The following is a 72,089-nucleotide window of genomic DNA, read 5'->3' as shown; positions in this document are numbered from 1 at the left end:
GCAAGGCAGCAAGAGCAATTAGAACATTCATTCATTTAATCAAGAGTAAAGCAGCAACTTACCCGAGCTTGAAAATTTCTTAATCGAACCAAGTCTCCAAGAGCAAGATCAGTTGACCACGAGCCCGATACTTCAACTGAAAACCAAGAAATTAATGAAAGAGTGAGACACAGATCGATTGTAAACCCAGAACAGATCGATTGAAAACAGGGAACCCAGAAATTCAATTCAACCCAAAAATTCATGAGAGACAGAGAGAGTAAGTCAAGGACAGAGGTCGTGCGGCTGTGCCGGAGTCCGCAGAGAGAGAGAGAGAGCCGGCCTTCACGTTTTGGTTTAACCCAGAACCCATCTTCGATTTGGTTTAACCCAGAAAACCAAAAGAACTCATCTTCGATTTGGGTAGATTGGGTTTAAGTTTCAAGAGACAAGAGTTATAAAAATCAAAATAAAAGACTGAGACGCCCAGCACCGCCTAGGTGACCGACTTTCTGCTCGGAAGAGAAGGAGGCGGTGGTGACCGTGGAAAGAGAGCGGGAGAGGAAGGAGGAAAGGTATAGGGTTTCGGGGAAGAGCTAGTTTGCTATGTTTTTTTGAAGATGAAGTGAACGAGATAAAAGTGGGAAATCTGACTTAATTAAGTGCCCGCGTGTGTGAAAATTTTCAACTTAGTGTTTTCCGCTTTTTTTTATGACTTAATTCATACAACGCATGTATGAAGTTAAGTTGTCTAATCATCATGTACATGTTAAATTTGAGTTAAGGGAGCAAGGAGGGAAAATTTCCGCCTATGTGCAATTAAAGTAACAGTTTTGACGTTAGGGACATACATTTCTCATTCAGACAACACAAATAAGTCATTCCGTTGTAGGAGCTTAAATCGTGTACCAGCATTTCACTCAAATATTGGCCTTTTTGGGGCTACTCACTCACATTTTGGGGTACATGTGATTTTCTTCCAAACTTGCACAACGGAAACAAAAAAATGCGTTGTATGTTATTTTGCAACTTACTCTCATACAACATATACAACAATACTGTTGTGCAAGGTGAGTCAAAATTTTCGACCCAAATTTGAGCAAGGTGAGGGGGAATTTTTTTTTACATTCAGACAACAGACAATCCTTAAAACTGTTGTACAATAATCTTGGACCCAAAAAAATTGATGTACGACCTCCTTATACAACGCCAATATCATTAAACCTGTTGTGTGAAGCAGTTTCAGTGATCACACAACGGAAATTTTTTTTTCGTTGTCTAAAAAGTGTAGTGTGATGTAGTTTTTGGCATAGTGGGTGTTTTGTGCTCTTTTTCCCCTTTAACTAAGGTTATTTTTGTCCCATAGGGTTTTTGTTACTTGGCAAGATTTTTAATGAGGCAACGAGAGGAGTACTAAGTTTGAGCGAGACAATTAGAGGGAGTGTTCAAGTAAATCCAGAATATGTGTCTAGCCTAAACTTTAGGTTACTTGACCTAGTTGTAATAGGGTGTTGAATTAGAGATATTCTTGGAGATATTCATAGATATCTGATTAATTGTACGATTATCTTTCCTTATACAACTCTGATTCTATGTCTTATAATCCTCTATATAAAGAAACCCCTATTATCAATGAAAACAAGATTCAATTCTCCCCCACTTTCGGATTTTCTTAAACATATTTTTATTTTTTATTTTTATTTTTTCAACTTAATCCTTGTCCTTCTTGGCCTTCAAGTCATTCTCCACCCACAAGGGAGATATAGTATTCATGAGGATCCTATGCACAACACAAGTTTCCGACCAACTACAGCTTGGGGTTTAGCAGTATTCTACTTAATTGAAGAGGGCGCTAAAGGCAAACGCTAACCCAGCGCAGAGCGAGCAATCACAGAGCACCAGACGTAGTCGACCCAATATCGGCGGAGTGGTACCCGCGCCAATCATACAGATGCAGGTACCGCTAAACCCACCCGAGTTACTGGGAATGGGACCACCTTCCCTGCCCTGGCTAATGCTAGAGCAGGAAGCGGAGTCACAACCATACACCAACTGCTCCGCGACCAGGGCTAGAATCGAAGGTAATCAGCCTATCCCCAGGCGGGACATGGTCCAGTGGAACCTCCACGCAGGGCCCGCCGTCGACGCAACCGCCTTGATCCTAGAGAGGATGCAACAACTAGAACAAAGGCTGAGCCGAGGGGAGGCAGGCGCCCCAACGTCAATTCCAAATCCGCTCTTTGCGTCCAGGCCTGAGCCATCAAACTAGCACATGCAAAGACACCAAAGATGACACATTACAGCGACATGACTGACCCCTTCGTCCATATGGACACCTTCAAAAAAGTCACTAACAACAAGGGATTTGATGATGCCACCCTCTGCCACTTGTTTAGCGAAACGTTGGACAGTGAGGCAATGAGCTGGTTCTTTGAGTGCCCGCCAGGATCCATCGACTCATTCCACGCACTATCAAACACTTTCCTTTCTCGGTTCATCCTGTTGGCCGCCGGACATCACAACACAACTTAGTTATTCAACGTCAAACAAGGCGTAGAGAAGACATTGAAGGCATTTGTCACCAGGTGCCGAGCGGCGGCATCTCAGTGCCGCAATCTTGATAAAACAATGGCATTGGTAGCCTTTAAGCAAGGACTACTAAAGGGACCGTTTCTCTATCATCTAAACTACAATCATCCAAATTAATGCCGCCTATGACCACGTCATAAGCGAAGCCATCATCCATGCACAGGCGGAGTTCATCACATACGGAGAAACCCCACCATCACCGCCAACGCTAGCAAAGTCCACTCAGGCCTCCTTCAACCATCAGGAGACCACTAACAAAATCTCTATTACACCGCCAACTGGTAAGAAGAGAGAGTGGCAACAAGGCACCTACCAGAACAAGCGGCAAAAGGACCAGAATTACCACAAGGGCAACCGCTCGTCCCACGGGGATAATTGTAACAAACAGACGGAATCCTCCCAGTGATACGCAGTGTTTACAATCCTCACAGCCTCGTATGAAGAGATATACGACCAGTGCAAAGACCATATTCCGCCACCACCCCCAAGAAAGTACCCAAGGGTGGGAAAGCCCAGGAACACAGGCAAGTGGTGCAAATACCACAAGACAACGGTCACAACACCAATAACTGCAACGCTCTTAAAACGGCAATTGAGACTCTGTATCGAGATGGTAAGATGGAATAGTTCAAGGTACGTCAACCACCACCGGTGGTCGCCAACATCGAACCCATGCGTCTCATCAACACCATCGACGGCGGTGCTCCGATTACCAATATGTCTCATAGGGTAAGAAAGCATTATGCACGCACTAACCATCCCAAAGAAATTTGCGATATCCTCTACGAAAGATCAGCCAAACTCCCAAAGTCTGGTTGGGAACCAATTACCTTCTTGGAGGAGGAGGAGGAGGAATGTGGAGTGCATCTACCCCACGATGACCCATTCTTGATTGATGCCATGCTCGACAAATGGTAAGTGGGAAGGGTCCTTATTGACAGCGGGTCCGCTGTCAACGTCATCTTCAATGATTGCTACAATCAACTCCAGCGAAATAAAAAAAATACTCCAAGATCATGAGCCACTGCTCAACTTCTCCGGTGACGTCATGCAACCACTCGGTTTGGACTACATGCGCCTAGTCATCGGCACCAGCCCATGTACAGTGGAGATACATACAGAGTTCATTATTGTCGACTACTTCAGTGCATACAACGCCATCATCGGTCGGCCAGCACTCAACAAGCTCAAGTGCATAATCGCAGGATACATGCTTCTAATGAAGTTCCCCATACCCAACGACACAGGCTCTGCGAGGGGAAGCCAACAAGTAGCACGGGAGTGCTATTGAACAACTGTGGCATGATCGACATGCCGCCATGAGATCCTCATGGTAGGAAACCATGTGCTAGTGACAAATATTTTTGAAGATCCTAGGGATGACGAGGAAAGATATGTGAAAAAGGAGCCTGTCGACCCAGAGGCATCCTTGAAGGTTATCAGCATCTCTGACGAACACCCTGAGCGGACAGTCCACATAGGCGCTCAACTAGCCCCAGAGATATCGGCAAAACTCACTCAGTTTCTAAATGACAACGTCACCGTCTGTGCATGGTCCTACCCTGATATGCTGGGCATCTCCCCTTAGATCATCACACACAAGTTGAGCATCAAACCATCCTTCTATCCGGTTAAGCAGTGGTGAAGGGCCTTCGATGAAGAGAGATATCGTGCAATAGGGGAAAAAGTCGCCAAGCTCCAGGGCATTGGGTTCATCTGCCAGGTCAATTATCCCCAGTGGATTTCTAACCTGGTCATGGTCAAGAAACCTAGTGGAAAGTTGCGGATGTGTGTCGACTTCAAAGGTCTTAACAAGGCATGTCCCAAGGATAGCTTCCCGCTACCCTACATTGATCAACTGGTCGATGCAACTGCTGGGCACGAGTTGCTCAGCATGAAGGACGCCTTCTCCGGCTATAATCAGATTAAGATGCATCTCAGAGACCAAGAATGCACCACCTTCACAACCGACAAAGGCTTATACTGTTACAATGTCATGCCTTTCGGTTTGAAGAACTCCGGCGCAACTTACCAACGGTTGATGAATGCCATGTTCGCTGAACATCTCAACAAGATCATAGAGGTGTACATGGACGACATGTTGGTCAAAAGCATCAAGGCTAGCAAACACGTGGCAAACCTCTGAGTCATATTTGCCATTCTCTTGGCCTATGGTATGCGCCTCAACCTAGAAAAGTGTATCTTTGGTGTCACCGCTAGCAAATTCCTGGGCTACATTGTCAGCGAACGGGGCATAGAAGCCAACCCTGACAAAGTGCAAGCCATCCTCAACATGAAGTCCCCAAAATGGAAGGTGCACGTACAGAGCCTCCAAGGCAAACGAACCGCCCTTTCTCGGTTCATCTCCAGACTCACCGACAGATGTCTCCCATTTTTCAAAGTACTGAAGAGGACCCACAAGAAAGTAATTGACTGGACCCCAGATTGTGAGGCGGCATTCCAGAGCTTGAAGGAATACTTGGCAGCAATCTCACTTCTTTCCATTCTTGTACAGGGAGAGGTACTGTACATCTACCTGGCGGTAACCCCATCAGCGGTAAGCTGCGCCATTGTACGACGAGAAGGCCAGGAAGAGCTCATAGTATTCTATGTCGGCAAAGGCATGAAAAGGGCAGAGACAAGGTATACCACCCTGAAGCAACTCGCTCTAGCACTCATTGTCGTTGCTAGACGCCTCCGCCAATACTTTCAGGCCCACATAATTCATGTCTTAACAAATCAGCAGCTGAGGCAGGTAATGCAAAACCCTGAGCACTCCGGGCTCCTCAGCAAGTGGGCCCTCGAACTCACCTAGTTTGACATTGATTACAAGCCTAGGACATCCATGAAGGGCCAGGCGATGGCAGATTTCATCGCTAAGCTCACCGAGCGTCAGGATGAACCCAACCTAATGGCAGAGGCCAACATAGAAATGGTAACCGCTGAGGAACCAGCCCCCCAGCAGTAGTTAGATAGGAACCTCCATGTAGACGGCTCCGCCTGCGCCAAGGCCTGCGGTGCCGGAGTTATCTTGATGGGACCAGGTGGACTGAACGTACAATATGCGTTAAAGTTCAATTTCACAGTGTCAAACAACATGGCGGAGTATGAAGCGCTCACTGTAGGCTTACTCCTCGCCATCGACTTAGGGGCTGATAGCTTCAACATATTCAGCGACTCCCAACTAGTCGTTAACCAAGTCAACGATAATTTCCAGGCCAAGGACCGACGATTAGCTGCATACTTGGGGTACGTCAAGACGCTTCTCAAAAAATTCAAATTTCACACCATCACACAGATCCCCAGGGAAAGGAAAGCCAAGACTGATTCGCTGGCAAGATTGGCAACCCCTCAACCACACCAAAGTCAGGCAGACACAAGGGTAGAATGCCTTGACAAGCCAAGCATCACCAAAACCTTAGCGGAGATTTTTAATATTGAGGTCAATCCCAGCTGGATGGATGAAATCATCGAATACAAGCTCAATGGGACACTGCCAGCGGATAAGGTCGAAGCACGGCAGCTCAAACGGAGAGCAACCTGCTAAAATATCCAGAATGGCAAGCTTTACTGCCAAGGATTCACCTACCCCAGCTCCGGTGTCTAACCCAGGAGGAGGGAAAGGTCGTCCTAACAATGATACATGCGGGAGAATGTGGAAACCACTCAGGCGCTAGGTCTCTGGCCAATCACACAATGCGACAGGGCCACTTCTGGCCCACACTCGACGATGACGCTAGAAGGATGTCAAGGTCTTCTCACAAATGTCAACAATACGTTGACCTCCCCCATGCCCCCGCAGAACCCCTATCAATCATCATTGGCCCATGGATCCACTCCACGTGGGGCCTGGACTTGCTTGGCAAATTTCCAACCGCCAAGGGTCAATTCAAATATATCATTGTTGACATCGACTACAACAGTAAATGGATAGAGGCAGAACCACTTACGGCAATAACTACCGCCAAGGTAACTCACTTCCTCTGGAAGAACATCTATTGCCGCTACGGCGTTCCCCACACAATCATCACAGATAACAACACACAGTTCAACAACAAAGAGCTCATCTCTTTCACCGCTAACCTGGGCACCAAAATGAGCTTTGCATCTGTCGCTCACCCCCAAACCAAAGACCAGGTCTAAGCAGCAAACAAGATAATCAAAAAGCTGCTAAAAAAGAAGCTCGACGAAGCTAAGGGTTTATGGGCAGAGAAGCTCCCAGAGGTTTTGTGGGCCATAAGAACTACACCAACCTCCACCACATGAGAAACACCATTCTGTATGATGTTTGGAACTGAGGTCGTCCTACCTATTGAAGTCACCCAACCTACAGCTAGGGTCGAGGGCTACTGCTCCGAGACCAAAGGCGAAGGCATCAACCTCAACGAAGATCTCCTCAAGGAGAAATGCCACGAGGCCCATTTGCACAACTTGCAAAACAAACAACGGGTATCGCGTTTCTACAACGCCAGAGTCAAAGCCCAGAACCTCCAACTGGGGGACTGGGTAATGAAAGAAGTTATTCCATCGCCAACGGTACTCCACCCAACTTGGGAAGGACCATACAAAATACTGGAAGTCGTTAGCCCCAACACCTTCTACTTAATGGACAAGGATGGCGTCACAATAACCCACCCTTGGAATACGTAACACCTTTGGTATTATTATAAATAGTCATGCCGCTACCCAAGAGCATCTTGACTTAGCTAAATTTTTGTTCAACATTTAGCTAAGGGAAGTTACCCAATCAGTACAACCCGCTTTTGTAAGTGCTGACCTGTTAGCTATCAATGAAACGAGGAATTATTCAAACCATTGTCACCAAGTCCAACACAAGTTAACTGGCAATTGCAACAACATTTGGCAGACCACGTCCGCTACATTATGCACTTGAAACAATTTTAATTCCTTTAATATTCCATTGGTTGACAAAAGCACGTCAAACCTCTGGTGGTATATTAACATTCAAACAACGACAGTCACACTGGAAAATATCAAACGCAAATAAAAAGAAAAGACACTTACATAAATATCCACGGTCAGGACCCCCCGCCCAAAAAGACTGTCAAATTATAAACAAAGCCTTGACGACACTACAAAAAGTGCCTGAGCGGCGATACAAAGGTAAAAAAAAAAACAAAAATACAAAAAAAAAAAAAAAACAACAACAACAACATCTTCAGGGGTTAGGGCCAGCACCGCTTTGTTCACCCTCGGCTGGAGGTTGTTGAGCGGCCATGTGGCTTGTCTGGTCAGAACCATGAGCGGTAGGGCTCGGAGTCATGATGGTCCTATCCGGCCGGGTATGAGCCGCCAGAAGGTTGGCCAGGGAGACTTCCAACTGGGTAGGCACGGGGGTTTGTTGGAAGTCATCCACCAGACCATGATCGCTCTCTCCACTGCCTGAGCGCGCACCACCCCTCTGAATGGCGGTAAGCTGTCTTGCCAGTGCTAGCGGCTGGGTCGACATTCTGGCCGACTGCAATGCTTTGGCCCAGTCAATGGCACCTTTCTTGGTCAGAAGGTCCAGGTTGGCAGCGGCACTGGCATTCGCCGCCTCAGTCAGGCCTTGCTTGTATGCAGCAGATTGCATGAAGGATTCCACTGTGGCGGCCTCTACAAGGCCCTTCTCACCTCTCAGTCGGGCAACCTCGCCCTCCAACTTCTTCAGCTCCGCAATCATGGCGGCAGACTCCCGCTGAAAGATCTCGACCTTTTTATCCTTGACTGCTACTTGCTCCTTCAACAGAGCTATGTCCTGCTCTAGGCAGGATACATGATTGTTCCGCTCCAGATCCCGCTCAATGGCAACGCTCAACTTATCACTGGCATCCAAGGTGTCACACTCTGCCTTAGTAAGGCGTCGCTCGGTCTCCTCCAGCTTGTCTTGTGCCTCCTTCAACTCCCTCTAGAGACCTTTGATTTCCTCCCTCATTTGTCGCTCAATCTGAGGTTGGCTTGACGCCGCTAGGAACAGCTCGTGTAGCCCAACGGACAGATGCCCAAACGTCTAACTGAATGGCGACTGCTGAATGGTCGTCGAGTGAACTGTCCCATCCAGCCGGCCGAATCCAAGCCTTTGGCAGAGATGGAACAAGAATTCCCGCTCGGGGTCAATCAGAAACTCCGCAGGCAGAGACTGAATCTAGACCGCCCTGCGGCACCTCCCCAGCGACAACCACAATCACTTGCTACGAGGCTTGCTTAGCTTTCTTCTGTTGGCGGGCCCTGATGGTCTCCGCGTCGACTGTCTCATCTTCCTCATTGGAGTCATTCTGTAGCAGTTTCCTTTGAAGAACCGCCCGTGTAGCACTAGCGGCGACAGACCTCGATTTTGTCTGCGACTCCAACCCCGCAATGGAAACTGGTTCCTTCGAGGGCACCACCCCTATCGGCGGGCGCTCTCTCATTCTACTTCACAGGAGCGGTAGGGACCTTGCTCCCTCCATCAACCCCTTGCCCGTCGCCACCCTCGACCGGCGCCACAGTCTGGCCAGCGGCAGCTAGGTGTGAGTGATGCGGCATCGGCATCACAACCGCAGTCTCCGCCTGGCTCAACTCCAGCGTCTGCAAATCAACCACGGTGTGCTGGGCAACGGCCCTGGAGAGATACATGCCCTCCAGGAAATCCTCTAATTTCGCCCACTCCATTTACTTGTCAAAAGCCTCCTGACCGGCTTTGTTTCCCAGCGGTGAATCTGAACAACCACAACACTAGTCAGCATGGAACAAAAAAAAAAAAAAAAAAAAAAAAACAAGTCGACCAGCAACTCCCACCCAGTGAGTAGGCGGAGATCTAGTAGGTTATGATTCTGCCAACAGCCTTTGATCCTTGCCATGCGACACTTCTCCTCGCGCGACAAGTTAAACCGTAAACCCGCTACACAGAAAACGAAGCAATGATTAGGAAAAAGATATAAATTACAGGCATATCATGCAAACAATTTCCTCCAACTTTGGTCAGCGGAAGCTAGCGACAACCTCAGATTGGTTGGAACTCCGACTTAATCCTAAACGTCGGCGCCCCATCGTTTGCTCCTGGGTCGTACTCCCACCCCGAGGTCACAACGCAGAAGGTCGCCCGCTAAGGAGACATCAAATCTTTCAAGTTCTCTATCAACTTGGGTGCCCCCTGTCGGCGAGTGTGGTTCACCTGTCCGCTACACCCTTGTCGCCTCACTTAGACAAGTTCGTAGAAATGAAGTACCTCCGCCACAGTCGGCCCTTCACACCCAGATAGACGCCAAAGCGAGTTCAACGCCATCAACAACCGCCACATATTGGGGTAAATCTGCCCAAAGGTGAGGTCAAACTCGCATACCAAGATCTGAAGGTTGGGGAGTAGCAGAAAGGTGACACCTTGGCGGAAGATGGCCTCATGAACTGTAGCTTGCCCCGCTGGCAAAATCAAAGTCTTCTCATTAGCGGTTGGCGGGCACAACTTCACCACTCCAGGAAGGCGAAACACCCGCTTGATAAGATTAACGGTGCCTGCTGTCATCGGCCCTCCCGCCTCACCAACTACAGTACCGTCGCGGAGGACCTATGCTGACTCTATCTCTTCCCCGCTAGTCTCTCCCCCGTCAGCGGAACCGCTAGCGGCACTGTTACTGGCTAGCCTCTCCTCAAGAAGTTTGCGGGCGGTCTCCTCCCTTGCCCTAGAACTCTCGGGGCGCCCGGCACGACCCATTGCCAATTCCCAGGGTATGGTCTATAGCAGCTTGATATCTAGCGGATTGAACAGTGAGGTTCCTGCAAGGGTAGACGGACGCAACGAGTCAATAAATATCCTATCCGCCACGCTGAGCAAAACGTCAGACCCGGAATCCTCACTGCTCAAGATCTCTACGACGCTAGCTATCACAAACCCTAAAACCCAGGTCAGTTAGCTCCAAAATGATCTAAACTAACCCTATGGCAATTTTCAGTTAAGAACATCAAGAACAACCATACCCAGAAAATTCCAAAGCAAGAACACAATGCATATACACTCCAAACCTAGATTCGACCATCTAGCAAGCCTATAAACCTCAAACTCTGCCAAAACACCTAACCCCATCCCCAAAATCATTGGAGACCCTCAACTACACAGGGGAATGGCAGAAATCGCCACTAAAAAAAAAAGAGAACCAGAAACTGAAAGAAAACAATGAAATAGAGGCGAGGCTCAGATCACCAACTTGAGAAACACTAGCTCTAATGTGCGTAGGGATGTCTTTCTTCACTTTGGTGGACCTTTTCTTGACAGGCAACAACTTCACTCGATTTACAGAACGAAAACCTCAATCTTAGACAACAAAACCAAGCTTGAACATGATGACTTAGGATTTGAAGTGCAGAAGATGTCAAACCCACTATGGTTTCCCTCTCTTTTATGTCAACATCAAGCAAATCCGGGCCATCCGCTGAAAAACTACATCAACTGAGCACCGTACGCTTATCCCACGATCTCACCCACTATCCGGATTAATCGAAGCATCGCCTCGGTTACAAAAATGATAATTACCTGCATTAATGGCGACGATAGGGCATGCTGATGTGACGTTATCCCACACGCTAACCCAGTACATGTTGGCCACGTGTCGGCTGCTGTCAGACGAAGCTTTTATCCGAAGTAACCGTCAAAAGGCAAAGCATACCAATCATCGAGACAGTCTCCTCTAAGCGTAACACCGCTAGCGGAACTTCTCACTTTTCATCTTGCAAGCGGGACAGTCTACCTCTAGCGGAACTTCTCACTTTTCATCCTTGCAAGCGGGGCAGTCTTCACTTTTCATCTTACAAGAAGAACAACCTCTACTAAGTGCAACACCACTAGCGGAACTTCTCACTTGTCATCTTGCAAGCGGGACAGTCTCCTCTAAGCGCAACAACGCTAGCGGAACTTCTCACTTTTCATCTTGCAAGCGGGAAAGTCTCCGCTAAGCGTAACACCCTAGCAGAATTCTCACTTTTCATCTTGCAAGTGAGCCAGTCTCCGCTCAGCGTAACACCGCTAGCGGAACTTCTCACTTTTTCTTGCAAGACACTCTCCACCAAGCGCAACACCGCTAGCGGAATTTCTCACTTAATCTTATAAGAGAAATTCCTCACCGCTTACTTTCAGCGGAGAAATTTCCTCCAACGGCGGTTCCGAGGCAACTCTTCAAAATAGACAACAACCGCCACGCGGCGTTGCAGTCAAGCTATGCTCCTCTGGGACAAGGGGACTCCTCAACATTCTTTGACTGCCCTGATCAGGCATGTTGACCCCCGCTATTCGGGTCTCAAAGATTGGGTTCTCTACCCAACACCCTCTGCTCAGTGCAGATCCCCCTCATCAAACAATATGTCGGCCAAACGGAGGTCTATCTTAGCCGGGGAGTGGGGGACTCCCTAGGGGGCCTAGCAGAGGCCCACCCGAAAGGGTATCAAGCGTTTGCTCAGAACAAATCTATGGTTGACAACGCACTGACGCTAATTATGTTGTTGCAAGTCTAGCAGAAGTAACACTTCGAACCGCTAGGCAACTCTCCAACCAAGATTGCCCTACTTGATTGGGGACTTGGGGGACTTATACTTACATAGACATTTGCCAAGTATAATTAGCAAGGTTCGAAAAATCGCTAAGTGCTAGTCGGGCGGTGACCAAGGGACTAGTGCCTAGGCAGCACCTAAGCGGTTTTGTATTTTTTTAATTTTAATTTTATTTTTATAGCTTTTGTTTATATACTTAAAAATATATAAGGCTTAAAGAGTAATAAAGTTGCATCTAGAATATTCAAATTTCAAAAGAGTCCTCAAGAATCAAAATAGGGAGAAAATGTTATGTAATAAGCATACAAATATACAAAAAAAATAATAATAAAAAAAAGGGCCAAGCGCAGTGCCTACAGCCTAGCCGCCTAATCCACCTAGACTGCCTGGACGCCCGCCTAGGCTGCTGTGATGCCCGGGAAATTCATATTTATTTTCCGCGGATTTTCAGGAATCTAATTTATGGTTATTGGATGGTTTCGTGGCTCGTGGATGGAGCGGAAGTGTTTCAGACAAATTTTTATTCAGAAATTATGACTTTAAGGGGGGGGCTCAAGGTTGACTTTTTATACGTTGGGATTCTCTAAATACTTCTTGCACGAGAGTTGTAGAGCACATCGATACGAGTTCATGGACATATGGAACACGAAAATCGGAGTTCGTATGTGAAAGTTATGAGCATTTGAAGTTTTGAGAAAGTTCTATAAATATGAGTTTCCATTTTCGGAAACTTACTATTTCCATTTTCACATTTACCATTTCTGGAAATCAGAAAACTCTCTGTTTTCTCTCCTCACTTGCGACTGACCCGACCCAGACCCGGTGATCTGACCTGGCCGAAACTCACAGATCCGGCGACCTCTTCCGGCGAAACTTTTCAGATTGGCTCGTGTCCGCCGTGCGATCCTCCCTGTGGTGGCCTCTAGCAATGATTCTCCTCCACGACGGGGCTGCAAGGCGGCGAAATTTGGTGTATTCAAACCCGTTAGGAAAACTCAGTTCTGGTGTCGTCGTGTAACATTTTGGGTCCAGTGCGACTCCTTTAATGTTTTTATATTTATACCGTGGATCCAAAGGCCTGAGGGTTGAGGATCGTGGGTCACAAAATGTGATCGTGGGTCGCGAATGTGACCGAGGGTGGGTTATCGGAACCATGCTCTTGTCTAGGGGTATAGTTTCAATCAGTTAAAGCTCTAGTCTGTTCGCCGTGCAATTGTTTCTTGATTGAAATGTGTAAGTTTATCTCGTGATTCGAGAAGGTTTATTCCTTGATTTGTGTGAGTTGTTTCATGATTGAAACGTGTGAGTTTTTCTCGTGATTCGTGTGGATTTATCTCGTGATTTGTGTGAGTTGTTTCTTGATTGAAACATGTGAGTTTATCTAGTGATTCGTGTGAGTTTATCTCATGATTCATGTGGGTTTATCCCGTAATTGTGCGTGAGTTGTTTTGAGTTACTCATACGGGCTTGCAAAAGCTTACCGGGTTTGTTGTGTGGCAACCTAGTACACTATTCAATGGTGTAGGGGTTAATCCTACAGGTCAGGGTAATTGTGGCTGAAAACTGAGGTAGCAAGCTAGCAGCTTTACAGTAGGAAGCCAATTTTGTGACTTTACCGTTATTAAGACTTTCGCTTGTAGCGAGCTCTGAGGAGCATTTATGTTTTATTTTGTTGTGGACAATTTAATTTGTAAGCTTGTGTAATATATAACTCTGTGGAGCGAGTGTATATTAACCTTGTGGGTTTAGGGCGTCAATATGTACTTGGTTTAAAAGGGAAAAAGTTTCCAAGTATTTTTATTGATGACTGAACAATCACGCATGTATAATTATGAGATTATATATCGATTTTTATTTGTGTTAAAAATCAGGGGCATGATAGTTTGGTATCAGAGCGTAAGGTATATATTTGGTGATAATCAGTACTCCTCGAGTGATGGCCCATCTGCAACGGATCCCCATCTGATGCTCTTCAATATTGATATAATCATTGGGTATGTAGGAGTGTTGGTTGTGGGTTAGAATGTAGAATCGTTAGAGCATTGGTTTGCTCTGTGAGTGAAGTTGTGAACTTAAGTGTAGGAGCTAGGTGTAGCTTCTATGAGTTAAAGACTTTTGAGGAATGTTGACCTTTAGTTTTAACTCGAGATTTACTTAGGGGATAGAATTGTATCTTCTGACGTAGTGATATGGTTGATTTAGTCATAACGTTGACTTATACTTGTGTTTGAAGATTTTACAAGTATTAACCACGTGTTGCTATGCTCCTTAGGTGATGGATTCACAAGGAGGCAGAGCGAGGGGTCGAGGTAGACCCAGAAGCAGGGGTATAGCCCAAGGTAGAGGTAGGATTCCTCCTCCTATTGAGGAGACATTCAAGAATGATGTCGAGGCATCAAATGTTGAGCTGCCTGTTCCACCTGTAGTGGAGGTTGCGAATGTTGTTGATCTCACTCGATTGTCAAAGTTGGCAAAGGAGATTTCGAGGCTGGGAGGAGTCCCATTCCAAGGAGGTACGGATCACATGTTGGCAGATCAATGGATTGAGAACATGAAGACCTACTTCGAGATCGTCGTCTGCAACGACGTTGAGAAGAGAAAGATTACGACGTTTATGCTCCAAGGAGATGCACGGGTATGGTGGAGCGGCACACAGAGAGTTATGGATGTGTCCACCATGACCTGGGATGGTTTTGTGGAACTGTTCAGGAAGAAGTACTTTTCACCTTCAGTGAGGGAGTAGTTGGAAAGGGAATTCATCTAGTTAGTCCAAGGGACTAAGAGTGTGAGAGAATATAAGGCTGATTTCTCAAGGTTGTATTGCTTTTGTGAGGCAGATGGATGCTGAGAGCTTAGCTATGAAGTTCCAGTGGGGACTGAATGCTTCGATCAGGCAAGATGTCACTGTTCTGGAACTGAAGACGATGGAGCTCATTTTCACTAAGGCTATGGCCATTGAGCATGAGTTGGCTGAGAGGGATTCTCAAAGGAAGGGAAAGGCAATTGCTGAGAGCAGTGAAGGGATAGATAATCAGGGTGGGTCCTGGAAGAGGCGGAGGACTCATCAGCAGGCGCCAACTATGGAAGTAGCTGCACCTGTTGAGGTTGCACCTGTCTGGCAGGTGGTACCCTCGAGATGCTTCAATTGCAATGAGATAGGCCATGCAATCAGATTTTGCACGAAGCTGAGGAATTTGTCATGTTACAAATGTGGCCAGGTAGGGCATTTCTCCAGAGATCGTATCCAGGCACAAGGCAAGGGACAAGGGAACTAGCAGAAGCAGCTACCTTAGGGAAATGCGAGGGTGTTTGCTGTTGTTCAGCAAGGTGCTAGGGAGGAAGGTACCTTATCTAATTTTGCTTACCTTGCTAGTATTGTGTGAGGTGATAGGGTATTTCATTCCGTGGTGTTGCTTTGTGTTGCGTTGTGTTGTGTTGTGTTGTGATGAGCTTTGCTTGATGTCTCTAGTTAGACTTTAGCATATGACTTCCTTTTGGGCGAGGGTAGTATGCACGTGATGCATCTTTCTTCATTATGGCTTGATTGTGTGATAACGCCATGTGAGGAATTATGTATGGGTGATCAAGGCTAGACCTTATCATGATTTCGCGTTCTGAGATGGTAGGACGAGTTTTGAGCTGTGATGCAGATACCATTGTGATAACAATATTCTAGACTCTTGTGTGATCTGTGGGTAGTGCTGCAGTCATAGAGTCTTTGTTGGATAGTGTGCGAGGATGAGATCTATGAAATGATTATGTTACCAGCAAGGGGTATAGTAATGATTCTTAATGTTGTGATACTAGGTGGGGTACCTGTATCCATTATGGATCGTGGGAAGTTGTACTTTGAGATGAAGGGCATTCTTGCCAAGGAATGAGAATTGGATTGAGCATGATTTATCCGTACTTGTTGGCGTGATACGTGTAAATTTCGAGACGAAATTTCTTTAAGGGGGGTACAATGTGATGCCCCAGAAATTCGTATTTATTTTCCGAGGATTTTCAGGAATCTAATTTATGGTTATTGGACGGTTTCATAGCTTGTGGATGGAGCGGAAGTGTTTCGGACAAATTTTTATTCGGAAAGTATGACTTTGCTCAAGGTTGACTTTTATATGTTGGGATTCTCTAAAAACTTTCTTCACGAGAGCTGTAGAGCACGTCGATATGAGTTCGTGGAAATGTGGAACTCGAAAATCTGAGTTCGTATGTGAAAGTTATGAGCATTTGAAGTTTTGGGAAAGTTCTATAAATAGGAGTTTCCATTTTCGGAAACTTACTATTTCCATTTTCACATTTACCATTTTTGGAAATAAGAAAACTCTCTATTCTCTCTCCTCACCCGCGACTAACCTGACCCGGACTTGGTCGGAATTCACAGCTTCGGCGACCTCTTCTGACGAAACTTTCTAGATCGGCTCGTCTCTACAATGCGATCCTCCTTGTGATGGCCTCTAGCGGCGATTCTCCTCCACGACGGCGTTGCCACGCAGCGAAATTTGGTGTATTAGGACCCGGTCGGAATACTCAGTTCCGGAGATGTTGTGGCTTCATGCTTCCTATTGTGAGTTCGTAGAAGCCTCCCTGATCATTCTGTGGTGGTTGTTTGGATCGATTCACGTGGAAATTGGTGTAGCTCGGATTGAACAGTGATCCACGAGTTGTGAGGTAGTTTTTGACCCTTTTTGCTTAGTTTCTGACTTCGTGCTAGTTATGAAAATGGTTAAGCATGCTGAAATGAACATCTTCGATCTTGGAAGTTTTGTGAAATATTGAGTTTTGGCCGGAGGTGGTGCACCACCGCCTATGGAGGATTTCTGGAGGCATTCCGGCCATGTAAGGGACTGTTCCTGGTATTATATATCTTCTACTCGTCGATACGAGCGTTTCGATATATAATACGCAATTTTTGGAGTTTGTATGAAATTTTTTTGATTTTTACGGTTTCATACCGGTCGATTTATTGGATCCGTGAGGATTTGAGCGTTCGATGGATTTGTGGTTTTGGCATATCGATCGTGGAAGTATTCTAGAGACTTTGGGAAGTCTCTGATGTGGTTTCGCCTCGATTAGCGCCACTTTGGGGATTTTTGTTCAAAACGGGGGTTTTGGACTTAAATCGATTATGAATTGTTACTAAGTTGGAACCGTATGTGATTAGGTACTTGACGAAGTATTCTTGGACTGTTATTTTGTGGTTTGGCTGCTTTGTTCTGCATTGAAGACGCAGCGAGAATTTCAAGGTGAGTAATCTCACAATGTTAATTTATGAACGGGCTTACCTTATAGTTTGATAGTTATTTAGTTAACTGCAAACTATAGTTGGTATTAGTAGCATTCCTGAGTGAATGTCTACGTGTATATATATTTACGTGAAATATATATGTGTAGGTGGAATTGTGTGATAAAACAATAATTATGGGTGCGTTCATTTAATTGTTTTGGGGTGTGACTTTTCGTGAAACAATATTTTGTGAAAGGGTTGATTTCTATTGTTTTGAAAAGTGTTGTGTATTGTGGAACATTTTAGTTCGTGGGTGGGTTTTTAAATGTGGGTTTTATAGGGATCAATTACAGGGAATCTTTTATTTTAGATTCATGTAACATTTTGGGTCCAGTGCGACTCCTTTAATGTTTTGGTATTTATACCTTGGATCCAAAGGCTTGAGGGATGAGGATCGTGGGTCGCGAATGTGACCAAGGGTGGGTTATCGGAACCATGCCCTTGGCCAGGGGTATAGTTAAGATCAGTTAGAGCTCTAGTCTGTCCGCTGTGCAATTGTTTCTTGATTGAAATGTGTGAGTTTATCTCGTGATTCTTGTGGGTTTATCCAGTAATTTGTGTGAGTTGTTTCTTGATTGAAATGTGTGAGTTTATCTCGTGATTCTTGTGGGTTTATCCCGTGATTTGTGTGAATTGTTTCTTGATTGAAATGTGTGAGTTTATCTCGTGATTTGTGTGGGTTTATCCTGTGATTTGTATGAGTTGTTTCTTGATTGAAATGTGTGAGTTTATCTAGTAATTCGTGTGGGTTTATACCGTGATTTGTGTGAGTTGTTTCTTGATTGAAACGTGTGAGTTTATCTCATGACTCGTGTGAATTATCTCGTGATTCATGTAAGTTTATCCCGTGATTGTGCATGAGTTGTTTTGAGTTACTCATACGGGTTTGCAAAAGCTTACCGGGTTTGTTGTGTGGCAACTCGGTGCACTATTCAATGATATAGTGGTTATCCTGCAGGTCAAGGTAATCATGGCTGAAAAATGAGGTAGTAAGTTAGCAGCTTTACGGTAGGAAGCCAATTTTGTGACTTTACCGTTATTAAGACTTCCGCTTGTAGCGAGCTCTGAGGAGCATTTACGTTTTATTTTGTTGTGGACAATTTAATTTGTAACCTTGTGTAATATATAACTCTGTGGAGCGAGTGTATATTAACCTTGTGGGTTCTGGGCATCAATATGTACTTGGTTTAAAAGGGAAAAAATTTCCAGGTATTTTGTATTGATGACTGAAAGATCACGCATGTATAATTATGAGATTATATATCGATTTTTATTTGTGTTAAAAAGCAGGGGCGTGACAGCTGCCTAGGCGCCCGCCTAAAATTCAGACGCCTAGAATCACCGATTCTTCATTAGTAGAGGTGGAGAGGCACCGTCCAGCACCTAGGCGGCCGAGTTTTAGAACATTGATAATTAGCTATAATGAGCTACGCTCATGCTACCACTAGCGGTACCAACTCCCACCAACGGAGTGACCTGCGGGAACACAGCCAAGCAGGCTACGACCTAAGCCCCGACTAGCCCCTAGGTCACCACTAACGCGCCGCCACGCGCAGCGCCAAGACAGCGTCAGAAGCTCCAGAAGTTGGGAACTGAAGCATATCAGTCCCACATCGAAAGCATGGAAGAGGTCAGCCTCTTCCTCACCTATAAAAGGTTCTCTCCTCTCTTCTCATTAAGAACGCATTTACTATTTACCTACTATTATTCTGTCAACACAAATACATTGACTAACTTAGGCATCGAAGAAGAGAAGACTGCCCAGCGCGGTCTCCCTTTGAGCCCTCTGTATTTTACTTGACAGGTAGCGGAAGTATTGATTACATCATGAATAGCGGTCCGCCCACCGGTCCCGCGTTAACTGAGATTTAGCTACCGTTGAATCTTAGACATTAACACTCTATATAAGGCTGTGCGTGAATGCATATGGTTAAGGTCTGTAATTAGATATATTCGAGGAACTTGTGGCTTAAAGTCTACCATGGATGAACCTACATGCATTTATGAGGATAATGTAGCTTGTATTGAACAAATGAAGTTAGGTTTCATTAAAGGCGACAACACCAAACATATATCGCCTAAGTTCTTCTATAATCAGCAACAACAAAAGCTTCTAAAGATTGAAGTGAATCAAATCTGATTAGAGGATAATGCAGCAAACTTATTCACTAAGTCGTTACCTAAATCTACATTCGAGAAACATGTGAAGAGCATCGGATTGAGAAAGTTATCGGTATGATGTCTACATGTTCATCCTTGAAGAGTGAAGGACGTGTTGTACTCCTTTTCTCCTCCTCGAGGTTGTTTTTGTCCCATAGGGTTTTTCACTCGAGCAAGGTTTTTAACAAGGCAACAGATGAAACGTCACTACCAAGTTTGAGCAGCACAAGGGGGAGTGTTGAAGAATGTTGACATTTGTGTGCCTTATCAAATTAGGATTAGTTTTATGATTGTAATAGGGAAAAATTCACCAACGGTGTCTGGACAATTTGGTGACTTTCACAATGATATCTGAACTCTGAATGTTATTAATGTGATACCCAGACTTTACTTTTCATATTATCATCATAACATTAGCGAACTTCTGTCACGTCTTTGTCAACTGTGAGCACGTGTGACTCACGTGAACCAAAAAATGAGGGCAAAAAAGACATTTTGCCCTCAGTTTGTTTTAGGGAAAAATTCACCAACGGTGTCTGGACACTTAGAGGACTTTCATAATGATACCTGAACTTACAAAGTTATCAATGTGATACCTAGCCTCATTTTTTTGTATCAACGTCGTACATACGACCAATTTTCGTCACGGAGCGGTTAAATTTTGTACGTAAGTAACTTAATGAAGACAAAAAGGACAGATGTACCCTCAAAAGTTTTTTTTTCTTTTTCTTTTCTTTCTTTCTTTATTCTTCTTCTTTCTTTCTTTCTTCTTCTTCTTTTTTGGTTTCTTCTTCCCTTGATTTGAATCATCAAGATTCAAATCATCTTGCTTGTCTGATTCCCACCGCCGATTGCCGATCAAAGACCGCCGCTGCGTCTCAATCCACCTTCATGCACCGCAGATGTTTTTGGTTCCCCCCACTTCAAATCCTACAGGAAATTGAAATTGTGCACTGAGACTTCGCTGCTCACTCCAAGTTCATCCCCTCCGCCGCCGCCGCCGACTTAGCCACCACCACTCTCATTCTCTCCTTCGACCCCCTTTTATACCATTAATCAGAAACTCAGACCCCGCCAGCCCTCCACTCTTAAATCACAGCTCCAATCCCACCCCGCCATCCTCTTCGTCGTTCCCGACATGCAACACCATCTCCACACCATCCTCACCTGCAACTTCATCGGTCTAGCTGACAACTTCGGCCTCTAGCCCAACTTCGATAAGAGGCAATTGTAGGCAGACAAAGATTAACAACTTCGGCCTCCACACCACCCTCACCTGCAGAAAATTCGAGCTGTTCTGATTCACCAGCTCCGCCACTCCGCTGCTACCCACCATTGCGCCTCGCCGATTAGCAGACAAAGAACTCAGAGCCTCCACCATAAATAAATGGAGGCTTGCGTTCTACGTGTCTTGCGCGGCGGATATCGGCATTGTCGAAGAAGATGTTGTCTAACAGAAATTGAGTTCGGGTTCCACGGCGGCAGCTCGTCGAGCTCGTCGATTACTGCCTTGGCTTTCTTGATGAGTCAGTCGACGGACTTGCTGGGCCGGTAGTATCAGAGTCGGTCTTGCGCATCGTAGAATTGAATGGCGGTGTGGGCAGCGAGCCGGACTCGATGGTCCCTGGGGCCTTTGGCGATGCAGACCTTGTTGTGGCGGTCCTTCCGGCCAATGGCCCTTAGAATGTGGCCTTGAGCCTCCATGATTTCGTTGGCGGTGGAGGAAGAAGCAGTCATTATCCCCAAACCCAATCGAGAAGCAGCGGAGGACGACGTCAATGCGCAGTGGTGGAGGTTGTTGTGGCTCTCCCCCATTTTTCTTCCTGCATATTCGATGGTGGGTTCTGCGAAAGCGGTGGTGTTAACAAGGAGAGAAAGAGAGAATAAAGAAACCGAAAAAGAAGAAGAAGAAGAATAAAGAAAGAAAGAAAGAAAAGAAAAGGAAAAAAAAAAACTTTTGAGGGAAAATCGGTCTTTTTGTCTTCATTAAGTGACTCACGTGCATCGCACGTGTCAAATTTAATGACTCTGTGATGGAAATTAGTCGTAGGTACGACGTTGATATGAAAAAATAAGTCCAGGCATCACATTGATAACTTTGTAAGTTCAGGTATCATTCTGAATGTCCCTTAAGTGTCCAGACACCGTTGGTGAATTTTTTCCGAGGGTAAATCGGTCTTTTTGTCTTCATTAAGTAACTCACTTGCATTGCACGTGCAAAATTTAACGGCTCCGTGACTGAAACTGGTCGTAGGTACGACGTTGATATGAAAAAATGAGTCCAGGTATCACATTGATAACATTCAGAGTTCATGTATCATTGTGAAAGTCACCAAAGTGTCTAGACACTGTTGGTGAATTTTTCCCATTGTAATATGAGAGAAGATTATAGAATTCTTAATTCTATTCGGAATAATTTTCGTTGTATCATTAGAATATGTACTTTGTAATCCCTATATATAGGGCTCCTATTATTACACAATTCTCTCATCAATCTCTCTCAATTCTCTCATTCTAAAACATTATTATTATTGCTGGAAAAATGTACATATTAGAACATGAAATATACGTTAAGGCCCACATATGATACAACTTTACATGAACAGAGACAAACAATCTATTTGATTTGGAGAATCGGCCCATCAAAGCCAACCGCAACCCGACTCATCCCAACGCTTCTCTAATGACGATTTCCAGTCTCAAGAACCAGCCAGTAGTCACTTTCTTCTCAGCGAAATCTTCTAAAGCCGATGAGCTTATAGCTGTTACGGCTAACCTAATAGGTACACTTCTCAGCTTCGATCTATGTCTCTCTATGTAAATATTCACTTGGATGTCTCTATTCCGCAAATTTTATTGACTGATTTATTTCCCTTTTTCTCTTGTTATTGCATTTGTTCTAACTTCTAAGCAAGAAAATTTGACTGGCAATGCTTTAAATATCCAATTTGGCTTATAAACTGATTAGATGTTATATATTTCTCATTGACCACTCTGTTTGTCCTGTGAAACTTGGTATAAAATGATGACAAAAATTTTAGGATCTGCAAATGGAGAATGTTACCATTAGTTTTGCTTAAATATATACACTCTTAATTGCTTGAATATGATCAGAAATGATGTGAAAGCAAATGATATCCGATCCATAAAACATGATGAGCGACACCAAGTATACGGAATGCATTAAGCACTGTGGGGTAATGGATGGAAACAACTCTCTTCTCAGTACAATATCTTCCACCTAATTATATTTTGAGAAATTGAAAATAACACAATTTGCACAGAAAGTCAGCAATGTTAGCCATTAGATTAGTGATAGTGGTTAGTTGAATTATTGAAATATATCGTAAAGAAAGTGCCTGGAACTTCACTCAAATTTTTTTTTTAACATGTCTGCTGAAATCTATGTGCCAACAGTATTTGTATTTGATTCATCGGATAAGAATGCTTAAGTTTGTGCAATTATACATCAACCTACAAATTTACTTTTAGATCAGCTCAATCTCTATAGATTCCTTCTTCTCCAACAGCCTCATCTGTGTTGTTTCCACACGCAAGTTCTTATTATCATATAACTCTTTGAACAACTTCATTTTATATGTTCCAGAAAGTCAATAGTTGCGGTCACAGACACCCTTTGTTTAGTTTAAGTTATTGAAAGAAATTTTAACGAAAGTGCATGCTTGGAACTTTTCTTCAGTTTCTACTTTTAATCTTTGCTACCAAGAGTTTTGTCCCAAGAATTAAGAAGTTCCTAATTTTGGTGCAAATCAAACCTGAACTTGAAAACTGATCAGATCAGCATAATCTCTGTTTTCAATCTCTCTTCAGACAGACTGATCTGCTTTTTCCCCCTTGTTTCCTTTGTTTGTGAAGAACTTGTAAGTGTTTTTTTGTCATTTATCATATATGTTTCTAACTCCTTAGTTTTGATTTGAAATTTTGTTCTTTCGAATCACAGAGCTAACCATCTTTTATTTATTTTTGGCAGGTCACCAGTTTCAAATTATGTCGACTCTGGAGAGTTTTTGGTCCCAAGGAAGCATGTTTTGACTTTTCTGCGCATTGTGCAATATGGCTTCCTATTCTGTTTCTTCTTCTCTCTTCCCCCAAAAAGAAAAGTATGATGTTTTTCTCAGTTTCAGAGGCGAGGATACTCGCCAGACTTTTACTAGCCATCTTCATGCTGCTTTGATAAGGAGGAAAGTGGAAACCTACATAGATTACAGACTTGAGAGAGGAGATGAAGTTGGACCCGCCCTTCTAAAAGCAATCAAGGAATCAAAGATTTCCGTGATCATTTTCTCAAAAGACTATGCTTCTTCCACATGGTGCTTGGATGAACTTGCCTATATACTGGAATGCAAGGAAAAACATGGACAATATGTTATACCTGTTTTTTACGAGATAGATCCATCACATGTACGCTACCAGATGGGAAGTTATGAGACTGCATTTGCTACACATGAACAAAGGTTGAAGAACAAGACGGACAAGGTGCCCAAATGGAAGGAATCTTTAGTAAAAGCAGCCAACCTATCTGGGTTTGATTCAACTTCAAAAACTGTTGGGTAGCTCTCTAACTTGTACTAATTTCTGCTTTTGACTAATAGATTTAAGTTAGAAAAATTCATTGTATGAATAACTATTAATTACCTGTACTTGTGGTAGGCATGATTACGATTTAGTTGAGCAAGTCGTCAAAGATGTGTTGGCTAAATTGAATCGTGAATCAGCAAGTGATTTAACTGGTTTGATTGGAGTTGAAAGCCGCATTAAGAAAATTTTATTGGAATTAGACATCATCCCAGAAGATGTTCGTGTTCGCTCTGTGGTTGTCTGGGGTATGGGTGGTATTGGCAAGACCACGCTTGCTGATGCTGTATTTCAGGGACTCACTTCTCAATTCGAAGCTCACTGTTTTCTTGCAAATGTTAGGGAACGATCAGGTACCAAAGGAGCTTTCTCTTCTGAACTGTATCATTTGCGAAATGAACTTCTTGGAGAATTACTAGGGGACAGGAGTTTAGCTATCTGTACTCGAACAATAGGTGCTGTTTACAAAGAAAGGCTCCGCCGTACAAAAGTCCTTGTTGTTCTTGACGACGTGAATGATTCAAGCCAGTTAATATTTTTAGCTGTAGAAGTCCCATTTGGCCCAGGAAGTAGAATAATTATAACAACTCGAGATATGCTACCAGTTAGGGAAACTCTAGTGATGAAGGAATTAGCTGACCATTATGTTAAGATCTACGCGGTGGAGGAATTAAATGGTGTTGAATCTCTTCAGCTCTTCCATTCAAATGCTCCCACACAATGTACAGCAAATTCAGAACTTCTAAAGAAGGTGGTAGATCATGCTGCAGGCATTCCATTAGCCCTTAAAATTTTGCATTCTTTATTTCTTCGATACAAGAGGATTGAAGAAATGGAATTGTTGTGGTATAAATTTAAAAAGTTTCCCAACAAAAAACTTCAGAATGTGTACAGAGCAAGTTATGATGGATTAGAAAGAAATGAGAGGGAGATATTCCTTGATATTGCATGTTTTCACAGAAGGGAGAAACTTTGTGATGTAAAAAGAGTGTTAGCTGCCTGTGGTTTATATCCGGATGATGGAATCAAAATTCTCATTGATATGTCTCTCATATCAATTAAAGACAACCGCATATGGATGCATGATGTGATCCAAGAAATGGGTTGGGAGATTGTCCGCGAAGAAAGTATTGAAAAGCCGGGAAAGCGCAGTAGGTTGCACAATGGTGAGGATGTCTGTCATGTATTAAGAAGGAATACGGTAAGAGCTCAATGCATTAGCTTTTTTTTTTTTTTTTTTTTTAGAAGAAGAATTTTATGACCTATAAGATACCAATTTCTGAAAAAACTAGTTAGATAAATTTCCACAAATTACTGTAGTTTTGAGGTTTATTTTTTCTCTTCAGGGAACTGCAAAAGTTCAAAGCATTTCCAGCCTGAATTGTGTTAAGAGGCTAACGTTAGATCCTCAAGCTTTCACAGGAATGCATAACTTGAGACTCCTTATGCTTATATTTATACAGCTTGACCACAAGACAAATCTTGAGTATCTTCCTGATGCCCTTCGATATATATTTTGGCATAGTTACCCTTTCGAATCTTTGCCATCGAAGTTTTCTCCAAAAAATCTTGTTGAGCTTCATATGCCCTGGAGCAAACTCAAGAGACTTTGGAAGAAAGGCCAGGTATGCATAAGCTAGTATTCGCTTGCATTAATTTAGTCAATGGAAAAGTTGTATATATATCCTACTATCCAAGTGTAGTTATTCTTGCCTCTTTAATTTGTTACAGAATCCTGAGAACTTGAAAATGATCAATCTTAGTTACTCCATGGACCTGGTTGAAGTTGCAGATCTGTCAAATTGTGTAAACATTGAAAGTATAGATTTTCAATGCTGTAAAAGTTTGGTTAAAGTTTCAGATTTGTCAAAGAGTCGTTACATTGAGAGTATAAATCTTCAAGGCTGTATAAGTTTGGTTAAAGTTCCAGACCTGTCAAAGAGTGTAAATATTCAGAGCATAAATCTTCAAGGCTGTGAAAGTTTAGTTCAAGTTCCTCCGTATTTTCAAAATTTTACCAAGCTTACTCATCTGAATTTGGGAGATTGCTCGAAAATCAGTATTCTACCAAAGATACCAAGCAAGATGGAATTTTTAGATTTAAGTAGAACTGCTCTAGAAGAATTGCCTCCATCAATTTGGTCTCTTGAAAAGCTTGTTAGATTGAATCTTCACTGCTGTAGGTTCATTAAGAATTTTTCGAGCAGTTCATGGAAGATGATGAAATCCCTCAACAGTCTTATTTTGAGCAACACAAAAATAGAAACAGTGCCCTCGTCATTACTCATGTGTATGACTCGGATCATTTCACTTGACCTGAGTTTCTGTGATTGCCTCGTCAGTCTCCCAACCAACATTTGTGAGTTAAAATCTCTTGAGAAACTTGATCTCTCTGGTTGCTATAGTTTCACAAACTTTCCGGAAATTGCGGAGCCTATGGAACATCTGCAGTATCTGAATTTGAGCGGGACAAAAATTAAGAAGCTACCCTCATCGGTTGGGAATCTTGTTGGGATTAAGAAATTAGATTTATCTCACTGCACAAGCCTTGAATTACTCCCAAACAGCTTCTACAATTTAAACCTACTGGAGTGGTTTTCACTTGGTGACTGTGTCAAGCTAAAAAAATTGCCTCTCTCGTTCATTTTGTGCTCCTTGATAAATCTAAACCTCGGAGGCTGCAAATTGTTAGAAGAAATTCCTGATTGCTTCACCAGCTTTCCCGCATTGCAAGTCTTAGATCTTAGTGGAACCATGATTGAGACCATACCTCCCACCATCAAACAAGTTTTTGGTCTCAAGTCTCTGAGACTTAAAAGGTGCAAGCGGCTTCAATCTTTGCCAGTGCTTCCATCTCTTCTAGAAAAGTTGGATGTAGCTAAGTGCATGAGACTTAAGACAGTGTCAGTTTCAGTGACGGCACAGACACGAGGTTTGGATCAAATACTTTGTGGGAAGAGGACAGAGATCCTTACATTTTCTGCTTGCTTTAATTTGGATAAAAATTCAAGGAGTAACATAATGGATGATGCACACTTCAGAATTATGCGAATGGCAACTACTCGTAATCTTGTAAGCCTCTCTCTCTCTCTCTCTCTCTCTCTCTCTGTGAATAACCATGACGTTTATATATGGGATGTACCTGCAGAAACGTTTACAATCTGGTAAAGTTGCATTAATGTGTCCGGGAAATGAAATTCCAGAATGGTTTAGCTGTCAAACGGAGGGATCTTCAATGAATATTAAGCTTCCCCTGCATTGGTCTGGTGATTCAAACTTCTTGGGTATTGCTCTCTGCTCTGTTTTTTCAATCCATAATCATTATCATTATCTTGATCATCAATGTGAGATGATTCTCAAAACCAACAATGGTGAAACCCGTAGTGTCAATTTGGGAAGTACAGAGTGCTTCGGGACTATGCGCCTGACGGGTGAAGCAGATCACGTGTTTGTGTGGTATAATAAAGCCCATGCAGTTTCAGATGAAGGAAAATGGTCGATGGAAGCCTCTTTCGACTTCTATACAGAAGTCGATGGTAAACGGCGGAATAACGTGAAAAGGTGTGGGGTCTGCTTTCTGTATGGTCAAGGCCAAGATGATGATGCTCTGAAATTTGAAGTTATTCGTCCACAACAAGTTACTACAGCTAGGAGAAGACATTTCAGAAGCCTCCCAAGTAACAGTCACCAGTCTCACATATTGGATGAGAATGTTTGGAAGACTATTTGGAGTTTGAAAGTCCTTCCAAAAATCAAGTCTTTCTTTTGGAGAGTACTTTGTAATGCATTGCCTACCTATCTCAACTTGTTCAGAAAAAATCTGGTAAGAAATCCCATGTGCCCCATCTGCCATGACTACGAAGAATCAATAGAACATGTGTTGTTATTATGCCCTTGGGTGGAGACAGTCTGGTTTGGCTCCCCTTTAGGTTATAAAATTAACAAATGCAGAATCACTACTATTCATAAGTGGATCTTGGATTTACATGGTACATCTACTACTGACATTGAGAAAAATTTGGTTCTTACCATGGGGGGATTCCTTTGTTGGTCAATTTGGAAGAGTAGATGCAGCTTTGTGTATCAGGGTAAATCACTCTCTCCGGTTGATTCAATCACTAGGGCACTCCGTTTGATGAATGAGTTTTTGGCAGCCCAATCTTTCGGTGCCAACCACTTACTTCTTCACCATCTTGACCTAATGTCTGGTCTCCTCCACTATAGCCACTAATCAAGGTGAATTGCGATGCGGCCTGGGAAAAGGAGACATGCAAATCGGGGCTTGGTGTTATTGCACACAATCACAGTGGCTCTTGCATTCGAGGATTGACTAAATCTGCAAGTTGTTGCTCTGCCTTGGTAGCTGAAGCGGAGGGAGTTTCTCTGGCTAGATCTTTTGAGTCTGACAAAAGTTGTGATAGAGACTGATTCAAAAGATGTGATTCATTGATTCAAGAACCCAATTACGATTATCATACTTACGGTGACTATGGTAGTGGAAGTGAACTTTCTTCTTATCACTTTTGCAATGAAGCTTCAAAAACCTGAATCAAGGTTTTCAGAACTGTCACCTGGCTTTCGTGACTACATTTTTCTACATTCTGTTTGTGTTGATTTCCACAACATAGAGAGCGAAACAAGTAGCTTTCTGTGTGTTTAAACATTTCTGTCAAGTAATCAAATTTTTGTAAAATCTTTTGGTTCTTTAGTTTTGGTTTCTTAAAAAACCTGATATTTTGGCTAATACTTAATTCCTTTTACTGGTGTAATTTTCATGATATATTACTAAAGGCCAGGGTCGGCTAAGCATAATTCATAATTGGCTTCACTGAAACTTGACTGGGCAGGGCAGAATATTTTGTCAGAGAATGTTGCACTTGGGTTAATGTGGCATCCGGTTGACTTGGGAACGTAATCATCACAGAATCTCATCATCTCATGAGCAGTGTCATAGTACCGGCCTGTTGACAAATGCATTCTTAAAGTGAGATATGTCAGGCATATGCGGTGTTTGTACCGGATAGAACTTGTAAATCCTCATCAAATTTATCTCATCCACTTCTCCCTCACTTGAAACAAGTCTAAGCTCATTGGAAGGTGGAGAAGCCGAAACAATGGCCACCACCACAGGGATCAAAGCAACCACTTCTCTTTTAACCATGGCTTCCTCCGAGGAGCCGAATAGATAGACTCTAGCTGCTCTTCTTCTACAGCTTGCCCCCTTCTTCGAGTGCTTCTTCAAGATTTGAGAAATTCCACTTGAAAGAATGGTAGAGTGGTGAGTCCAAAACAGACCTCGGTGTCCCGACCGGAAATGCAGCCTTCCATAGACCCTCCAAGCTCTGGGGCTCCTCCAAGTACTCGGCGGACCGGGGCTTGACCCGCTTTCGTAGTGGCTGAGCTGCAATTTCAACCTCTAGTTCCCCTCAAAGCCTTTCTCTTCATCGCCCTCAGAAGTTAATTAAAACTATTTGTCAAAGTCGAGAAAGTGAAAGCGATCGCTCCCCTTAACACAAAATCAAATCGATATTGGGTTCGGCTCCCCTTAATAAAGAAATTGTTGTGAGTCCTAGAACAATAAGGAAAGCATAAGTAGGGAAGGCTCAAAATCCCAACACACTATTAATGGTGTAAGTCCAAGTTGTTCGAACTTCATCTCCATGCATTTTGATGCTTGATTTAATGCCTTTACCGGCCGGTAGGGATATTAGAGGATGAACCTATGAAATCACAATTTTATAAATTGACCGATTAATGCTGCACTTAATTAGTATTTCTCGTTCTCAGCAGAAAGAGAAAGAAATTATAAATTAAAATTAATTAAGAATTCAGGGTTTATCACTAAATGAATCTAATGATGTACAATCTTGTTACTCATCGCCATATTGATTATATAAATAATGTAATTTTTTTTTAGTAATGCCACAAGGGCGAAATAATATATTCATCACAAGCCATAATAGACCGTTACATACCCTTCCGCTGTCATTTAAGGACATAGACAGACAAGAAGCTAGTGGTAGTACCCACAAGTGGTACGTACATATAGTCCTACTCATTATACATTCAACACGTAGAACTAGCGGATATCCTCCTTCGGTACTACTCCATAGACGCTAGAGAGACATTCGGTGCACATCAGTTCTTAGGTTCCTAAATACAAGGAATTTGTTGTAAAAGACAAGCTAAAACATAGTAAAGACCAAGGGAAAAACCCTAGCCCAAAATAGCAGGCCCAAAGCATCCAAAGGAATAGCCCAAACTCCAGAGCCCATCAAGCTGGTCTGGCCCCAGCCCATCACCCTCGACGACATGTCGTACGCCACAAGCTCAGTCCTCCAGACGACATGTCGCACTCCACAAGCCCAGCAGCACAATTCGACCCACTCAGCCACTACCCGTGTCGCTCCGATCTACGTTGCCACAAATCACCACGCCTCACGTCGCCACAGCTCACACCTGAATCATACCACCATAACTCACGCCGACCTGAATCACACCGTCCAGAATCCCACTGGTTTTGATCAGCACACCCACACTGCCGGTTGAGTTGCAGCCAGAAACAAGCCAAGCATTCTGAAAACATTCGAAGCGCAACCATCCATGAACAACTTCGGACCAAATCAGATCAGATACCCGTCCGACAGCAAACCCAAGACGACTGCGAGGCTGGAGCCGGCACCAGTCGGGGCGCCGCCGGACGAGATTGAATAGTGAAGTGGAAAAAGACCGGTCTTAGGGTTTTTGGATATAAATAATGTATGAGACTAACTAGTACCGGGTTTATGAACAAAGATTTGTACCCAAATATAATAGGAGATTATAATGAAATCCTTAAAATAAAATTGTTAAAATTAGAAGAGTTACTCAATTTTGGAAATATAGATGTTCCGTCATACACTTTATTCTTTTTTTGATACGAAAAGACTAACAAAACAAGCTAAAGGGAGGCTCCTCTAGAGCAACCTGCGCCAAACAGATCAAAGCTAATAGCTGGATTAACACTCGAGGGAAAGTGACTGGTCCAAGAAATGAGCTCGTCTGATCCATGGCCTATGGAGGCAAGGGCATTTGCCACAAAATTAGTTTCCCGTAAAGTGTGGGTGAAAACGACTGAATTGAAGTTAGATGCTAGCTGTTTGATGTCCTGGATGATAGACTATAGATGTCATGGAGTGTTGGTCTTCCCAATAACACAGTGAATGATCAGTTGGGAATCCCCCTCAATCAACAGATTGGTGTAGTTAAGCTCTTGAGCTTTTAGGAGGCTTTCCCGAAGAGCAACAGCTTCAGTTAGAGGGACATTAGCTTTCCCAATTCGTTTAGCACAAACAATAACAGGACATCCAAAGCTGTCTCTGATGACAAAGTCAATAGCTGCATTGTTGTTTTGTTGGATGACTGAACCATCAAAGTTGATTTTAACATGGACTGGAGGAGGAGGATTCCATTTGATGTGCTCCCGCTGATCAGAAGGACGCCTTACAGGAGGATTATGAATGAGGAAATCTTGAGAAGTGGAAGCTGCAATGGCCACTATAGTAGGGGAGGAGAAAGCTTCATTCCTGAAAACATTGTTATTTCTTGCTTTCCAAATGTGATAGCATAGAGAAATGATCTTAACAAAGAGATTGGCATCATAAGGTGCATCAATAAATAAATCAGTTAAATTCTGGTGCAGGCTATTTGCATTAAGCAAAACAATGCAATTGGCAAGGTTCCAGACAGATCTTGACATAGAGCAATGACATAATAAATGGTCAATAGTTTCTTCACTAACATTGCATAACGGACATAAATTAGAGTGAATGAGGCCAAACCTGTGCAATCTGCTTCTGGTGTTAAGTCTACCTCGTAAGAGAAGCCAACCAAAGACCTTCACCTTAGGAGGTAAGTTCAATTGCCAGAGTTTCTTGAGTAAAGGAGATTGAACATTGCTCTCTACATTTGCATTTTGTAACCATGTGGCAGATTTAATAGTAAACACACCATTTGGCGAGGTTCCCCAGATAAAAGTGTTTTCATGGGGATAAATAGGAATAGGCATTGCACAAATTTGATCCACAACATCCGTATGTAAATGAGTCAACAATTTATCTCTATTCCACTTATTGTTCAAAATATAATCACTAACTGTTTCATTCCAATGAATAGAAGCAGTCTGATTTTCATCAAGAAGGTTAGCTAGAGGAACGGGGAAAATCCAGTTAAAAGTCCAAAAATTGTCATATACTTTATTCAAGGGATGTAATTCTGCAAGATTTCTTGCAAGCTTATCGGTACTTACTAGTCTTTATCATCAAATGCACCAATCATGCATGTGTGCTAATCAAGATGGCCAACCACATATTGGCCAGAAAATAGAGAAACCTACTACATAAACTAGGAGTCTCGACCCTAATTTGCATAGAATGTAAAGAGCAAATACGATCAATCACTTACTACGAGCTAGTGAGATTCAAACTCACTGCATGTTTTTTGAGAGTAAAGATAATTTTATTACTTATCTATGGTCATAAGACATTTTACATCAATTGTTATCTCATACCAAAAGCCTAGATGACAAAAGTCACCAAACAATTGACCGGTAACCCTCGTTGCAGACAAAATGAGCACAATTATTCTAGTCTAAAAATAACAAGACCCAAACCCTCACAACCTACATCTCCTTCATAGTAAATCTAGTCGCCTACAGACCTCAATTGGTGTGATGCCCCAGAAATTCGTATTTATTTTCCGAGGATTTTCCGGAATCTAAATTGTGATTTTTGGACGTTTCGTGGCTCGTGGATGGAGCGGAAGTGTTTCGGGCGAATAATTATTTGAAAAGTATGGTTTTAGGGGGTTGCCAAAGGTTGACTTTTTATACGTTGGGATTCTCCGAAAACTTCCTTCACGAAAGTTGTAGAGCGCGTCGTTACGAGTTCGTGGACATGTGGAACGCGAGAATCGGAGTTCGTATGAGAAAGTTATGGCTAGCGGAAGAAGTTTCCATTTTAGTATATATAGGAAAAATCAGAAAAATATATTCATTTTTCCACTTTCCTTTTCCGGAAACCACACACTCTCTCTCTTCTCTCTCGTCCGCGTCTTCAGAGTCGAAGTTTTTCGACTGACCCGACCCGGACCCGGTCGATCCGACCCGACGTTTCCGGCGAGCTCCGGCCATCTCCGGCGACGAAATTTTCCAGACAGGATCGTCTCCGCCGTCTGGTGGTCGCTGTGGTGTTCTCTAGCGCCGATTCTCGGTGGTAGCGGCGGTAGAAGGCGGTGCAGGTTGGTGTTTTCGGACCCGGCCGGAAAACACAACTCCGGCGACTTCATGGCTTCAACGATTCCTTGGTTGAGCTCAGAGCGGCCTCGTTGATCGATCCTTGGTGGTTGTTTGGATCGATTCACGTGAAACTTCGATCAACTCGGATTGGATCACTGTTCACAGCTTGTGAGGTAGTTTTCGATCCCTTAGGCTTGTTTTCTGACTTCGATCCAGTTATGAGAATTCACAAGCATGCTTAGATGAAGCTTTTTGATGTTGGGAGTTTTGTGAAATAATGAGTTTTTGGCCGGCGGCGGTGCACCACCGTCTGTGGCGGTGTTCCGGCGGTGTTCCGGCCACTTAAGGAACTGTTTTTGGTATTATATATGTTCTACTCGTTGATACGAGCGTTTCGATATATAATATGCAAATTTTGGAGTTCGTATGGAATTGTTAGGATTTTTACCGTTTCATATCGGTGAATTTATTCGATCCGTGAGGATTTGAGCGTCCGATCGACTTGTGGTTTGGTCACATCGATCGTGGGCGTATTCCGGAGACTTTGGGAGGTCTCGGATGTGGTTTTGCCTCGATTGGCGCCACTTTGGGGATTTTAGTTCAAAACAAGGGTTTCGGACTTAAATCGTTTGTGAATTGTTACTGATTTGAAATCATTGGTGAATAGGTGCTTCTAAAAGGTGAATTGGACGAGTTGTTGGTGATAGTGTTAGTTCGGTTCTGTATTGAAGACGCAGCGGGATCCTGAGGTGAGTAATCTCACGAAGTTCATTTCACGAACGGGAATACCCTTATTATTTTGAGAGTTATTTAGTTAACTGCAAACTATAGATGGTATTAGGGGCACTTTTGAGTAGATGATTACGTGTGTATATATGTATATTATGGGATGTATATATATACATACGTATTCATGTATTAGTAGATATATGTTTACGTGAAATATATATGTTTTGGGTGGTTTGTGGATTTGTGAAAACAATATGCATGAAATGATGCTTTTTATTGTTTTGGGGTGTGGCTTTTGGAAAACAAATGATTTGTGGAAATGATTGATTTCGATTTGTTTTGAAAAACGTTGAGATTTGAGAAAAGTGTTGAGATTTGGGTACGAAAACAATGGGCATGAATTGATGCTTTTTATTGTTTTGTGTTATGGCTTTTTCGGAAAACAATGATTATGGAAATGTTGATTTCGATTGTTTTCAAAAGCGTTGCGATTTGTGTAACATTTTGGGTCAGATGCGACTCCTTTAATGTTTTGCTCCAAGGGACATTGCGGCCCGAGGATCAAAGGTCTAAGACCTTGGGCAGAATCTCAGGTGACCACGTCTTTGGCCGGACGAGTGGTTACGTTTTTCAGTTAGAGCTCTAATCTGTCTGCCATATAGGTAATTCATGGGGTAACGGGAATTGGTTATTTACAACTCATGACATTACGTATTTTTAGGGAACAAGGTGTGAGTTGCTTCCTTATTAATGGTTTTTAAGGGGACAAGGTGTGAGTTGTTTTCCTTATTAACGTTTTGATAGAAATCAAGGTGTGAGTTGCTTTCTATGGTACGATTATGGTACATTTGATAGGAAACAAGGTGTGAGTTGCTTTCTATGTTTTACTGATAGAAAACAAGGTGTGAGTTGCTTTCTATGTTTTACTGATAGAAATCAAGGAGTGAGTTGCTTTCTATGTTTTACTGATAGAAAACAAGGAGTGAGTTGCTTTCTATGTTTTACTGATAGAAATCAAGGAGTGAGTTGCTTTCTATGTTTTACTGATAGAAATCAAGGAGTGAGTTGCTTTCTATGTTTTACTGATAGAAATCAAGGTGTGAGTTGCTTTCTAGGGTACGCTTATGGTACAACTGATAGAATTCAAGGTGTGCGTTGTTTTCTATGTTTTATTGATAGAATTCAAGTGTGGGTTGTTTTCTATGTTTCGTTTTAAAAGGAAACAAGGTGTGAGTTGCTTTCTTTTATTTCGATTTGAAAGGAAATTAAAGTGTGAGTTATTCTCCTTTATTTCGTGTTTTAAGGAATCAAAGCGTGAGTTGTTTTCCTTATTTTTGACAGTTAGTTGTGTGTGGTTTGAGTTACTCATACGGGCTTGCAAAAGCTTACCGGGTTTGTTGTGTGGCAACCCGGTGCACCATTCCAACGGTGTAGGGGTTAATCCTGCAGGTTAGGATAATCGAGGTTGAGGCAGCGAGCTAGCAGCTTTACGGTAGGAAGCCAATTTTGTGACTTTACCGTTATTTGGACTTCCGTTGTAGTGAGCTCTGAGGAGTATTACGTTTATCTTGTTGTTGACAATTTAATTCGTAAGCTTGTGTAATATATAACTCTTTGGAGTGAGTGTATATTAACTTTGAGGGTTCAGGGCATCAATAAGTGTGTAAGTTTAAGGGAAAAAGATTTCAGGTATTTTGTATTGATGACTGGACGTTCACGCATATATAATTATGGGGTTATATATATCGATTTTCATGTGTGTAAAATCAGGGGCGTGACAATTGGTGTACAACTAGAGAAACTAAGAATTATGTCGGCAAAGACTCAAATCCAATTGCATGCAAAAAAAACAAAACTAGGACAGGATAAAGCCCAATAGATCTACCAAAAAAGGCCTAGAGAAAAAGCTAGAAGAAAAAAACAAGGTTTGCTGGAGCTCAATCATGGTCCAAAGGAGAATCTAGCCCAAGGTTGAAGCCCAACAAGGCCAACTCGACCCAAACCCATCTCTACCTAGTGTAGCATGTACGCCCGAGCAACAGCCAAGACCCCCATCGCCGCCGTTCCAAGGAACTCCACCTCCATCGAAGCAAATGAGTTTGGATGCCCATCAGGATCGAGCCAATTGGGTATGGGATACCCATCACACCCTGCCATCTATTAGATGCCAACGAGGCCTCAACAACCTCCAACCACCTTCCTCGGAACTCTGCCGCGACCATCTATGCCTCCAACGAGGATCGAAAAGGGATGAAATCGGCCAACCAATGTTAGTTTCTTCCCCATCCAAAAATCCAAGAACCACCGCTGAGCTCTGTAGATCACCACCCGTTTGGCAGTGCCGCAACATCAGCGCGGCCAAAGGCCGGCAGTGACGTTGGGTCACCGCCAGACGAGCACTCTTGAAACACTAGGGAAGACGACTATGATAGAAGCTGTTGCGGCTGGAGAGAAGTAGGGTTATTCAATATCTTTAATATTATTTTGATAATAGAAATTCAAATGCTCAAACCCACACTACATGTTAATGCAAACTGAGGTGAAAATATCAAAATACTTGAGCAAATGACAATATTGAGGTAGGGGTCATCATTTGGCCCTTAGGCCCTAAACCCACCATAAGCCCGCCCGGCCCGTAGGGTCGAAGCCCTACCCGGCCCTTGCATTAGGGCGGGCCGGCCCGACCCTTTTTAAAATAGGGTAGGGTATGGGCCATGAGAATGAAACCCGGCCCGACCCTCTGGCTCGGCCCATTTGAACCCTTTAGGGCCAAGCCCGGCCCGGCCCTTTAGGCCCGCCCGAATAAGCCCTAATAATTTTCTTTTTTTAATTATGTTTCTCTTTTTTCTATAATATGCAATTTATCTCTTTCTTTGTAATTGATTTCTTAAGTTTTGTTTTCTTTAGTTTTTATTTTCTTTGTTACATAACAATTAATATTAGGAGATTTAGAGAGATAGTTAATTGAATATAACCATCTTAACTAATATTAATAAATGTTATAAGTTAATTTCCACACACACACACACATATTAAATATGATCAACTAAAAATAGTGTCTTATATTAGTAATATTACCTATATAACCATTGAGCCACATTTTGAGGAAAAAAAAATAATGTAAGTTTTTTTTTATTAAACAAAATAAGGCCCTTTTCGGCCCTATTTGGCCCTATTCGGAAGGTCGGCCCGATCCGGCCCTTTCGGCCCTAATAGATAGGGCTTTTAGGACGGGTAAGGGTTAACATATTTAAGCCCCGGCCCGACTCTACCCGGCCATAAATTTTGTTGACTTTGACTACACCCGGCCCGGCCCGATCCTAAACCCTAAAATTTAGGGTAGGGCCGGCCCTAGCCCGGCCCATGATGACCCCTATATTGAGGTGTACCATAAGTTATAAGCAAGAAGGCCGATGATCATAAACCTAACCGAAGCCCATCACGCAGAGACAGCCCAAGACCATTCTCCCATTTCTCAATGGCTTACACGGGTCCAAAATCCTTTCTCTTCTCTCCCATTCCTCTCTACTAGCCAGTCTCAGTCCTCCTCTGGTATGGTCTTTTCTGCTTCTATTTCTATCAACTTTTCACTTGGGTTGTTTTTGTTTCTCAAACTTCACCGATTTGTTTCTCTGTAACAATTTATGAAACGCAAAATTTTATAGAAAAGGCTTTATCTTCGTTTAAATGAATACTGGGTTTAGTGCTAAAGGTTGAGTCTTTATGTATTGTTCTTCGATTTTCTTGTTTCTCTGTGTAATTTGAAGTATAAATTGTAATTGTGGTTTTGTTTGTGTTAGATCTTTTATCAGGAAAAAGGTTTAAGCTTGCTGTTGTAGTTAAGTTTTTACCAGAATTATGGGTAATGCTGTGAGCAATTGGAAAGAGTAAGATTGGGAAGTTTCTGATTCAGCCTCACCTTGTGTTTCCCTGATTGCTAAAATATGATTTAGTTAGCTGTATTTGGTTGTTGAAGTTTGAAACTTTGGATATGACATTGCTTTTGGAATCGGTGTAATGGGTTTCGTAACACTATTGCTGGTTGTCTTGTAGATGCAAGTTTCTGAAATTGGATAATGTTATGGACACTTGATTTTGAAGCCGGTCTAAAGTTTTTCATATCTTGTGAATTATGGCAGTGTTGTATTTGAAGTTGTGGATGTAATAGTGGTTTTGCATTTGAGCGGTGGATGAAGTCAATAGTGATTTCTTACTTTGTTGTAATGCAGGCAGTGATTGAGAAATTAGGCATTGATATACTGTGCTGAAGAGTTTTAGTGGGTTTTCAGAAAATGATAGGAATCTTAAAGATTAAGCCCCTAATATCTACGCTTGAGTCTTCTTCAAGCCACCAGTTCCTTCAGAGGTGCTCTGTGAGTGGGACTGCAAAGGGTAAGTCAGAGACGAAAACTGCAGCGCCTCTGAAGCGCTCAAAGATAACTACGAAAAAAGGTTCTGGAGATGGTGCCCCTAAAGGTGCAGAGGAAATTCATGTAGTGCTATGTACGCCTCAGAACTCTCCAGAAATAACCCAAGCACGCGATCCGTTTTCGTGACTTGACGACCCACGACGGGACCCTACCGGAACTCTTCCAGGGATGCCAAGCAAGATAAAATACTTGGGTTTAAATGAAACTGCAACTAAAGAGTTGCCTTCATCAATTTGGTCTCTTAAAAAATTTGCTAAACTGAATCTTTCTAGCCGTGCAGGCATTAAGAATCTTCCAAGAAGCCCTAGGAGGCTGAAATGCCTGGCATTTCGTGAGTGTGTATCTGCGGGATCATTTCAGTCGTACTGCAAGATAGCAAACAGCTTGTGAGGCTCCCAGCCAGTATCTATGAGTTAAAATCTCTGAAGAACTTGATCCTTCTGGTCGCTTTAGAATCAAAAAGTTCCCAGAAGTCTTGGAGGTAATGGAATGTCTCGAGTTTCTTTGTGTACATAATTAAGAAATTGTAGGGGTACCCTCATCAGTTGAAAATTTTGTTGGGCTTAAAACACTAGAGATATCTTCATGTGGAAGCCTTGAGTTTGTCCCCAACAGCATCTACAATTTAAACATTCTTGAGCATTTCTCAGTGACTTACAGGCTGCGTGAAACTGAAAAGATTGCCTCCCATGTCAGTGATTTTGTGCCCTTGATATCTCTAGACCTCAATGATTGCCAATTTTTAGAAGAAATATATCCGTGATGGCCTCATTGGCTCAACCTCATTGCAAAGACTAAATCTAAGTGGAACCATGATTCAGACCATCAATCCAACAATCAAACAAGCGTCTGGGCTCAAGTATCTGAACACAAGTAACTGCAAGTGCCTTCAATCTTTGCCAGAGCTCCCATGCCTTCCAGCTTTGGTGGGAAATGGCTGCCCATCACTTAAGACGGTGTCATATCCAATGACTGCACCCACACGAGATTTGAATCAGAGGCATTCATTTTGTGCTTGTATAAATTTGGATGAGAATACAAGAAGCAACATGATGGATGATGCATGGGCTGTATGGGTCAGAATTGTGCGAATGGCAACTGTATCTCTTTCTCTCTCACAGATACACACAGAGAGAGTCTCACTAATATTAAATCGGAGTAGATTCCTCTGCTTTCTAATGAATGAAAAGCCTTGACCAGTTCGATAACCATGATGTCTATATCTCTATATATTGTACAGGATCATCCATTATATGGTACCGTTACTCTAATATGTCCGGGAACTGAGATCCCAAAGTGGTTCAGTTGTGAAAAAGAGGGATCTTCAATAAAAACCAAGCTTCCTCAGCACTGGTCTGATGATAGAAACTTCTTGAGATTTGCTCTGTCGGCTGTTTTGCCATTCTATACAGCATATTCTGTCACACCTCAATGTGAATGCAATCTCACAACCAATAATGAGCGAAGCCATCAACTTACTTTATTTCATTCTCGTTCCCATAAAGCCAGGCTTGATGGCCTCAAGGAAGAACTGAACATTCGGATCACCTGTTAATGGTGTACAGATCCCTTTCACTTCCAGATACGGTGAAATGGTCCACTCAAGTTTCTTTTGACTTCTCTGCTAAATTTGATGGTCAGTTCGTTGAGTTGAAAAGTTGTGGTGTGTGCTTTTTGTATGCCCTAGGTCAGGATCATGATTCTCTGAAATTTGAAGTCATTGATACAGAACATGCTACTAGTGGAATTGGAACTTCCAGTGAGTCTGAATCTGGTGAAAGTGAAACTTCTAGTGAGTATGAATCTAGTGAAAGTGAAACTTCTACTTGGAGAGCTTTCTTTCAATGATGCTCGGAAGTTTTATCATTAAATAAATTCCCAAAAGCAAGGTTTGGCAACTGCATAATGGAATATTTATTTGCTGTCTATCACAACTACATTTCTACATTCTGTATTTCTATGTTCTGTTTTGCACTTGTACAGATGTCCTAGAACTTGAATTTCGTTGTGAAGTAATTAGCTGTCTCTCAACCGTCAATCTATTTATTGACTCTTAATCAGTGTCTTATGATCTGAAATTTACATCACCTGAGGTATTTCCTTCATGAAGTAGCACTGAAGATCAAATGTTCTTTTTTCATTTTTATAATTTGTAATTCCATTGATTTATGTCTCACAGGAATTTTTCTATTTTCCCATCTTCATCTATTTCAAGTGAAATTGCAATTTTGACTCCAAAAACTTGTTTCTAAAGAGATCCCATTAACTCAAATGATAACCGGTATGCCCAATCAGATGACCACAACACACAACCAAACCCAAGGACCTGAATTATATACAAAGCACCAAATATCAAGATATTGAAGCTATTCCCTGTGTAGTTAGGAGTCCCAAGGAAAGCACTTGTCCATTCCATGTGTAACGGAAACCATGAAGTCTCAAGAACCAGTCAGCAGTCACTTTCTTCTCAGCAAAATCTACTAAAGCCGATGAGCTTATTGCTGTTACCACTAACCTAATAGGTACACTTCTCAGTTTCTATGTCTCTCTATATAAATATTCACTTGGATGTCTCTATTCCGCAAATTTTATTTACTGATTTTTTTCAGTATCTTGTGCACCGTTCTGTGCATTCTCTTTTTCAGTGACTTGTTTGCTATAACAAAAATTAGAAACATAAACAAGGGAAAAATATTAAAGGAAATGTGTGGGGAAAATCAGCTTTCTTGCATCTAGTTCTCGGCCTGTTTACTTTTCTCATCATCATCATCAGAAGCATCTAGTTCTCGGCCTGTTTACTTTTCTCATCATCATCATCAGAAGCATCAAGGCATTGCCTAAGGACCGCTTGGAACAGATGCTTCCCAAGAAGCTACCTACTCCTTATTCAGCTCCCTCCGAAGGCACAAATTCAGCAACAAAGTCTTCTTCCAAAGCCTTCGAAGCTCATAGGAACCTCCCTTCATTAGATGGAAAGGTCTAGAAACAGTTTTATATATGAAGAGTTTAGTTTCAATTCTATCTCTAACTGCAAAAAAAATGCAATCCGCGGCACTGTGCTGCTCAAACGGTAGCATGCAGAGATTTTAAATCAGCTTATGCACCGAACCATACCCTTGTAGATTTCTTTTGACTTTAGTCTGCTGGTACAGCCTCTTGTAAAGATACGAAAGTAGATTCATTATTGGACAGGCTGAATTAGCAATCATAATTTTGGGACAGTTGCGAGATATGGAGCTTCTTTTATTTTGCGCTCATGGCCATATAATCATATATCACTTACATTATTTTCTTTTTACTTCTTCCATATAGCAACATCTTTGTGTAATCTGTATTTAGTTTCCTACAAATTAAGTCTGGTGATGCCTTGATCAAGACGGATCTATTTTTGAACTACAACACATTCTGTGGGATTTCACTTCTGTTTCTTCACAGGCGGGTCTATATGGAATTTTCTTCCGAGGAAAGCTAAAGTTTCTGACTAAATACATTTTTTTTGGTTCCTGTCTCAAGCCAGTTTTGAATAACAAACATGTCCTGGTATTATGAGCTTGTGCACAAGATAAAAAATAGATATCACAAATACCCACGCACTTCTTTTTGGCCTAAATTCACCAGAAGAATTTTTTTATTTTTTTTTGTATCCATACAAATACTTGCTTACAGTTTCAGTTATCTGGAGATTGTCAACTTGAATGAATCTAGTGCTGCATATTGACTCCAGTAATGCTTTTTCCTCAACAAAAGGGATACCATTTGCCTGCCAATACTTAAGACTCCAATGTAGGCTGATCTATGTCTGTCAGACTCTGAACTGAACTAACAAAACCAACACAGAACACAGTACCTTTTTTTAGCTTACACTCAAAAGAAGTCAAGTGAATCTAGTGCATGTCTGCATGACAATTGCATTGGATTCAACTATTACCACAGACGGGCCATTGTCCTTACTGAGCTTAAGCCCCATTCCAAAACCATATATGCATTAAAAGTGAGAAAGAAGAAAAACAAATGAATTAGATGTTATGGGTATGTAGGGGCGCTTAACTGAAAAAATTCTCTAGTTGGCAAACCAATTTTGTTGTCCAAGTCTAGAGACTTATGATTAATGCAAGTACTCGATATTACACGGTAAGATTGGAAATTCTACAGAATTTCCTGTAATTAAACGTGCATATAATTAGTCAATGGCCAGCTAATTCAATTAGAGCATTACATAACTATTTGTAAACAAGAACAAAACTCACTTGAATGGCTACCAGAAAATAACTTGGAGCAGTTATGGAAAACAATAATAAGATGCATAGCTTGTTTAAAAAAGCTTGTAATGTGGACAATATACAAACATAAAAGAATCCATAGTCCAAATCTCCACACAAGAAAAGAAATGAAAACAATTGGTCTCTCCAGCGTTACACTTGCTCTTTCCATGAGTTGGACTCAATCTTCAAATGTCAAACTTTCTGCAAAGCAAATAAAAAAGACAAACGAAACATGTTATCGAAAGAAAATGATGATGTATTTACTATGGCTGGTGAAACTAACTAAAAGGAATTTAGTATGTAGTCAGCAGGCAGAATATAAGCTTTCAGCACTTTCTAGTTTCTACTCTCCTAAAAGGAAAAATAAAATAAAAATTGAGTACCTTCTACTAGAATAGCGTATATGATGAAAGCTTAGTTAAGTCATGCAAAAATAAGACAAAGTTATGTATCTTTGGCGATCCACGCCTCCATCTCGTTTGGACTCTATAAGTTTCACAGGAACAGAGTTCAATCTCAGTGTTTCTAGTTGAGTATGGTATACAAGGCCATGTGGCAATGTCTTTAATTCCTTGCAGCTATCCAAGGATAAGAACTGAAGATTCGGCACCACCCCACTGCAATTGTTGAAGCATTGAAAAGCCTCTGCTAAATCCTTGCTTCCTGGAAACAAAAGGAAAAGTAGGTATAGGATAATACCAAGTATAGAAGAATATGGCAGACATAAAAGAACCAAAAGATGAAGAACTGCATTCACACACTATTTGCAACAAGATGAAGAACTGCATTCACACACTATTTGCAACAAAAGGAAAAAGCGTAAACCAATAATAGGACATACATTAATACATGTGTGTACCATAAAATGCTATAATGATAGTAAAACAAGCGGAATGATTTTGGTATGAAATATCGGTTTATATGAGACAAATATATATATATATATATATATATATATATATCTATACTATTATTAAGAGAAGAGGTTTTGTTAGCCAAAATGCATATGAAATTACATATGGATCCTTACATCATATATTAATTTGAAATTATATTTAATAACTAACGGATAAGAAGGTAAATAACAAAATCAAAATTGAAAAAAAATAAGAAAACAATAATTTACTTATCTGCAGATAACTTCCCACTTACCCACTATGTGCATTTCATCTAAGACAAAACTTCCCACTATTTGTAATAACTCCCCACTTATTTTGAAAAAAGCTTTTCCACATCTATTTAATTAATAATTATCCACACCCATCGGGTGTGTTTTGTTCTAGTATATATATATTAGTTTTCCTCCACACTCAGTGTTTTTTTGTTTGTTTTTTTTTTTAGAAAGAAAAAAAGATAATGGATTAAAATAGTTATTGTAGAGAGAAGTTAGTAGGAGACAAAAGTGGGTTGTGAGATTTTTTTTTGTTTATTTTTTTAATAAAAATATAATTTGTAATTATCATAATTGCCCATGTGATTTAATTAATTCTCAAAATTTTTAAATATTTCTGTCAAATTTTTTAGTTTTGGCTAACAAAACCTCTTCTCTTAATAATAATATCAGCAGGACCCACCCATTATGTGTCTGGAGAGAAGTTAAAGGTAGTGGAAAAACTTTTTGTACAACTATCACATTTTCTGCTATTTTTTTATTTTGTTTTCTATTTTATAATTTACTATATTATCTTATTGATTAATTATATTTCATAATTTTTAATATATAAGGGTTAAATTGGTAAAAAAAAAATAGTTTTGAAAAGCAAACTCTCTTATCTTAATAATAGTATAAATATATATATATATATATATATATATATCTACTACTATAATTGGAGGCCCTCTTTTGGTGTTAAAGGCTTCACCAAATTTTGAAAGTGCCTATAATACTCTTCAATAACATAATTATCAAATTAAGTAATAAAATATACATAAATAAAAGAGTAAATTGAAAAAATACCCAAACCATCACTATTTTATCTCTAAAAAATAAATAGTCAATTTATTTTCCATTAACACCACATTATCACCCGCGAAAAATGCGGGCACGTTGTTAGTATATATATATATATATATATATAAAGGCCAAAGACCTGAAGCAAATGGACTTTTCTTCACTCTCTCTCCTTCACTTTATAAATTCAATTATTTTGTTTAGACCCTAAGGGACCGGCCCAAACCGAATTGGAATATAAAGCAACGTAGTTAGTTTTCTTCCTCACTCGTTCACGGTTTAAGAACCACCAGAACTCGATCTTCTTTCTTTCCTCACTCATTCACGATTTCACTCGGTCTTCACTTCCTTTGAGTCTCGTCCGCCCTAGTCTGCCCCGTGTATCAAGGATTCAAGGTCTCTCTTTCTCTCTCTCTCTCTCTCTCGGTGATCTTACTCTGGAGCTGCATTGAAGAGCCTTCAAAATGGAGCCTGAGAGAAAGCTAACGGCGCCGGCTGCGGCGGCCTTCCAAGAAGGGGTCGGGTTGGTTCTGTCGCGGTGGTCGGCGCTTCAATTGGCCGTCGAGAACGAGTGGGGTGGCCGTGAATCGCGCCTCAAGGCCGAGCAACTGGTCTCTGATATCTTCTCCTGGGTCAATTTCTCCACCGGTAAGTTCAACTCCTCAAGCTTTCTCCTTTTCCTGCGAATTGAGTCTGTGATTTTGATTTTTTGTGCTGAAATTATCAGAGCATTGTTTGTGCGTGGATGTGTTGACAGTTTAATCTAGTATTTTTTTTTTTTTCCATGAAGTTCAATTCTTTTGTTCGGAAATTGTGATTCTGAGAATCGATACTCAGGTTTTTTTTTTTTTTTTTTCCTTTTCTGCAAAATGAGTATGTAATTTTTTGCATAAAGAAGAATTATTAATGTTACTTGTTAGTTCTGGCATCTCCTCATGTATATAAAATCAAAATGTTAAAGTTACGTTGGTCGAAACAGTATTTGCTGGCCGTGAATTTGTATGAAATGAATTGTGTAAACTGTTAGCTCTATGGTGTGCTATACTCGATATGAATTAGCAGATAGGGCTATGAGATTTGAAGATCCGTATCTGTTTTATTTGTCTTTTTATGGATGTGTCTTGTGTGTCTGTGCTTCCCCAGTATGGCTTAAATACTTTGTAAACTCGTGCTATTTTTCTCTTAGAATGTGTCACTTCTGCTCTGTTATATACTATTTCTTCATATCATCTGTCTCACCTGATTTGATTAATTTATAGGCACGATGTGTTTTATGTCCATTTACATTGGAGATGTGACGAAGAGTGAATATTTAACTATAGGAAATTAGTATATCTGAAGAATCTGTTATTCAATTCCCAACTGACAGTGTAATTATTCCCGTTTTCTTGTAAATTGATCTCTAATTTTGTATCCCTTGAAGGCGGTAGTTTCTTCACACTAGTGTAATTCCTGTTTGATTGTAGTTTTGTATCAGCAAATATGATTTTTAACATCAGTTTGTGAAACAAACACCCACAAAGTTCTTTATTCAATAAAGACCTGTATACGAACTTGGGCATTGTGGTAACCCCAGATACATTGCTAATCTTCGTAAGGAAAGATATTGTAACTCTTAACTTTTGCATAGTTCAGGTGTCCTGATGAGTGCTTAATCTGAAGGATGATTAAGACAATTACATTCAACTTTCTATGTTTCAAGAGAGCAAGAAAGTGCTTTTTCAGTTTTTGTTGTATGAAGCTGTGGAGAGCTGTGTAGTGGTTTTGTTTGGTTATAGTGTAGCTTTTGACCCCCTTCTCCTTTCTAATTCTTTGACCTGTTGAATTTAATTGCGGCTAGTTTTAGTTTGCCATATTTTTGCTCATTAATGTTAAAAGTGATCTTTCCTCTAGTTTTTTCTTTCTTTCTTTTTATTGGATCTTTACCACAGGATTTATCAATTTTGTGCTAGAATATGCTTCTGCAATACGACTTCCGATGTGTGTGGTTCTTTTTGAGAGCATTATTATGCCAATGTTGTGTTTAGATTTGCTAAGAGTTCAATCCAGGTCTTATGGCACAAAGTTATTTTCTTAGTTAGTTTATTTTATTTTTGTGTACAAAGTTATCTGCAAAAGTAAGGACCTTTGCCTCATGAGCTGTCAATTTTGTAGAAAAAGATGGTATGTAATCTGTGGAGAGATGTGCTTGTGTAGCAGTAGGAATATGATACAGTGATATAGTACACATTATGTAGGAATATGATACACTGATATAGTATGCATTATGTGGATTTTCTTACAATGATTAGTGTTATAGTTCTGACAGCCATCTGTTCATTCTTTTTCAGAACCTCTTTATATAGATGATTTAGAAGAAATGCTCATTGAAGCTATGAGTTCTCTCAATACTGTGATAGAGGATGGTAGCATTGAAGAGGTATGTTACATTACGCCATTTTCTTAGGTGACATGTTGCAACATCTGATAGTATCTTGATGGATTGTATTACAAATAAATTTTGTTATGCTATGCCTGTGGTGGAAAATAGACAAAATATCTGCTTGCCCTGTAGATAGTGTACTTGACTTAAAAAAGTGAGGAGCCATTAAGGAGTTGTGAGATGTCTGTGTTCTGTATGTCTGACCTTCAGTATTTGGTTAATTAATCGTCTTTAGTAACTCAAAGTCTTTTATTGTTAACTATGGCTGGCATTAACCCAACATATCTACAGCTGTAGTCAGCTGATTCTCTGCACAAGTAGCTGAAAAGCTAATGATTATGACTAGTGGGTACAAGGGATGCAATTTTGTGCTTCTGTCTTATGGTTTTTCTTTTCTTCCTTTCTTTTGCGGGTTGAAGTTAGCTGTAAAGTTAATGATTATGCATAAAGAATGCTCGGAGAATGTGTAGATTGTATTTCAAGTCTATTGAAAGCTTAAGGTTGGTTGACATCGGGGATGCAATTTAGTATCAGCAGTTTGTCTTTTTATGGTTTATTTTTCCTTTAGAGCACAAGTGGTTGGAAAGTTCATAAATTATGCATGCAGAATGTTCATCTTGTAAATTCTATTGAGAGCCCAAGGGAATCTGTAACTGTGGATATGAGGGAAGAAATTTTAGACTAGCTGTTTTATCTTTGTTGTGTTTTTAACTTTTAATTGGCTTCGGATTTTGCACAGGTAGCTGAAAAAATAATGATTATGCATGAAGAATGTTTGGATTGCAATTTCAGGTCTATTGAAAGCCTAAGGGAAGCCAATAGTCGAAGAGTTCCTACTCCTCATGTTAAACAGGTAAGTTCTATTTAAAACCCTGTGCATATAGAGTTTTGACAGTTCTATTAGTTTGCCAAAGTTTTGTGTTGAGGACATTGGTTTTTGGGTTTATCTTGTTCAGCAGAGTGCTCAAAATTGAGTAATGATCGAGTATATGATAAATTTGTGCATTACAATAAACTCTTCATTCTGTTCCTTACTCATGCCAGGTTGTCAATGATGAAGAAGACAGTGACGAGGATGATGATGATACTGATCCCAGCATGAATAAAGATGATTCATCAAACATGATTGTGGACAAACCAGAGTCTCATGCAGTAGAGCCAAAGACCAAGCAGGCAGTTGAAGCGGAAGATGGTTGGGAGGTAGTCGGACCAAGAAGAAGTAGGGGTAAAAGGAATTAGGTTAAACTTGTATACTACATATTATACTCAATTTTTGTCATCATTTACTCGTGTGGTAGAGTAATTATATGCATACCCAGTTGTTTTCATACCATGTGTGACTGTGTGTAAAAGACGTTAATCAGTTTGATATATGATTGTGATTGTTCTTGAAGCATTTGGCTAAAATGCAAGTTTAATTTACGAACCAGAATCTCAACCTCATATAACATCTCTTTCAAACTTTTATCAAAATCTTTGCTCCCGCTTCCATCTCTTACACATGAATATTTAAATATTTACCGGTTGATTTGCTCAAATGTAATTGAAAAGTAAGTCTTTTAAAAAATTTCTGAACTAGTCTTTATTTTAGTGATTCTCGTTAAAAAAAAAAAAAAGACTCATATATATGTTGATGTGAGAAGAAATTAACTAAACAAGTAAACAACATTAATGTAGTCCTTATTAATTAATTTATTTATTTAGGTAATACCCTCATGATTTTATTAATATTTTACAATACAACCCCAACACCAGCCGTGACTAAAACAAACATGAGGCCAATTTTTATTATTCCGACTAATAGAAACCGATGAATCGAACTCTTATTCGGAGCATGCATGCCATGCATCACTTTGGTCATGGTCATCATCATTAGGATCAGGGCTAGTATGATTATGGGAAAGAACTTGGCTGACCAGCCCTGGTCAGGAGGGGCTGACCACAGCCACTAACAATCTGACAGCTGTCTTTTTTTTTTTTTTTTGCCCCTTCCCTTTCGGTTCTCCTTCTTCAGTTCTTCCTCTTCTCTTGTTCTTCTTCCTCTTCCTCTTCCTCTTCCCCGTGCTGCTCTGCTCCAATTTTCAAATGCCGAAACTACCCTCCACCACCAGCACCATCCCACCCACCCAACCCAACACCAGTCCCACCACCTCAACAACCACACCCACCACTCGCCACCGCCGCCTCAAACCCCACAGAATCCGCTTCAACCGCCTCCGCCTCCTCCGCAGAGCCCAAGCTCCGAGACCACTTGGACCTCCACAGCCTCCACCGCCGTCGTCCACGTGGGATTTCTGGGACCCTTTTGTGCCGGCTTCGTCTCGGTCGGTGACCGAGGAGGAATGGGAGGCTACGACCACCACGTCGGAGGCGGTGGTTACGATTGTCACCGGGGCGGCGAGCACCGTGGCGTCGCCTTCGGTTGTTAGTGGGTTTCGAAGGACAGTGAGGCTAGCTCGATAGCAATGGTGGTGTCCAGGAATGCTAAGGATCTGGTGGAGATCATTAAGGAGCTTGATGAGTATTTTCTTAGAGCTGCCGATGCCGGTGGCCATCTCTCGTTTCTCTTGGAAGTTCCCATTCCCGGATTTTCTTCTCAGATTAAAGGAAGGAGGTAAGTGTTAGTTTTTGAAATTTTCACGTAAACTAGGGGAGAAGAGGAAGAAGGAGAACAGAGGAGGAAGAACTGAAGAAGGAGAACCAAAAGGGAAAGGGGCAAAAAAAAAAAAAAAGACAGCTGTCAGATTGTTAGTGGCTGTGGTCAGCCCCTCCTGACCAGGGTTGGTCAGCCAAGTTCTTTCCATGATTATGAATGTTAAGTCCACGGTTTTTGCGAGGCAAGATGCTTTGGAGGGAAGGCCAATTGGGACGGATTTGCTTCGCGCCACTGATGAAGTCATTTTTGATGCCACGAGCAAAGTTGATACAGCAGTAGGAATCTCCTTTGAAAAGGTATGCCTCGGTATGGCGGAGATAGGATTTTAAAATGGGGTGGGTTAAAAAAATAATGAAAGTTTACTAATGCTTTAAATCTTCAGTTTCTTTGTTGGTGCGTCTAGTATCTCAACTTTCTTGAACAGTTCAGGCAGCAAATCTTTCAATTTTTTTGGAGAAGCCTTATAGGTTGGAGGGTGGCCTCTTTTCTCCATCTTCGGTTCAACCTTTGTAGGGTTTGTGCTATTCTCTTGCTGCACAAGCGTTGTAGTTTCAGTAGTCTCTTGCAGCAACATTGCTTCTTCACTATCAGTACGTTGAGAGAGGTTGTGCGGGTTCAGGAACGATTACCAACACCTTTGACAGTGAAGCCACTACAAGTTTGTCTTTTGAAGGAGACTTGATGTTCTTATGAAGGTTGTGACTGGAACTAATGCCAAGGAATTATCAATTTCTTTGCGAAGCAACTTGTCACGCAGAATGCAGTTGTAATAGAGCCCGGTTTACGAGCAGTAACACCAGCATTTGCACTCCTAGAAGTGAAAGGTACTTGCAATAAAACTCAAAGAAGGAGTTCCAATATCAAGCCTTTCAGCAGGAGCCCGATCCTGCTTTGCAGCTCCCATGCTAACTGGGCATCAATCCCCTTCATGCATTAGAAAATGGCAAGAGTTGCACATGCCAACCAAATTCTCAAAGAAGGATGTTTCAGCTTCTACACCTGGAGTGAGTCGGAGCATTTTTTGGAGAAAGAAAGGCTTGGATAGGTCATGAAAAACCCTAACCCTAACCTTCCCCATGTTTTCAAATAGTTTGTCATGCAACTCCAAAATCTTACCCGTCACAGTAGCAGTATCTTTGATGGTATATGAATCCTCAAAAGATGGTGGAAATTTAGAGATTTTCACCCAGAAGAAAATGGAGTTCATCTCTACAGATTGAATCGATGCCATATCATGATATTCTAGCGTCACAATTGGAGCATGATTGAACCTCCAGGGTCCACCCAAAGGACTTTGTTACGATCTTGAAATACGTCAAAAGCCAACACAAATTTGTTGTGCTCAAGCTCTTGGATCTTGAAGCCTTTGTCAAGAACCCACACCCTTCTAAAAAATCGTCTTAAGTCATTCAGCTAATCCGGTTGTTTTGCCAAAGGCTTGTACAAAAGGAACAATTAATCCGGTTGTTTTGCCAAAGGCTTGTACAGAAGGAACAATTGTTTTGGGTGGAACTGTGCCACCCCCCCCTCCCATGTTGAGACAAATCAATGGTCTTGTTGCCGGCTAAAGCAAGAGATGCAACAAATGATTCCGTGACATCTTCAATGGAAGCTATGATGGTTTTGACATTTCCGCAGGAAGAAGAGTAGCCTGTGCCACCATTAAGGGTATTAGGGTTTGGGTGCGTGCAGAGATCACACTTAGGGTTTTCATAAAATTAATAGGTATTCTTACGGTTTAATGGGTAATTAATTAGAAAAGATTAAAAAAAAAAAACACAACAACACCACCTGTTCCAACTAGTTACCCGCGAATTCATCAAACTCAACCCATTGTAACCCACCTTAACTGGTTATAATGGGTTGAGCCCGTTAAGACCGCCGACCCTTCAAGAGCGCCCGTAACCCACGCGCGACCCCTACTTCGTAGTTAAAAGGCTTAAAGCCGTTTGAAACTTTGAGAGAGACCCCTGCCGGCCGGCGCGAGACTGTTTCATCTTCATTTCTCTCTCTCTCTCTCTCTCTCTCTCTCTCATTCATTCACCATTTAATATAGGCTAACATTAAATTAGTAATCTTTGATATTTCATTATTTAGATATTTTTAGTGTATCATTTTACATTTAATTAGCTTACCAGTTTAGCTCAAGTCTATTTATTCTCCAAGTATTGTTAACCCCATAAATATGGGTATTGTAATCATTGTTAAGGATCTTATGGTTTCTGAATAATATCAATTTATCATGGATTTGCCCTATTTTATAAGTTTGCTACTCCTTATTTCTGGTGTCTGTTGAGTGATTGTTGGAGGCCTGTGTTTGATATCTTTTCCCCATCAATTGATATCAGAGCTTTTGCAAGAGCTTGGTGGATTCCATGTCTAAGTTCGGCCGAAGAAGGGGAGGTTTTTGAATGGAGGGTCGTGACATCAACAATGACATGGCTGAAATCAAAAGGATGCTTTAGCAACTAGCGGTACATATTGATTGCATCGAAACTCGACTATAGGGTCGTAAGAGTTCCGACGAGGAGAGAAACGTTACCTCCTATCATCAACATGTTGATCGCATCAAAACTTTCTACCAAGATGGTGATGGTTCCGACGGGGAGATATGTACGTGTTGGCCCTATTCATAATTGTGCTCCACTATGTGAGTCGAATAAAGAGGGACATAGTACTTTCAACTATTCTTATAGTAAGTCCACTATCTTTAATTTTCCATTTGTTGATAAAGTATTTTTAGAAAAACAAAAAAATAGTTTCATGAGTTTTGATGAACCATCGAAGTATGATCGTTGTGAAGATTTTGAGGTTTGTGATGGTGATGTGGAGGACCAAAGGAGAAATGATTGTGTTCGAATTGCTAAAAATTGTGATGAGTCCTCTAGTGAAAATAGCAAAGAACTTGACATTGGAAAACAACTTGAAGGAGAAGATGAAAATTTGTTTGTATTACATAGAATGAAACTTTTCTGGCAGGGCCCTGAGTATCTTTTTGACTATCTTATCTTCATCAAAGGGTGCTCCCAGACTACGACACTGGCCAGAAATTTTAAGAATTCTACCATGAAAGTCATCCACGGTTTCATCATCTCCCATAGTCATGGTTTCGAACTCAAAGATCAATGCTTGTAATTTCTGTGCACGTACCTTTTTATTTCCTTCGTATGTAGTCTGTTGAAGATCCCATGCCTGCTTAGCAGTATCACAATGACTGATCCTCAATTTTTTCCATTTAGATAGGGCAGTGAAAATGTTGTTCTTAGCCTTGAAATCTGCTTGCAAATCACGAACTTCTTCCTCAGTCCAGTTCTTCCTTGGTTTGGGAGTGGCAGTGGAAGAGCTTTCTCCTTTTGCTTTTACCATAGGGACAGTCCAGCCATTTTCTACAATATTCCACACATGTTCATCTTGAGCATATAGATATGATTTCATGTATATCTTCCACTGAGTATATTTTTGTCACGCCCCTGATTTTACACACCTGAAAATCGATATATATATATATATATATATATATATATATATATAATCCCATAATCATACATGCTTGAACGTTCAATCATCAATACAAAATACCTGAAATCTTTTCCCTTTAAACCAAGTACATACTGATGCCCTGAACCCTCAAAGTTAATATCAACTCACTCCATAGAGTTATATATTACAATGTTTACGAATTCAATTGTCAACAACAAAGTAAAATGTATATGCAGCTCAGAGTGACTATACAACGGAAGTCCTTATCAATGGTAAAGTCACAAAGATAGCTTCCTACCGTAAAGCTGCAAAAGTGCCACCTCAGCTTCAGCCACGATTTCCCTGATCTAAAGGATTAACCCCTACACCATTCCATTGAATAGTGCACCGGGTTGCCACACAACAAACCCGGTAAGCTTATGAAGCTCGTATGAGTAACTCAAAAACCACAAAGCAAAACACATTTCTTAAGTCACCTCAACCTAAACACGATATACACACAGCTCACACCTACGACCATCAATTCCATATCCTTCCATATTGTGCTACATAAGTCAACTGATGACTAACGCCTCATACTCAGAACCTCAATCCTAGCATCCAATTACACAAATTTCGGTCAAACAAGACTTCCTCAAGCAATGTTTGATACCATCCTAACGCACTACGGCGAATTCCAACATCACACTCATTCCCTTCCCCCCCCAGGAGCTTTTGTCATCAACATGACATCAAAGGTGAAAAACAATGAATCACCTTCCTATCCTCACTACAGAGTACAATTCATCACCACTATGGCTCTTAATGTAAATCAAACCATCAATCAATACAATCAAGGAGAAATCAAGGCAATCACATACCAAAACAAGCAAAACAGTTCATAGTAACCCCTGCATATAATTTAGTTCAGGAGGTCACATTAAGTCAAGCAATTCAAGTCAAAATAGTCATCGAAGTTCCACACTCTGACGTCTGTAGGTAGCCCCTACCATCACAGCAGTCCTCTCGATCTTTGTTAATTTAATAACAATTTAGCTCCGTTACCGAGCAGTCATCACACTGATCATCGCACAGATTTCATCAATCATCACACAGATATTCATCATCCTACTGATCATCACATAGATTTCAAGGATCATCACATAGATTCACGAAGATATCGTCAATCATCACACAGATAACGATCATCACATAGATTTTGCTGGTCATCATGTAGATAGAAATCATCCTACTAATCATCACATAGATATCGCTGGTCATCACATAGATTCACGCAGATATCGCCAGTCATCACACATATAGCAATCATCACATAGATTCATGGCTAGTCATCAAACAGATATCAACCATCCAACAAATATTCCTACCCAAGCTTTACATGACAATCATCACAAAGATTCACCACGAAACCACTAATACTTGAATACATATGTATATATATATATATATATATATATATCCCATAATATATATATATATATATATATATATATAGACACACATAGTCATCCACTCAGAATGCCACTAATACCAACTATAGTTGTAACATCCCGAACCTAAATTCACCGGTTTACTAGTCATTGGGACGGTAAACGACTTTTTCTTTCACTTTTACTTTCGGTTTAGTACTTTTAGTGGCCCTAAAAGTTGACTTTTTGTTCGGGTCAAAATTTGAGAAAATGTTCTTCATGGAAGGTGTAGAGGACGTTAAACCGAGCGCGTGCATATGTGGTATGTAAAAATCGGACTTCGTATGCGAGAGTTATGGCCAAAAATGTGAAGTTACTGTTCATGGTAATTTTTGATTAAAATAGAAATTTACCCCGGGTAGGTTTCCATTTCCGGAAACCCACCCCAGCTCTTTCTCTCTCCTCTCCCCCGACCTCTCTCTTCTCCGGTTCGACCATTTTCCCTCTCCCTCCGATTTCCGGCGATTCCGGCCACCAACCGGCGTGCCACCGGTCACCAGAGGAGCGCCTCCTCCCTCCGAGCACCCTAGCAACCTTGGTTTTCCACGATTCGGCCGGAAAACCACGGATCGAAGGAAAAACTCCTCCGGCTGCAGTTTGAAGCTTTTGCCGATTTCCGGCGATTCAGGCCACCTCCGGTCCCCATTTCGCCATCGAAGGTTCGGTTTTCATCACTGATCATTTTCCCTATGGCCTTGTATCACGATTTGTTGTGTAGATGCTGAATCGACGAATTGAAATTCTAGGGTTCTTGAGGATTTCTGGGTTTTTGTTCATTGAATCGATTTCGGCCATTTTTAATTGTTATTTGGGAATGTTGTAGTTGAGAAGTTGAATCAGTGTGTTGAGAAGGTGCTACTGCCAAATTTTGGTGGCCATCGGAGATGGTGGCGGCGGCGCCGCCACTGTGGGCGGCGGTAGCGGCGGCTAGGGTAGTTTATAAATTTCAATTTTTAGCTAGTTAAATTCTATAATTATCATAGAGCTTATATATGAAGTTTGGTGAATTTTGGAGGAGTTTGGAATTGTTTGTGAATTTTCGAAGTTTGGAGTTTTGTGGTGGAATTATGGGAAATCCGGCCGTCGGATTTCCCTCGTTTTCATTATGGAATATGTAAATTGAGGAATTAGAATTGTGGAAGAGATTTGGGTTGAATTTGAGTAGTATTGGAGATAGGGATTTTCGGATTTCGTTTAAGTTCGTAATTATTTTATCGGATTGCCGTTTACGGAATATAATTGTGTACAGGACGATATACCGAGCTATTGCTCGATGACGGAACACGAATGTGTGATAGTCGGAATAGTACTGTGAGTGGACTTTTGTTTTAAATAGCGATGCATGCATTTATTTTCTTAAATAATGCTCTAGTGATTATTCATATTACTTTTTGAGGAAATGAATTAATTTTTGGAAATTGATTTCAAATTATATCATGGATTTGCTTTCAATAATGAGCTTCAAAGGTTGGTTTTGTTTTATTATATTATTTGATGAATTCCTTATTTCCGAGATAAATTTCTGGAATTAAGCATATCCCTAATCACCGAGTTAAGCTCCTGGAAGATTTTAAGATGAGTTTCAATGGAGTTGGATATTCTCAATTGTTTATTGACTTTCAATTTTGGCATCGGGAATGCCTAATTAAGGATTTTGGATTTGGTTGGCTTTTTGGAGATTTTGAGAGATTTTTGGAAATGGGATTTACCTATACTAATTTCCGGTTTTGGTTACGGATTTGAGAATATCTGGGCGTGTGGGACACGCTGTCGATTTATTTCCATTTCTCACTTATCCATTTTGAGATTGAGAGTAATCTTGGCGTGCGGGGTCACGTCGTTGAATACATGGTTTCTATCTCGTGAGAAATGTGGGGAAGCTACATGGATTTACTGGTTTTCGATGATGTTTCCTCACCATACGCGGGTTATGTGGTTAGGTCTCCTCCTCACTGACTTTGTGTTTGTGAGTGGCAGTTGAGGTAGCTTGTTCTCCTCCTCACCTACTTTGTGTTGGTGAGTGGCAGTAGAGGTGATTTATTCTCCTCCTCACGTGGGTGGCAGTCGAGGTTATTTGGTCTCCTCCTCGCACAATCTATGTGTGAGTGGAAGTTGAGGTTATTAGTTCTCCTCCTCGCACAATCTATGTGTGAGTGGCAGTCGAGGGTAGGTAGAGCCTGGAGGCTCCATTGCCCGCATGGTGATATCTCTTCCCCATATCCTATCATTTCTCGACTAGCGGGGCCTAGTCTGATTTACGTGTAACCTGCGGGGCTGGTCTTATCCTGTTGAGTATCTGAGTTTCGATCTTTCCTCTCGGTCTAGTCGGTTTTTCTTGAGCGGAGCTTCTCGTGATTTGTTTTCTAAATCATTACATGCATCGAGGGTTTTTAAGGAAATAAATGTGGGAAAGTATAAAATCCACTTGGTTTAAAAATTGTTTATTTTTGTCCACTCACGCTAACGTATTTTATGTACTTTCCCCTGGGCCCTTCGGTTTCAAATGCCCAGTTTGCAGGCGAATTGGTTGAGGTCGGGCGTACACGGAGTTGAGGCATAGTCAACAGCATGGCTTCCGCATCTGTCGTTGAATTAGGTTTTCCTCTTATACCTTTCTGTTAGAATTGCTCTGATTTCCTATGAGATTTATGCTTTTAGAGTTGAGATGTGTGTTTTGTGAATTGGAGACTGATGTTGATTTAGGGAGCAGGGTGGCTCCAGGAGCATAAGGATGAATTGTTTGAGGAGTGTAAATGTTTTCTACAGGTTTGGGTTGCCCATTTTAGGGGAAGTTCCACCAAATTTTTGGTAGAATTTCTTCTAAGGTGGGCCCCGCAGGGTCGCTTTGGATTTCAGGGTGAAATCCGAGGCGGGTCCTGTCAGTTGGTATCAGAGCATTAGGTTGTTAGGTTCTGTAGACTCGTTTCTATTCTGTCGCCTTATACGCTTGATGTTACACAGTACCTCCCGAGTGATGGCCCGACTGCAGCGGTTCCCCATCGTTTACTCTTCGGTGCTGATGTACTCATTAAGTGTGTAAGGTACATGTCTAGATGGTGTTTCTTTAGGTGCTATGCCTCTTGTACGCCGACCTCTTAGGGTTTTCGTTGCGTAGCAGATTGTTCGCATGTTTTGCACATTTCCCTGCTGGTGGTAGGGTAAGACTACTCTACGATTTCGAGTTGTGCTACGAGGTACGATTCGAGGAAATGTGGTGGATATTTCTTCCTTGGTGCCAGTAAGTTTGTTGGAGTAGGGTTTAAGGTGCGTGAACGGAGTTCGATTATGTGTTTGAGTGACCGTGATGAGCGACTATAGCTTTGGGTCATCTCCGAATACCTAGAATCAAAATGGTTTTTGAAGTGGGACTAATAGTAGTAGTGGTTCTGACTTTGAACTGAGTTTCGAGGAATGGGTCACGTATACGTGGTTGATGTTGCTAGCATCATTTTGGAATGATACCTTGCAATTTACAAGGAAAACCGGGTTGGAATTTTCCTCTGTGGACACTTTGGTCTGTTGACCTGACCATGACTGGTGGACATAGTTTTGTTCAAGTAAAGGAAATTGATTTTTGGCTCTTTGAGTTATGAATATGTCTTCTTAAGTTTTGGATCGTATTGAGTATGGAGATGGACTGAAGTGAGTTTTGAAGCCGTTTTGTGTTTTAAGTTTAAGTAGACGGGACACTTAAAGTTTTGCAATGGAGTTTGATCTTGGTCAGTAAATAATGGAGAGGATTAGAACCAACTCTTTGTAAAGGATATTGTACGTGAGTGTGTGTCTTTGGTTATTGATTTTAGGTGAAATGATTTAACGCAATTTCGGGGTTTGATTGTAGTGACATTGTTGGGTATCCATAGTGGTTCAAGTGCAATCACTGTGTGATACGATTACGATATAAGTTTGAATCATTGAGCTATAAGGAAGGTTTGGTGGTAGTGTCTTTGTGGGGGCTGTGCTACATGACAGTTTGATATATTTCAAGGGAGAGAGTTCCCTTAGTTGACTCAGAAGTTATGTTAAGGCTTGACCAAGATTCTTGTTATCTTGGGTGGAAGGTATTGTAGTCTGTTTTAAGTGACGTCTTCAGTGATGATTATTTGAGGAAATTGGATCATTATTGTGGTGGGACCACGTTCGGATCCGGATATCGCTTGGTGTGCTACAAGATGTTGGACGGGTGTCCTATGATTTATATAAAGGAAAGATCTTGTGAATTGTGTTAGCTACCTTGGGGGATTGATTATTGCTTGAATCGATTATGTGTAATGGATTTTTTTTTTTGGAGGAATTGAGCGAACTTTGTCACCCTGGTGACCTTTAACTGGAAATGTATAGGAAGTTGTTGGTATGAGTGAAATCCGGTCACCACTTATCTAAACTTAAGACGACTTGAACAGGAAGTAGGAGTTGAGTTGAAATTAATTGATTGGGCTTATGTTCTACTTGGAACAGGTGGAGCAGTTATGAGAGAAAGTTTTTCTAGTTATCTAAGGATGCTATTTTATTTAAGTTGATCAGAATTTCAGTCAAGTATCTTATAATACGGAATGTGGTGTTTTCGGTGGTGAGAATTTCATCGGCATATGAAGTAGAATTATCAATTGTGGCATTAGAGGCCAGCGAGAACGACATGGATTTGGCCAGATTTTAGACCTATTATTATTAAAGAAGTGTAGCCTCAGCTAAGAACAGTTTTAGTGTGATGCATCTCCTCCTGGATTTAAGTCTTTGGGTTGGCGTAGAGTGATTAGTTACTGTTCTTGCTTTGCACTGGGTTTCGAACGACGTGGTACTCGTTGCGTATCATTAAATAAACACTAACATGTGAGGAATTTTAGCAGTTTTGATTAGAGACGTTGGTAGTTAGTAGATTCACTGAAACACATTTGTTTTGAAAGAGTTTTCCACTGCATTATAATTAAAGGAAGTTTTCAAGGGACAACGCTTGTTAGCCAGTTTGAGATACTAAGTGTAGCCAGCAGGGTAACTATCAAATAAGTTTTTCCTTGTTGATTTGGAATGTCATTTCAAGGAGTGATCGATGTTCCAGTTAGTTATCAGAGTAGCGCAGAGAAAGCGTAGTGGCCCCATAACCTACATGATTAAGAACTTATAGGTTTGTTCGTAGCTACCCTTTGTTATATTTGACAATTGTGGAACCTTTATGTGAATGATATTTGATCAATAATCTGTGCACAACAGGCAAAAGAGGAAGTGTTGTTTTGGGGTAGCTAAGTTATTTGTTTTGGACTTGTTGGTTAACAGTGACTATTTTGTGGCATATTAGTAGCGGTTGGGTTACCCCCATGAACGCACGTACGAAGGGAAATGTATTAAGTATGGAAATGATATATTATCACAATATTATTGGAGAACAGGGTGGATCTTCACTGTGTGACGTATTTGAAGAGGTTACGAATGCTACTATTTCGACCGAATGGTTTGTGATGTCAATACCATGTGCTATCTGAACTATAAGCATGTTTTGATTTGCTTGGGTAGTTGGAATTATAGGAAAATCTTTGTGGTTGTCAAAGTAGTTGACTTGTGATTGTTAGAGAAAAATTTGACCAAGGATAAGTCGACAAGCTTCAAGGTTTTGGAAACATTGGATGAGATATTGTTTTGATTAGTCTTTTGGGAGACTATGAAAAGAAGTTCATTCTGGTTGTGGTTTATATCGTTATTTCCACATCTTGGTTTTCTTGACGGGCGAGACGATTATTCCTTATGCAGTATTCAAGATTACAGTGACTGGTCATATTTCTGCTTGAGGACTGTTCCTTTTTATATGTCGATTCCCTTATTGTATTTGACCACCTCTTGAACTAGATCTAAAGTTAGTTTCTACATGAGTTGAGCAGACTTGCATATCGATCGTGCAATATCATCCCCACCTTGTTATGATCTGAGTACTACATTCGTTGGGGATGTTGCATTGCAGATTAGTATATGTGTGCTACCTCTACTCTAACAGTATGAAATTTCGAGGACGAAATTATTATAAGGAGGGGAGATTGTAACATCCCGAACCTAAATTCACCGGTTTACTAGTCATTGGGACGGTAAACGACCTTTACTTTCACTTTTACTTTCGGTTTAGTACTTTTAGTGGCCCTAAAAGTTGACTTTTTGTTCGGGTCAAAATTTGAGAAAATGTTCTTCATGGAAGTTGTAGAGGACGTTAAACCGAGCGCGTGCATATGTGGTATGTAAAAATCGGACTTCGTATGCGAGAGTTATGGCCAAAAATGTGAAGTTACTGTTCATGGTAATTTTTGATTAAAATAGAAATTTACCCCGGGTAGGTTTCCATTTCCGGAAACCCACCCCAGCTCTTTCTCTCTCCTCTCCCCCGACCTCTCTCTTCTCCGGTTCGACCATTTTCCCTCTCCCTCCGATTTCCGGCGATTCCGGCCACCAACCGGCGTGCCACCGGTCACCAGAGGAGCGCCTCCTCCCTCCGAGCACCCTAGCAACCTTGGTTTTCCACGATTCGGCCGGAAAACCACGGATCGAAGGAAAAACTCCTCCGGCTGCAGTTTGAAGCTTTTGCCGATTTCCGGCGATTCCGGCCACCTCCGGTCCCCATTTCGCCGTCGAAGGTTCGGTTTTCATCACTGATCATTTTCCCTATGGCCTTGTATCACGATTTGTTGTGTAGATGCTGAATCGACGAATTGAAATTCTAGGGTTCTTGAGGATTTCTGGGTTTTTGTTCATTGAATCGATTTCGGCCATTTTTAATTGTTATTTGGGAATGTTGTAGTTGAGAAGTTGAATCAGTGTGTTGAGAAGGTGCTACTGCCAAATTTTGGTGGCCATCGGAGATGGTGGCGGCGGCGCCGCCACTGTGGGCGGCGGTAGCGGCGGCTAGGGTAGTTTATAAATTTCAATTTTTAGCTAGTTAAATTCTATAATTATCATAGAGCTTATATATGAAGTTTGGTGAATTTTGGAGGAGTTTGGAATTGTTTGTGAATTTTCGAAGTTTGGAGTTTTGTGGTGGAATTATGGGAAATCCGGCCGTCGGATTTCCCTCGTTTTCATTATGGAATATGTAAATTGAGGAATTAGAATTGTGGAAGAGATTTGGGTTGAATTTGAGAAGTATTGGAGATAGGGATTTTCGGATTTCGTTTAAGTTCGTAATTATTTTATCGGATTGCCGTTTACGGAATATAATTGTGTACAGGACGATGTACCGAGCTATTGCTCGATGACGGAACACGAATGCGTGATCGTCGGAATAGTACTGTGAGTGGACTTTTGTTTTAAATAGCGATGCATGCATTTATTTTCTTAAATAATGCTCTAGTGATTATTCATATTACTTTTTGAGGAAATGAATTAATTTTCGGAAATTGATTTCGAATTATATCATGGATTTGCTTTCAATAATGAGCTTCAAAGGTTGGTTTTGTTTTATTATATTATTTGATGAATTCCTTATTTCCGAGATAAATTTCTGGAATTAAGCATATCCCTAATCACCGAGTTAAGCTCCTGGAAGATTTTAAGATGAGTTTCAATGGAGTTGGATATTCTCAATTGTTTATTGACTTTCAATTTTGGCATCGGGAATGCCTAATTAAGGATTTTGGATTTGGTTGGCTTTTTGGAGATTTTGAGAGATTTTTGGAAATGGGATTTACCTATACTAATTTCCAGTTTTGGTTACGGATTTGAGATTATCTGGGCGTGTGGGACACGCTGTCGATTTATTTCCATTTCTCACTTATCCATTTTGAGATTGAGAGTAATCTTGGCGTGCGGGGTCACGTCGTTGAATACATGGTTTCTATCTCGTGAGAAATGTGGGGAAGCTACATGGATTTACTGGTTTTCGATGATGTTTCCTCACCATACGCGGGTTATGTGGTTAGGTCTCCTCCTCACTGACTTTGTGTTTGTGAGTGGCAGTTGAGGTAGCTTGTTCTCCTCCTCACCTACTTTGTGTTGGTGAGTGGCAGTAGAGGTGATTTATTCTCCTCCTCACGTGGGTGGCAGTCGAGGTTATTTGGTCTCCTCCTCGCACAATCTATGTGTGAGTGGAAGTTGAGGTTATTAGTTCTCCTCCTCGCACAATCTATGTGTGAGTGGCAGTCGAGGGTAGGTAGAGCCTGGAGGCTCCATTGCCCGCATGGTGATATCTCTTCCCCATATCCTATCATTTCTCGACTAGCGGGGCCTAGTCTGATTTACGTGTAACCTGCGGGGCTGGTCTTATCCTGTTGAGTATCTGAGTTTCGATCTTTCCTCTCGGTCTAGTCGGTTTTTCTTGAGCGGAGCTTCTCGTGATTTGTTTTCTAAATCATTACATGCATCGAGGGTTTTTAAGGAAATAAATGTGGGAAAGTATAAAATCCACTTGGTTTAAAAATTGTTTATTTTTGTCCACTCACGCTAACGTATTTTATGTACTTTCCCCTGGGCCCTTCGGTTTCAAATGCCCAGTTTGCAGGCGAATTGGTTGAGGTCGAGCGTACACGGAGTTGAGGCATAGTCAACAGCATGGCTTCCGCATCTGTCGTTGAATTAGGTTTTCCTCTTATACCTTTCTGTTAGAATTGCTCTGATTTCCTATGAGATTTATGCTTTTAGAGTTGAGATGTGTGTTTTGTGAATTGGAGACTGATGTTGATTTAGGGAGCAGGGTGGCTCCAGGAGCATAAGGATGAATTGTTTGAGGAGTGTAAATGTTTTCTACAGGTTTGGATTGCCCATTTTAGGGGAAGTTCCACCAAATTTTTGGTAGAATTTCTTCTAAGGTGGGCCCCGCAGGGTCGCTTTGGATTTCAGGGTGAAATCCGAGGCGGGTCCTGTCAATAGTCGTAGTTAACCTAATAACTCCAAGACAATAGGGTAATCATGCTCATAACAAATATCGACCATATTCATAACAAATATTGATCCTACTCATAATAAATATCGATCCTACTTATAACACGTATCGATCCCACTCATAACACATATTGATCCTACTCATAACAAATATCGTGAGATTTACTCACCAAACGATAAAGGTAATTCGTTCACTAATGAACCTTGTGAGATTACTCACCTCGAAACTCCCACTGCGTCTTCAATACAGAAAAAAGCAGCCAAACCACCCAAAATAGTTGTCCAAAGAATACCTCGTCACGTACCTATGGAATTACAGCCCTCATTCAGTCAACGAATCACATGGAATAATGTTCGAAACCCTAAATCGAACCAAAATTCCCAAGGTGACGCCAAATGAGGCGAAACCACATCCGAGACCTCTCAAAGTCCCCAGAATTGGTCCACGATCGATGTGACCAAACCACAAGTCGATCGGACGCTTGAATCCACACGGATCGAATAAATCGATCGGTATGAAACTGCAAAAATCATAACAATTCCATACGAACTCCAAAAATTACATATTATATATAGAAACGCTCATATCAACGAATAGAACATATATAATACCAAAAACAGTTCCTTAAGTGGCTGGAACGCCGCCACAGACGGTGGTGCAACTCCGCCGGCCAAAAACTCATTATTTCACAAAACTCCCAACATAAAAAAGCTTCATCTAAGCATGCTTGTGAATTCTCATAACTAGCTCGAAGTCAGAAAACAAGCATAAGGGGTCGAAAACTACCTCACAAGCCGTGAACAGTAATCCGGACTGAGTTGAACAAGGTTTCACGTGAATCGATCCAAACAACCACCAAGGATCGATCAAGGAGGCTGCTCTGAGCTCAACCAAGAAGACTTGAAGCCTCGCCGACGTTGGAACAAGGATTTCCAACGGGGTCTGAAATCCCCAAACTGCACCATCTTGCAGCACCGCCGTGGAGGAGAATCGGCGCTAGAGGACACCAGAGGGACGACCAGATGGAGGAGACGATCCTATCTGGAAAGTTTCGTCACCGAAGACGGCCGCAGTTCGCCTGAAAAGTCGGGTCGGATCGTCCGGGTTCGGGTCGGGTCAGTCAGATTACTTCGATAGTGAAGGTGTCGAACGAGAGAGAAGAGAGAGAGAAAGTGAGCTTCCAGAAATGGAAGCCAAATGAAAATATTAAGTTTCCAACTTGGGAAACTTCTATTTATACCAAAATGGAAATTCCTTCCAAGGGCCATAACTTTCTCATACGAACTCGGATTGACATGAACCATATGTCCACGAACTCATATCGACGTGCTCTACATCTTTCGTGAAGGAAGTTTTTGGAGAATCCCAACGAATAAAAAGTTAACCTATGGTAACCCCCCTAAAACCATATTCTTCGAATAATTATTCGCCTGAAATACTTCCGCTCCATCCACGAGCCACGAAACCATCCAATGACCATAAAATAGATTCCGGAAAATCCTCGGAAAATAAATATGAATTTCCGGGGCAACACAATTTTGCACATCCACCATCGAACCATGGAGGACTATTTATAGAACCAACCCTCCCTATCACGTGAATGTTCCATCTTTCCTGGGATCACTAGAAAGGTCTAGAACCCGCTCTGATGCAAATTGAAAACACCAGAAGGAACAATGACTCAATGTCTAACAAGACTTAATAATCAAACAACTCATTTAGAACGGACACAAGCATTTGCTAACGCAGTGTAAACCTCACCACTGAGGAAACTTCACTGCGTGGCTTTTAACGTAGCCAACATGAGAAATCAATCTAATATGAACCAATAGAGTTTACAGTACACAAGTAGAGTTGTTCATAACAAACACTTTCACTTAGCAACAAATGCTAACTTGTTTTATAATTGTTCTAACTCCTAACTAGATCAACACAATATTCCAGCTAATCAATCTTCCATCTTCTTTGCATTCACACGAATCACTAATCTTGAGAATGACTTATGAACGTGAGAGAATATGCAATAAAGTACATGAAACAAGCAAAGAGAGTTTTCAGAAACTGATTTGAACAACACAAGTAGTTCAAGAGAGAACAATTTTATGCATGAAAGAACTCTATCTCTAACTGCAGTTTCAAAACCTTTTATAAGGGAGAAAAAAACCCCCTCAATCAAATCTCTTTTTGTATCACCGAATCAGATATGTAAGTAAGGTTTTAAAACTTAATTCAATTCTTTCTATCTTTGTAAAAATCCGATCTTTTTGATATGCATGTTTAAAACCTTTTAATGAAGATAAGCATATCAGATCTATTTATCAATAGGCAAATCAATTTAATTTATGCACAATGATATGAAATGAATCCTACCATTAACTCAAGATCAGTGATAGTGATTCTCCTTGATCTTCTCTTGGTTGTCCGATCTTGCGGACTTCTTTGATTTTCTTTAAGCCTCCGAGCAAGTAGGAGAGATACTCTCCTAGTACTTTGTATTTTCTGATTTCCTTGTGGCTTTGGGAAAGTCATGTGTTGAATAGGGATAGTCCAATGCACTTACAAAAAAAACACAGCAGTAAGAACTACCTATTCAGCTATGTCTTTTCGCATTATATCAGTTATTTCTTACTGACTAAGGTTTTAATATGGCCACTATACCTTATTTTCTTTTTAGGTTTTCTTAGACCAAAGTTTTGAATAAATTTCATCTTCTGATAGAAAAATAGGTATTAAGAAACAGATACAGCAGTTGAACATTACATGGCATTGAAGCACAACCAACAACAAAACTTCTGCAGTCAACACAAAAATGAGATAACTGATGCCTTACACAGTTCTGCAGTTTACCATCAGAATTCGGAGTACACGGGAAACGCTTTGCTTCATCAGCCGTTGCCTTATTTCTTTGCAGTACATTAGCCCAACAGTTTCAGCATATATTTCAGCATCAATCTCGCACTCTTCAATTTCAAGGCACGACAAACTAGACTATTGTTCAGCAAGTTTGTCAGCGAAAAAGTTGCTATTCTCCACTAGAACTGATAAAGAATACAAATGGAATATTTTAAGTCAAGATTTGGAAAGTAGTTCAAATAAATCTAGGCTTTTATTATTAGGATTCTTATAATTATTAGGATTATTTCTTTAGGATTCTTCAAGGATATTCCTAGTTATTCTAGAGTTATCGTAGCCTCCCTATATATAGAGGCCTTTGTAGTCTCTTATTTTCAGATTGAGATTCAGCTTCTCTCCAGGTTTGTGTGATGCAACCTAACCTTAGGTGTGATGCCTAAGTTCTCTGGGTGTGATGCCTAGAAACCCTACTGGTGTGATTCCAGTAGTTATCTTTCTGTTTTCTTAGTCTACTGCAGATTATCTCTACAGCATCATTAGTTCTACGGTTGATATATTGATCCTGCATCATTTTGGCATCAGAGCAAGGTTGATCCAATGGCTACACGATCAGGGAGAAACTTCAGACGGCGTCTGACTGACAACCAACGAGATGGTTTGTTACTAAAGATTGTTGAGCAACTTGAATCGATGGACACTCAGATCAGAAAGTTAGAAGATCATGGGAAAGCTTCCGCAACTGATAAGGCAGATGAAGAAGAAGATATTATAGTTGAGGAAACCAACACTGCTAACAAAGAAGAGCAGGCCCAGAATAAGCAATCTTTTGGATTCCATTCACAAAATACTGAAAATTTTGTGATGCCTAGAATAAGCAATTAAAAAAGTTCTTTGGGTGTGATGCCTAGAAACCCTACTTTTGTGATTCCAGTAGTTATCTTTCTGTTTTCTTAGTTTACTGCAGATTATCTCTACAGCATCCTTAGTTCTACGGTTTATATATTGGTCCTGCATCAAGAACATTCTTGTGAACACTCAACTTCACACAAAATCCCTGCTTCTGATGCGGCTGAAATACCCTCACAATTTAACCCTGCAAAATGTAGTTGTTAGTATAGGATAAGCAGGGATCGTTCAGTCCGGGGATTGTAGGGTACACCTACACAAAAAGGTCAATTAACAAATAAAAGAATAAAATGGGGGGTTTTGAAATTTGGTTCCTAATCTACTTAAAATAAAAACAAAACAAATAAAACTATATACAATGATCGACTTCCCTAACCTAGACCAATACCACTCGGAAATTACTAAGTGTAAAAACAGAAAATTCATTTCAACATGCTACAAAAATGTGCCCATCTTAAATGCCTAGATAAGAGCCCAAATGAAAAGCCTCAGCGGATCAATCCATTTATCTGATTCGTTCTAATGTAGGTTTGGATCGGAAAAGTCCTTACCAAGCCTAATACTACTAAATTTCGAAAACACTCAGCGTAATTCTCTTAACTAGTAGTATTATCTATCCCTTGAATCAACTCACACGTGCAAATTAACCATTACACATAGAATTTAACACGTAATTTCCAGAATCATTTAATCATTAAAGCATGATTTTTACCACTTTTTAGAACTAATTGCTACTTGTTTAACTCAGCGTCTTAACAAATAACAATTACTCTTGGCAAATTAAGCAAACACACAAAAACTCTCACCGTTATTCTAGCATGCAAACTTATGAACCTAACTCTGAAAATTACCAAAACACATAAAAGGGCACAAGATTGTAACATGCATCATAAAAGAATTCTCAAAATTAACTCAATAATAAACTGAAAATCTCAAAAATATTAATAAAAATATTCTGAAAATTTCATGTCTCCAATTACACAACTCACAAATTGAAACACACAAAACCGAAACAAAAATTATAAGTAGAGTCATAGTTACACTTTGTACATGCATGTCCATTTGCAAGCATAATTAGCTATAATGAGCCACGCTCATGGTACCACCAGGGGTACCAACGCCCACCATATGAGTGACTGGCGTAAAGACAGTTAGCCGGGTTACCGCCTGAGCCCCGGATCAACCCCAAAGCATCGCCGACGCGCCGCCACGCGCCGTGTCAAGATGGCATCAGAAGCTACTGAAACTGGGAACTGAAGCACCATCAGTCCCACATCGAAAACAAAGAGAAGATCATCCTCTTCCTCACCTATAAAAGGTTCTCTCCTCTCTCCTCATTAATGACGCATTCAATACTTACCTACTATTACTTTGTCAACATAAATACATTGACTAACTTAGGCATCGGAGAGTTGAAGACCGCCCGGCGCGGTCTCCCTCTGACGCCCATTGTATTTTATTTGACAGGTAACGGGAACCACTCACAACAAAGGTATCGATCCGCCCGCCGGATCAGCGTTAACTAAGGTCCAGCTACCGCTAGACTTTTAGACATTAACATTGGCGCTGTCTGTGGGAATCCTTGAACAGAAGGTCATCCCATCACAATTACCATGACTAACGGTAGCGGGGGAAATATCGGGGAGCAGGCAGACCAGTCCGCCATTCCCCAACCCGCCCGCCCAGCGGTAAGCATCAACCGCGCACTATTCAACACCCCGGTCAACCCAGGCGGTGAAACAAATCCAAGCAGCAGCCGTCCCCCAGGTCAGGACCTCACCGCCTTGTATGAGCTGGCGCTGGCGGACCTCCACAAAGCAAACAGAGAGCGCGAGCAGGAACGCAAGGAGAAGGCGGAGGCCCAAAACCAAGTGGCCACGCTGATGACACGTTTCGACGAGCTAAGGCGAACGCTGGACGCAAACGCCAACCCTGCACGAAGTGAGCAGTCACACAGCACCAGACACAGCCGGCCTACCGCTGGTATAGGACCCATAGTGCAAATGCAGGTACCGCTAAGCCCACCTGAGCTGGCAGGAATGGGACCACCCCCTATCCCACAACTGCCGGAGCAGGAGGCGGAGTCATCACTGCGCACCCACCACTCGAGGACTAGAACAAGGACTGAGGGTAATCTACCCATTCCCGGGCGGGGGTTCGCTCCGCGGAACGCCCGAGCGGGCCCCGCTGGCGACGCAACCACCCAAATTTTGGAGAGGATGCAGCAGTTAGAACGGAGATTAATCCTGGCGGAGGCAGGCACCCCGGCGCCAGCCCCAAACCCACTCTTCGCGTCCAGGCCAGGCCCATTCACCGCCACAATTTTGCAAGTCGTCAGACCAGCGTTTGCAAAGACCCCAAAAATGTCACATTATAGCGGTAAGACCGATCCCTTCGTCCACATGGACACGTTCAAGAAGGTCACCAACAACAAGGGATTTGATGACGCCACCCTGTGCCACTTGTTCAGCGAAACGCTGGATAGTGAGGCAATGAGTTGGTTTTTCGAGTGTCCGCCAGGGTCCATCGACTCATTCCACGCATTATCTCATGCTTTCCTCTCTCGATTCATCTTGTTGTCCGCCGGTCATCACAACACGAGCCAGTTGTTTGGCGTCAGACAGGGAGGGGACGAATCATTGAAGGCATTCGTCACAAGATGGCGAGCGGCAGCATCTCAGTGCCGCGATCTCGACAAAACAATAGCTTCGGCGGCTTTCAAGCAGGGACTCCTCAAAGGACCATTCCTCTATCACCTCAACTACAATCATCCAAATGCGGCGTATGATCACCTTATGAGTGAGGCGGTCATTCATGCCCAGGCAGAGTTTATCACATATGGAGAAACCCCACCGCCACCAGCAACACCAACAAAGTCATCTCAACCCTCCTCCAGCCATCAAGAGACCGCCAGCAAAGCCCCCACTGCACCGCCAGCTGACAAGAAGAGGGAGTGGCAGCAGGGCGGTTACCAAAGCAAGAGGCAGAAAGACAACCACTACAAGGGCAACCGCCAATCCCATGGGGACAATCGCAACAAGCAGACGGAATCCTCTCAGCGGTATGCAGTGTTCACCGTCCTCACAGCCTCGTACGAGGAGATTTACAATCAGTGCAAGGATCAGATACCACCGCCACCCTCACCGAGATTCCCCAAAAAGGGTAAGCTAAGAAACACCGGCATGTGGTGCAAGTACCACGAGGACAGCGGTCACAATACCAACAGTTGCAACGCTCTCAAAACAACCATTGAGACCCTATACCGTGACGGCAAGATGGATCAATTTAAGGTGCGCCAACCGCCACCTGTGATTGCCAACATTGAGCCACTGGGCCGCATCAACACCATCGACGGCGGGGCTCCAATCACCAACATGTCTCACAGGGCAAGAAAGCGTTACGCACGCGCCAATCACCCAAAGGAAGTCTGTAACATCCGCTACGAGAGATCCACCAAACTCCCAAAGTCTGGTTGGGAGCCCATCACCTTCTCAGAGGAGGAGGAGCGCGGAGTACATCTACCCCATGACGACCCATTCCTGATCGATGCCATTCTCGACAGATGGTCGGTAGGAAGAATCTTGGTGGATAGCGGATCTGCTGTCAATGTCATATTCAGCGGTTGTTACAACAACCTTAAGCGGAACAAGAAACTACTACAAGACCATGAGCCATTGCTTAGCTTCTCCGGCGATATCACTCAGCCGCTGGGTTCTGACTACATGCGGTTAACCATCGGCTCCAGTCCATGTATGGCGGAGGTACATACCGAATTTATAATTGTGGACTGTTTCAGTTCATATAACGCCATCATAGGACGGCCGGCACTCAACAAGCTCAAATGCATCATCGCCGGATACATGCTTCTCATGAAGTTCCCCACACCCAACGGCACGGGCTGTGTCAGGGGAAGTCAGCAACTGGCACGGGAATGCTACTCTACCACCATTGCGCGGTCAACCCGCCGCCACGAAATCCTAACGGTAGGAAATCAGGCACCGCCACCAGATATCTTCGAGGATCCTAGGGATGAGGAGGAGAAATACGTAAGGAAGGAACCGGTCAATCCTGAAACATCGTTGAAGGTCATCAGCATCTCTGACGAGCACCCAGAGCGGACAGTCCGCATAGGAGCTCAGCTAGACCCAGAAGTAGCCGCAGAACTCACTCAATTCCTGCGGGACAACGCCGCCGTTTTCGCATGGTCATATGCGGACATGCCAGGTATCTCTCCCGAAATCATCACACACAAACTAACCATTAAGCCATCCTTCCATCCCATCAAGCAGAGGCGAAGGGCCTTCGACGAGGAGAAATACCGCGCCATAGGAGAAGAGGTCGCCAAACTCCAGGGCATTGGATTCATCCGCCAGGTAATCTATCCCCAATGGATCTCCAACCTGGTCATGGTCAAGAAGCCTAGCGGCAAGTGGCGGATGTGTGTCGACTTCAAAAATCTCAACAATGCGTGCCCAAAGGACAGTTTCCCTCTCCCACGCATTGATCAGCTGGTTGACGCAACCGCCGGGCATGAACTCCTCAGCATGATGGACGTTTTCTCCGGCTACAATCAGATCAAGATGCATCCCAGCGATCAGGAGTGTACCACCTTCACCACCGACAAGGGCCTCTACTGCTACAATGTTATGCCTTTCGGTCTGAAGAACGCCGGAGCAACT

At 41.8% G+C, this 72,089-nt stretch overlaps 3 protein-coding genes across 4 annotated transcripts; 2 read left to right on the top strand and 1 right to left on the bottom strand.

Annotated features, from left to right (window-relative positions):
• The first annotated feature begins 22,154 nt into the window (after positions 1 to 22,154).
• Positions 22,155 to 28,820, top strand: LOC112173140 (disease resistance protein RUN1). 2 transcript variants are annotated; one of them, XM_024310720.2, is made up of 6 exons: positions 22,155 to 22,314; positions 23,523 to 24,102; positions 24,203 to 25,328; positions 25,474 to 25,752; positions 25,859 to 27,199; positions 27,276 to 28,820. In XM_024310720.2, the coding sequence occupies exons 2-6, from the start codon at positions 23,606 to 23,608 to the stop codon at positions 28,356 to 28,358; spliced, it is 4,326 nt and encodes a 1,441-aa protein (XP_024166488.1). In that variant the 5' UTR covers positions 22,155 to 22,314; positions 23,523 to 23,605; the 3' UTR covers positions 28,359 to 28,820. The 2 variants fall into 2 exon arrangements, with proteins under 2 accessions (XP_024166488.1, XP_024166480.1); XM_024310712.2 differs by lacking the exon at positions 22,155 to 22,314 and adding an exon at positions 22,819 to 23,412.
• A 2,475-nt stretch (positions 28,821 to 31,295) lies between these two features.
• Positions 31,296 to 31,865, bottom strand: LOC112163928. The gene has a single exon (XM_024300188.1). It carries the CDS (start codon positions 31,863 to 31,865, stop codon positions 31,296 to 31,298), a length of 570 nt encoding a protein of 189 aa, XP_024155956.1.
• A 13,116-nt stretch (positions 31,866 to 44,981) lies between these two features.
• LOC112184045 (pre-rRNA-processing protein TSR2) lies at positions 44,982 to 48,591 on the top strand. Its single transcript, XM_024322344.2, has 4 exons — positions 44,982 to 45,421; positions 47,104 to 47,192; positions 47,935 to 48,048; positions 48,240 to 48,591. The coding sequence occupies exons 1-4, from the start codon at positions 45,238 to 45,240 to the stop codon at positions 48,432 to 48,434; spliced, it is 582 nt and encodes a 193-aa protein (XP_024178112.1). The 5' UTR covers positions 44,982 to 45,237; the 3' UTR covers positions 48,435 to 48,591.
• The last annotated feature ends 23,498 nt before the right edge of the window (positions 48,592 to 72,089 follow it).

Source organism: Rosa chinensis, chromosome 1 (genome assembly GCF_002994745.2).
Source record: "Rosa chinensis cultivar Old Blush chromosome 1, RchiOBHm-V2, whole genome shotgun sequence".
Taxonomy (NCBI): domain Eukaryota; kingdom Viridiplantae; phylum Streptophyta; class Magnoliopsida; order Rosales; family Rosaceae; genus Rosa; species Rosa chinensis.
Note: the sequence above shows the minus strand (reverse complement) of the source record. Positions and strands in the feature narration are given on the sequence as shown.

What these genes read in the sequence shown, in the direction of transcription:
- LOC112173140 (XM_024310720.2), top strand. Translation starts at nt 23,606, where the DNA reads ATGGCTTCCTATTCTGTTTCTTCTTCTCTCTTCCCCCAAAAAGAAAAG. An exon ending in TCAACTTCAAAAACTGTTGG is followed by an intron (nt 24,103 to 24,202) that starts GTAGCTCTCTAA and finishes TACTTGTGGTAG; the next exon opens with GCATGATTACGATTTAGTTG. An exon ending in ATGTATTAAGAAGGAATACG is followed by an intron (nt 25,329 to 25,473) that starts GTAAGAGCTCAA and finishes TTTTCTCTTCAG; the next exon opens with GGAACTGCAAAAGTTCAAAG.
- LOC112163928 (XM_024300188.1), bottom strand. Translation starts at nt 31,865, where the DNA reads ATGTCAAGATCTGTCTGGAACCTTGCCAATTGCATTGTTTTGCTTAAT.
- LOC112184045 (XM_024322344.2), top strand. Translation starts at nt 45,238, where the DNA reads ATGGAGCCTGAGAGAAAGCTAACGGCGCCGGCTGCGGCGGCCTTCCAA. An exon ending in CTGGGTCAATTTCTCCACCG is followed by an intron (nt 45,422 to 47,103) that starts GTAAGTTCAACT and finishes ATTCTTTTTCAG; the next exon opens with AACCTCTTTATATAGATGAT. An exon ending in AGGATGGTAGCATTGAAGAG is followed by an intron (nt 47,193 to 47,934) that starts GTATGTTACATT and finishes GATTTTGCACAG; the next exon opens with GTAGCTGAAAAAATAATGAT.